The sequence below is a fragment of the Lolium perenne genome, chromosome 4, assembly GCF_019359855.2.
Source record: "Lolium perenne isolate Kyuss_39 chromosome 4, Kyuss_2.0, whole genome shotgun sequence".
Taxonomy (NCBI): Eukaryota; Viridiplantae; Streptophyta; class Magnoliopsida; order Poales; family Poaceae; genus Lolium; species Lolium perenne.
This window is the reverse complement of record NC_067247.2, coordinates 352,222,836-352,294,924: the sequence shown is the minus strand read 5'-3', so window position 1 is coordinate 352,294,924 and position 72,089 is coordinate 352,222,836. Positions and strand designations below refer to the sequence as shown.

Sequence of the window (72,089 nt, the reverse complement as noted above, 5' to 3'; positions counted from 1 at the left end):
CCGGGGGCTGGCCGAGGTGGCGTCCCCATGTGGTGGCGCGGCCATGGGCCCACCGCGCCGCCACGTGGTGTGCGCGCCTCGTGGCTCCCCTCCGTCACGTCTTCTGGCTCCGTGGGTCTTCTGTAAAAATAGGCCCATTGCAATTATTTCTGGGGATTTTCCTGAAAGTTGATTTTCTGCACAAAGATAAGACACCAGATCTAATATGAATTGGCGATCAGAACACGTATGGGTAGAACTTTTAAAAGGTTCTCGAAAAAGGGGTAATTTTTTCTGGGCCTGTATTCTTTTTCTAGGTTCACTAGGATTCTTATCGGTTGGGGCTTCTGCAATTCTGCTGAAAACAGCGTTAGTCGGTGTTAGTTGTATCCAAAATACACAAATTAGAGGCAAAACAATAGCAAAAGTGTTCGGGAAAGTAGATACGTTTTGGACGTATCAGGGTCAACCTTGATCGAGGATCTGAAGGAAACTTTCGACAACCTTGACAAGTTCTGCCTCAAGCTGAACCCGACAAAATGCTCTTTTGGCGTTCCTGCAGGGGAACTTCTTGGTTTTTTGGTTTCAGCAAGAGGAATCGAAGCCAACCCAGAGAAAATACAAGCCATCGTGACGATGTGGAAGCCAACAAAGTTGAAGGAAATACAACAGCTGACTGGGCGAGTCGCAGCTTTAAGCAGATTCGTCGCCAGGCTGAGAGAAAAGGTGTTGCCGTTTTACGCTTTGAACAAACAAGGAGAGAAGTTCCAGTGGAAAGAAGAAGCAGACAGAGCCTTCGAGGACCTTAAGCGCACAATCTCAACACCGCCAATCTTGGTGGCGCCTAAGGAGAAGGAGCCTCTCCTGTTATACATCGCAGCCACGCCTCAAGTGGTTAGCACAGTCCTTGTGGTCGAAAGTGAAGAAGAAGGAAAACTCCACGGAGTGCAGTGGCCGGTATACTTCGTAAGCGAAGTTTTATCGCCTTCAAAACAGAGGTATGCGCAGTACTAGAAGTTAGCATATAGAGTGTTCACAACCACAAGAAAACTGCGATACTATTTTTCGGCGCATCCGATAATAGTGGTCAATGAGGCGCCTTTATCCAATATATTAAACAACCCAGAAGTTACGGGTCGTGTCTCCCTTTGGGGAATAGAACTTTCCCCTCGGGACATCACATATGAAAAGAGAAAAGAAATAAAGTCGCAGATCTTACCAGACTTCGTCGCAGAGTGGATGGAGCTACAAAATACGGGACCTCCAGATTTGTCGAGAACTTGGACTATGAACTTCGACGGGTCCAAGAGACTAGAAGGAGTTGGAGCAGGCGTGATACTAGTATCACCTCAAGGCGATAAGTTGAAATACGTGCTACGGATGACGTTTCCAAACGCATCTAATAACGAGGCGGAGTACGAAGCACTTATACACGGGATGAAGATGGCGAAAGCCTGCGGAGCAACTCTATTAAAAATCTTTGGTGATTCACAACTGGTGGCTCAACAGGTGATGAATCAATGCGACGCAGTCAATGATAGTATGATAGCATACAAGGAAGTATATAACGAGCTCAAGAGGCTGTTCGACGGGTGTGAAGTAAATCATATCAGCAGGCTCAGCAACGATGAAGCCGATGTTCTTGCAAACATCGGGTCGTAGTGTCTAGCAATACCACCTGGCGTATTCTGGGAAGAGATAGCTCAAAGATCAACCAAGGCGAAGAAACAGCAGAAGAATGGGAAGGATGAGAAAGCCTCGGGGGCTCCGGCAGCACTGGAGGCAAATACATCGGAAGGTGAGGAGGAACCACACGTGGTAATGATGATACAAATTCCTTGGATGCAGGCTTACGTAGCATATATCCTAAGGAAAGAACTACCCGACGATCCAGTTGAAGCAAGGCGTGTTATCAGACGTTCCAAAGCCTTTACTGTGATCAAAGGAGAGCTATACAAACGAAGTATTTCGGGAGTACTACAGAGATGTGTCACACCCGAAGAAGGAAGGCTTATTCTGAAAGATGTACACGAAGGGGTGTGCGGACATCACACAAGCAGTCGAGCTATAGCAGCCAAGGTTTTCAGAGCAGGATTCTATTGGCTAACAACAATTGAGGATGCAGAAGGAATGGATTTGATGACTTACACGTGTCTCCATGGGTAATAAAGTCATTTTACTACGACGAAACTGGACAGGCGCTACAGTGCGCGTGCCAGAAAAAGCGGAGGACGTGTGTCCCCCACTTGCGTAACGTGTCACAGACCGCAAGTTTTCGGACCCACAAGTCAGGGACAGGACAGGGCTCGTGTTCTCCTGATACATCGGTCATGGCTATCGTCAGCACTGATGTCACTTTAAAAAAGAGAAATTTCGACTGCGGTGTTTTGAGGATTAGCGACAGAGATGGATTGATGATAACTTCGGAGCTTTTGAGCAAATACAAGTTTTTGATCAAATGCTCGGGGGCTACTTTTGAAAGAAGGAAACCTCGCATATGGCAAGAAAGAAAAGGCGAGAGCCTATGATCAAATACAAGCATTTGTTCATATGCTCGGGGGCTACTCCCATCGGGAGCGTTGGTCGCGCACCCGATAAAGATGGAAGAATTCAAAAAGATAATAATATAGCGACAAAAAATGTTAAAATGGTGAGCCTACAACCAAGTACAAGCACTTGGCTGTAGCCTCGGGGACTACTCCCATCGGGAACGCTGTTCACGTGCCCGATGAAATTATAAAAGGCATGGTGAGCATATTTCGATTTATACAAATAACTCTTCATATACCTCCATCGGGAGGACAAGATAAAAAATATATAGAAGTCATCGGATTACTCGAATAAATGTGCTATTCCAGCAGCCGAAAAATCACTCGACAATATATTCTCAGAGTGCCTCAGTCGCAAATTAATCTCTGAATGCCGCAATACTTTGCGAAGGTAAGTCCCCGGGATCCGTCCTGTGCGGCGTGGCACCGCCTCTGACGGCGCTTCGCTACTTTTTCTGTATCAGCAGATGCGAAGAAAAATCCTAACGGACGCGTTAGGTACCCGATAAAACATAACTGGAATTCGACATCTGGTAAGACCTTAAGTGGCGCATGTCGAATTACACCAGTATCCCGAGATCATGTCCAGGGACGTGATCTTGAAGTAGGTTTTGGTGGATTGCCACAAGAGCAGTTAACTAGTACCTGATCTGTCAGATGAACTAGCCCCGATTACCTTTATCCATGTACAATATACGATTATTTTATTAAAGATATGTGTTAACTCGAAGAAGTTGTATGGTAATTGTAAAGTTGGAGATTTTCCTTGATTCTCCGATTCAACCAAAATCTCGGGGGCTACTGACATAGGCATCCCCAATGGGCCTGCCGAAGATGGTACCCGGGGTTTTACTGAAGGCCCACGACCCGAAGATTATAAAGCCCGGAAGCCCAGTCGGGAGATAGTTTGGAAAGATAGAATTGTATTAGGAATATTGACTTGTAACTATTACGGGACGGACTCAAATAGTCTCCCGAACTCTGTAACTTGTGTATCATGAAACCCTCGGCTCCGCCTCCTATATAAGGGGGAGTCGAGGGACAAAGAAAGGATCGATTCTATTGTCAACGCAACCCTAGTTTTCTAGTAGTCGAGCACTTTTCCGGCTGAACCTTCGAGATCTACTTGCCCTCTACTTCTAACTAAACCCTAGTCTACGATCTGTAGGCATTGACAAGTTAATCCCTTGTCAACACCATTCCGGTGCAAAGCCTTTCATCCTTAACGTTTGTTGTAGAAATGACCATTTAACCTTATCATAAGCCTTCTTGAAATCAATTTTGAATAGGACCCCATCCATTTTATTTGAATGTAACTCATGAATTAACCACTCCTTCCAGGATATGTCTACCCGGCATAAAAGCTGTTTGCGTAGGTTTAATCACTTTAGACGCAATCTCCGTTACACGATTTGTACCAACTTTAGTAACCAGTTTCAACCTCACATTAAGCAAACAAATAGGTCTATATTGCTGAATCTGAATTGCATTTTCCTTTTTGGGTAACAACATAATAATGTCATAATTCAGTTTATATAGAGACAACTCCCCACTATGCAACTGATTAAAAAGCACCATTAGGTCGTCCTTAATAACTTCCCAAAATTTCTGATAAAACTCTGCGGGGAAACCATCCGGCCCAACAGCCTTGTTATGTTCCATTTGAGAAATAGCTTCATGCACCTCCTTCTCAGTAAAAGGACCGGTAAGAAGTTTATTCTCCTGAACAGAAAGCTTTGGTATATCCTGATTGTTGTCCTCAATTAGAACAACATTGGATTGGATTGGTTCTCCAAAAGGTTTCTTATAAAATTCAGAAATATAAACCTTCAAATCTTCATCGCCAACAATAGTTCCTTCATCTTGCTCGAGTTGATAAATTTTCTTTTTCCTTTTTTTTGCCATTTCCAATGAGATGAAAATACTTTGTATTACTCCACCCTTGTTGAAGATGTTTTACTTTGGCTCTTTGAGCCCATTTAGTCTCCTCATCTCTTATTAATTTAGTGATTTTTTCATTTGCATCTTTCAATGTAGCCCTTTCGGCTTGAGAAAGAGAAGTATTCTCCGCTTTAAGATCAAGATTATCAATAAGAGAAATTAGTCTCTCTTTTTCTTTTTTATAATTACCACTCATACCCTTAGCCCATCCTTTTAAGCCTCGGAAATAGAATTCCATTCCTTTGCTACCATATCATAGAAACCCTCTTGTCTGAACCAGAACAGCTCAAAAGAGAATCTAGGTTGATTTCCATTATGTGCTTTGATGCCAGAGTCTATTAGGAGAGGAGTATGGTCAGACCCAGATCCTGTCCTAGATAAAGCTCTCACCAATACTAATGGAAATTTCTGCTCCCAATCCACTGTTGTCAGAATTCTATCTAGCTTCTCATAGGCTGGATTATCTCTTCTACTGGCCCATGTATATTGTCTCCCTGACAAGGCTAATTCCCTTAAGTTGAGAGATTGAATGATCGCATTGAACATAGAAGGCCATCTTGCATTAAAATTGTCGTTATTTTTTCTTCTTTCTTTCTAATAATATTAAAATCTCCTCCTACCATCATAGGAAGATCTTGATTGTCACACATTCTCACTAGTTCAGCTAGGAAGTCAGGTTTTTGTGCATCTTGGGCAGCCCCATAGACCGACACAAAATTCCATTCAAATCCATCTCTCTTACATTTCATATGTAACCGTACACAAAAGTCCCCAGTGGTAACTTTTAGTACCTCAGTTGTGTCCGAATTAACTCCCACCAAAATTCCACCCGACCTCCCTTGAGGGGGTAAACAAAACCATGAGAAATTAAAAGGGCCAGCTAATTGATTTAAAAAGGAATTGCAAAATTTGATCTCCCTGTTTCCAGCAAAGCAATGAAATCAAGTGCATATTCCATAATAGATTCTTTAACAAAGAGATGTTTAGCCCTATCCCCAAAGCCACCTCCATTCCAAATAATTCCTTTTAGATTCTGCATCTTAATATATTTTCTTAACTCTCATATTATATGTTAGGCATATGAATAGATATGATACCTTTGGTCTCGGCTTTATATATTGTAAACATGCATTACTTGTACTGTATTTCATGACAATGTCTATATATACATGACGATATTTGTGGTTTCTTGAATGATGTATGCATTGCAGAATTGAATGTATAATATAAAAACCTGAAACTCTGCCGCGGCAGAGAAACGTTGCTCCACCCTCAACCTCTGCCGCGGCAGAGATATGGCCATTCTACCGTGGCAGAGACCCTCCAGTTCCGGTCCGTATCACGAACCGGAACCAAAGGTCCTCCACCACAAGCTCTCTGGTCGCACCACGTGGCGGGGCCTTTGGTCCCGGTGCACATTTGAACCGAACCCTTCAGTCCCGCCTGTTTAGTCCCGATTCAAAAACCGGGACTGATGGCCCAAACAAACCGTGACTGAAGCCCTTTTTCTACTAGTGTGGCCTAGGCCCTTTCTTGATCTGAAATTCGAGCCTTTCGTTTTCGTTCCTCTTACGTCACTAACCAGCTGCACTGGCTCCTGCAAAAGCTCGCATTTAGAAGTTAACAAACAGAAGCCAAAAGGAAAATAAAATGTGCTGGGACGGACGCATGGTTCTCTCCTGTTCACACAGAAGTTGTCTTACAGGGTTTACCCTAAAAATAGTTGGTTATCTTTCTTTTTTAGGACAACTATAAATAATAATGCAACGAAGAATTCAGAAACTTGGGCTGGAGTTGAATGAACCCATGGGCATAATCAAGTCTAATGGTCATGGTCATATGTTCATGCACATGGTATAAGAACTAGTGACCATGTCTAGCCGTTCGTATAGGCTAGGTCAAATACGCTTCAGTGATAACAGTGTTATTCCAACTGAATCCAGTGTTACACATTTTGTTTATTTTTGTGACAACTAGGCACCAAATAATATGTCAGGGAATCTTTACTCTCTTTTATCCCCATCACACGACAACCAGAAACGCCCAAAACTGGATGCTGACTCACAACACTAGCACACGTGATAAACTGGATATATCAGCACAAAGCGAAGAACCTTATCAGTTCCTGTCATGCTCATACAGGTTGCACTGACTTCTGCCAAATCTAGTCTCGCCTTTAGTGGAAGTTAACAAGCAGAAGTTGAAAGGGAAACAAAACGTGCCGAGATGGTTCTCTGTGATACACACGAAATTTCTGCCCGAAGACTCCTGAAACTTGGGCTGGAGCTGAACGAAACACTGGGCAAGAGTCAAGTCTAATGGTCATGGTCACGAGCACATGGTATAAGAGCATCTCTAGCAGAACATGTAAAACGCCGAAAATCAAAAAATAACCGTCAGTTTACGGGTTCGGGGCGAAAAAGGGCGCCTCAGTGATCGTAAACAAGCCAAAACTGAAAATATTTTTCGGGCTGCATTCCTCCATCGGCCTGTATTTGTAGGGGGTCGGCCCCGATGAGTCTCGAATCGACCCCCCGTCCGCCGTTGCTACCTCGCAGGCGCCGCCACCGTCTCCCGTGGTCGCCGGAGCTTCCGCCGCTCCACCAACCACCCCGGCGACCGCTGAGACTCCTATGACCCCTGCGGATGTTGCAACCACGGTCTCGTCGACAAGCGGGGTGAAGCGGCGGCGCACGTGAACGCATGTGGTCCCGCAATCCGGTGCCGCGGCGGCCACCGGTGATGTATCGTCGGTGGCAACAAAGCCGAAGGCAGCCCGTGCGAGACCGAAGAATTCGGCTCCGAAAAGGACGAAAGTGAAGGCGGCGACTACCCGTGGCGCCCCACCTTCGGTACCCTCCACGCCAACGTCGCTGTCGCCGCCACCGGAAGCCACCGTGAACGTCGCCCAGGACGTGCTCGACGAGGGGTCAACAAGGTACACATGAACTCTTCCTCCGTTTTTTTGATTGCGAGTACATACTGAGGCCTCGTCCGATTAGGAACGAGAACGCCTTGTACATGGAGATGTTGGAGGAGGTGAACATTAACCCACTCCCTCTGTTCGGCAATGGGATGGGCGAAGATGAGAACGACTGTGGGACGAGGTGGAAGAAGGGGACGAAGTGGAAGATAAAGGGGACGAGGGTGTGGTGGAGGTCACAGCCGATGGAAATAGGAAGAAGAGGCGGGCCAACAACTACACGGAGATTGAAGACGCCACCTTGTACCGCGCGTTCGCCATCCTGTCGATCGCACGTACCGATCACTCCAGGAGGTGGTGGCGATGGTGCTGACGGCGGGCCAACCTCGGTTTGATGCCGGTGGTGAGAGGAGATGGGGAACTATGAACTAATTTCTTTGATTGTGTCATTTGTTGTCTGCATTATGAACTATGCATGAATGTTTGCATTTTTTGTGTCGTTTGTTCGATCAGATGCAAAAAAAATCATAAACCCTGTTTTTACGGGTTCGGAAGCAGCTGTTCTGTTTTACAGTTTTGGTTTACGGGCTCTGTTCTGCGCTAGCCATTTTACGACCCAAATACGCGAGTTCAGTGAACTGAACTCCACTTTTTCAGTTCGCGTTTTTACGGGCTCTGCTAGAGATGCTCTAAGGACCGTTCTCTCCAGACAAGTGGTAGGCTACCGGGAGTAAACTTGCGACAGAACTGGGACAGACCCCTCCTCACGCGACCCCATGCGGCAGCGCCACCCCACACCGGGGCTCCCCCTCCCCCCGCCGTTCTCCTCGTCTCCTCCTATAATCCCTTCCTACGTCGCCACTGGAAGCACCGCCGTGCAAAGCCTGCAGGGCGTGGCTGTGCTGGGGATTCTTCTGGGTGCAGCTAGGTGTGGCGGCGACGCCTGCTCTCCCTCCTTCATATGTGGTGGTGTATGGTGGCGGAAGCTAGAGGTGCGGCACGACGGTTGGCTAGCAGCGGTGGCAGAGAGGGCTCATGAGGGGCCCGATCATGTACCTTGCTGGCTCCTGGGCGTGGCAACGAAGGCTGCTCTGCCTGCATCACTTGGGAGAGCTGGGGTGTCTGCCTCGGGCATGCCAGGACGACCTCCTCCTCTCCAGAGGTGGACGGCCTAGATAGGATCTAGAGTGGGGGATCTTGGGATCCACAGCGATCTCCGGTGGTGAAGGTCCAATATACGTGGCGCCATCAATCCGCCGGCCTTTTTTGGTAGATCGGGCGGCCGAGGATGGCCGCTGCGTGGGGGCTCGACATGAATGAAGGCGGTGGTCCAAGGTTCCTCTCGTGTCAAGACAAAGACCAGGTTAATGCTTATCTTCCTTGATCTGGCCAAAGTGTCGAAATCTAGAAGACTTTGTCGGCGAACTCCCTTGGGAGAATCATGCTTTGAGATTGCTAGATCGGATGAGATTTGGTCATGGCAGCCATGTTTCTTTGACCGTTTGTATTCAGGAGGGAGCGGCGCAAAGCTTTCTTCTATATGTTGCCATCATGGAGCATGTTTTTTTGCTCCATAGTGAAGTCAGAGGAGGAGAATGGCATGGAAGCCGAGATCTGAGGACTAGTAATGGTGGTTCGAGCCTTTGCACAAATGAGAAACTTGCTTGGTGTTTTGGGATTCCTGGCAGCGGTATGCAAGTTGGGGCAACAACACATGTGAAGTTCAACGTCTTATCTTTCGTGGTGAAATTCCAAAGTTTGGCCTTAATTGGTTGTGTCCAGCAATGACCTTGTTGAAGGCATTATTTTGAGAGCGGGGACTTTCTTCATGGTGAAACCTTAGACCTATGATGGGGCGATGATAGCGCTTGCGCCCTCGTGTCGCTTATCAAAAACTTGGACTTCATGTCTTGTCTTGGAGGTGTTTGTGTTGCTGCTACAAGGACTGAAACATTATAGCGGGACTTTTCCTTTTTAGCTTATTGTTTGGATGTGTGCATCCATACTTCCATTAGAGACTCGCAAAGAGCGCAACCCTCGCGTTTAGTTGCCACTATGAGTTTGGAAACCTGAATAGACCACCGGTCTTAAGCCGAAGGAAGGAGAAGATGAGGCCAAGTCATCATACTCTTATGTCCTAGGCGACACACGTGCTACAATGGGTGGGACAAAGGGTCGTGATCTCGCAAGGGTGAGCTAACACCAAAAACACGTCTTCAGTTTGTTGCAGGCTACAACTCGCCTGCATGAAGCAGGAATCGTTAGTAATCATCGATCAACCATACGGTGGTGAATCCATTGCCGAGACTTGTATACACCGCTGATACGTCTCCAACGTATCGATAATTTCTTATGTTCCATGCTTGTTTTATGATGATACTCACATGTTTTATACATACTTTATGTCATATTTATGCATTTTCCGGCACTAACCTATTAACGAGATGCCGAAGAGCCGATTCTTTGTTTTCTGCTGTTTTTGGTTTCAGAAATCCTAGTAAGGAAATATTCTCGGAATTGGACGAAATCAACGCCCAGGGGCCTATTTTTCCACGAAGCTTCCAGAAGACCGAGGGGAAACGAAGTGGGGCCACGGGGTGCCGCCACACTAGGGCGGCGCGGCCTAGAGGGGGCCCGCGCGGCCCTAGCGTGTGGGGCCCCCGTGACTCCTCCGACTTCGCCCTTCCGCCTACTTAAAGCATTCGTTGCGAAACCCCCAGTACCGAGAGCCACGATACGGAAAACCTTCCAGAGACGCCGCCGCCGCCAATCCCATCTCGGGGGATTCAGGAGATCGCCTCCGGCACCCTGCCGGAGAGGGGAATCATCTCCCGGAGGACTCTTCACCGCCATGGTCGCCTCCGGAGTGATGTGTGAGTAGTTCACCCCTGGACTATGGGTCCATAGCAGTAGCTAGATGGTTGTCTTCTCCTCTTGTGCTATCATTGTTAGATCTTGTGAGCTGCCTAACATGATCAAGATCATCTATTTGTAATGCTACATGTTGCGTTTGTTGGGATCCGATGAATATGGAATATTATGCTATGTTGATTATCAATCTATCTATGTGTTGTTTATGATCTTGCATGCTCTCCATTATTAGTAGAGGCTCTGACCAAGTCATTACTTGTAACTCCAAGAGGGAGTATTTATGCTCGATAGTGGGTTCATGCCTCCATTAAAACTGGGACAGTGACAGAAAGTTCTAAGGTTGTGGATGTGCTGTTGCCACTAGGGATAAAACATCAATGCTATATCTAAGGATGTATTTGTTGATTACATTACGCACCATACTTAATGCAATTGTCTGTTGTTTGCAACTTAATACTGGAGGGGGTTCGGATGATAACCTGAAGGTGAACTTTTTAGGCATAGATGCATGCTGGATAGCGGTCTATGTACTTTGTCGTAATGCCCAATTGAATCTCACAATACTCATCATAACATGTATGTGCATGGTCATGCCCTCTTTATTTGTCAATTGCCCAACTGTAATTTGTTCACCCAACATGCTATTTATCTTATGGGAGAGACACCACTAGTGAACTGTGGACCCCGGTCCATTCTTTACATCGAATACAATCAGCTGCAATACTTGTTCTACTGTTTTATGCAAACATCATCATCCACACTATACATCTAATCCTTTGTTACATCAAGCCGGTGAGATTGACAACCTCACTGTCACGTTGGGGCAAAGTAATTTGGTTGTGTTGTGCAGGTTCCACGTTGGCGCCGGAATCTTTAGTGTTGCGCCGCACTACACTCCGTCACCAACAACCTTCAACGTGCTTCTTGGCTCCTACTGGTTCGATAAATCTTGGTTTCTTACTGAGGGAAACTTGCTGCTGTACGCATCACACCTTCCACTTGGGGTTCCCAACGGGCGTGCGCTTTACGCGTCAACAAGCTAATTTCTGGCGCCGTTGCCGGGGAGATCAAGACACGCTGCAAGGGGAGTCTCCACCTCCAATCTCTTTACTTTGTTTTTGTCTTGCTTTACTTTTATTTACTACTTTGTTTGCTGCACTAAAACAAAACACAAAAAAATTAGTTGCTAGTTTTACTTTATTTACTGTCTTGTTTGCAATCTCCATATAAAAACACAAAAAAAAATTAGTTATTAGCATTTACGTTATTTTTGTTACCATGACTAGTCCTGTAGTTGTTACTCTATCACCCGAGGAATCGATCTTCACTTTTAAACAAAGGGGTGAAGAGGGTTTTAAAGAAGCTTGGTCTAGAATTTTTGATTCTTATAATAAAACTGAACCTAAAATGACACTATGTTTGCTTCTTAGTAATTTTTATTTTGGGCTTATTCTTCGCTATAGATATGCCTTAGATGCTGTAGTGGGAGGAGATTTCCTTCACTGTGATGGGGATCAAGCTTTTAATGCCATAAAAAATTTGGTTGCATCATCTAGCTCCACTAATAATTATGATCCATCCCTTGTTAGTATTTATAATAGATAGAACACTCTTGAGACAAATGTATCTTGCTTAAAAGAAGGGTATGGTCGGATTCGTGAGCATTTTGATTATGTTCCAATAAACTCTGAACCATCAATGTGGGACCCCACTATTAAAGTTACTATTGATGGTAAAATTTTTGATGCTCGTTGTGATATTATGACTGAATTTTGCCTTATGCCTGAAAATATTTACGAATCTTTGACGCTCTGGGGACTTACTGAAGGTGGAGAAGGAATAACTCTCACTGATAACTCTGTTATAATTCCCAAGGGAATAGCTGAAGGAGTATTCACAAACCTTTTTGGAAAAACGGTATCCACTGATTATCTCGTTATTGAATGTGTAGGTACAGGACAAATCACACTTGGAAGATCCCTGCTAAAGCTCTTCGGAGTAACCATAGATGTGGAAAAACGCACTCTAAGTTCCTCCATACCTGGATGCCATCATATATTCCCTAAACCAAAGAGTAAGAAGGGTAAGCGCAGAACCTCTGGTAAGAATGCCAATGCTTCGTCTCTTGATAACACTTGATATACACTTTCTGCGCCTAGCTGAAAGGCGTTAAAGAAAAGCGCTTATGGGAGACAACCCATGATTTTACTACAGTACTTTTGTTTTATATTTGAGTCTTGGAAGTTGTTACTACTGTAGCAACCTCTCCTTATCTTAATTTTTTTGCATTGTTGTGCCAAGTAAAGTCTTTGATAGTAGAGTTGATACTAGATTTGGATTGCTGCACAGTAACAGATTTCTTACTATCACGAATTTGAGTCGCCCCGTCTGTAGGTAACTCAGAAAATTATGCCAATTTACGTGCGTGATCCTCAGATATGTACGCAACTTTCATTCAATTTGAGCATTTTCATCTGAGCAAGTTTATTGCCCCAGAAAAATACGTCTTTACGTACTGTTCTGTTTTGACAGATTCTGCCTTTTATTTCGCATTGCCTATTTTGCTATGTTTGATGGATTTTTCTATTCCATTAACTTTCAGTAGCTTTGTGCAATGTCCAGAAGTGTTAAGAATGATTGTGTCACCTCTGAATATGTGAATTTTTGATTATGCACTAACCCTCTAATGAGTTGTTTTGAGTTTGGTGTGGAGGAAGTTTTCAAGGATCAGGAGAGGAGGATGATACAATATGATCAAGGAGAGTGAAAGCTCTAAGCTTGGGGATGCCCCGGTGGTTCATCCCTGCATATTTCAAGAATACTCAAGTGTCTAAGCTTGGGGATGCCCAAGGCATCCCCTTCTTCATCGACAACATTATCAGGTTCCTCTAGTGAAACTATATTTTTATTCCATCACATCTTATGTGCTTTACTTGGAGCGTCTGTATGTTTTTGTTTTTGTTTTGTTTGAATAAAGTTGGATCCTAGCATTCATTGTGTGGTAGAGAGACACGCTCCGCTGTTGCATATGGACAAATATGTCCTTAGGCTTTACTCATAATATTCATGGCGAAGGTTGAACTGCTTCGTTAAATTGTTATATGGTTGGAAACGTGAAATGCTACATGTGGTAATTGGTATAATATCTTGAATAATGTGATACTTGGCAATTGTTGTGCTCATGTTTATGCTCTTGCATCATATACCTTGCACCTATTAATGAAGAAATACATAGAGCTTGCTAAAATTTGGTTTGCATAATTGGTCTCTCTAAGGTCTAGATATTTTCTAGTAAGGGTCGAACAATAAGGAAGACGGTGTAGAGTCTTATAATGCTTACAATATGTCTTTTATGTGAGTTTTGCTGTACCGGTTCATACTTGTGTTTGCTTTAAATAACCTTGCTAGCCTAAACCTTGTATTGAGAGGGATTACTTCTCATGCATCCAAAATCCTTGAGCCAAACACTATGCCACTTGTGTCCACCATACCTACCTACTACATGGTATTTCTCCGCCATTCCAAAGTAAATTGCTTGAGTGCTACCTTTAAAATTACATTCTTTATCTTTGCAATATATAGCTCATGGGACAAATAGCCTAAAAACTATTGTGGTATTGAATATGTACTTATGCATCTTATCTCTTATAAGTTGCTTGTTGAGCGATAACCATATTCCTGGGGATGCCATCAACTATTTCTTTGTTGAATATCATGTGAGTTGCTATGCATGTTCGTCTTGTCTGAAGTAAGGGTGATTTATCATGATCAAATGGTTTGAGTATGCATATTGTTAGAGAAGAAAATTGGGCCGCTAACTAAAGCCATGATTCATGGTGGAAGTTTCAGTTTGGACAACAAACCTCAATCTCTTTTGAGAATATTATCTGTTGTTGAATGCTTATGCATTAAAGAGGAGTCCATTATCTGTTGTCTATGTTGTCCCGGTATGGATGTCTAAGTTGAGAATAATCAAAAGCGAGAAATCTAATGCGGGCTTTCTCCTTAGACCTTTGTACAGGCGGCATAGAAGTACCCCTTTGTGACACTTGGTTGAAACATATGCTATGCAATGATAATCCATGTAAATCCAAGCTAATTAGGACAAGGTGCGGGCACTATTGGTATACTATGCATGAGGCTTGCAACTTGTAGGATATAATTTACATGATACATATGCTTTATTACTACCGTTGACAAAATTGTTTCTTGTTTTCAAAATAAAAGCTCTAGCACAAACATAGCAATCAATGCTTCCCTCTGCGAAGGGCCTTTCTTCTACTTTTATGTTGAGTCAGTTCACCCATTTCCTTCTATCTCAGGAAGCAAACACTTGTGTTAGCTGTGCATTGATTCCTACATACTTGCATATTGCACTTGTTATATTACTTTGTGCTGACAATATCCATGAGATATACATGTTACAAGTTGAAAGCAACCGCTGAAACTTAATCTTCCTTTGTGTTGCTTCAATGCCTTTACTTTGAATTTATTGCTTTATGAGTTAACTCTTATGCAAGACTTATTGATGCTTGTCTTGAAAGTACTATTCATGAAAAGTCTTTGCTATATGATTCAATTGTTTACTCATTGCATTTACATTGCTTCGAATCGTTGCATTCATTACATGTGCTTACAATAGTACTGATCAAGATTATGATGGCATGTCACTTCAGAAATTATCTTTGTTATCGTTTACCTACTCGGGACGAGTAGGAACTAAGCTTGGGGATGCTGATACGTCTCCAACGTATCGATAATTTCTTATGTTCCATGCTTATTTTATGATGATACTCACATGTTTTATACATACTTTATGTCATATTTATGCATTTTCCGGCACTAACCTATTAACGAGATGCCGAAGAGCCAGTTGCTGTTTTCTGCTGTTTTTGGTTTCAGAAATCCTAGTAAGGAAATATTCTCGAAATTGGATGAAATCAACGCCCAGGGGCCTATTTTTCCACGAAGCTTCCAGAAGACCGAGGGAGAAACGAAGTGGGGCCACAGGGCGCCGCCACACTAGGGCGGCGCGGCCTAGAGGGGGCCCGCGCGGCCCTAGCGTGTGGGGCCCCCGTGACTCCTCCGACTCCGCCCTTCCGCCTACTTAAATCCTTCATTGCGAAACCCCCAGTACCTAGATCCACGATACGGAAAACCTTCCAGAGACGCCGCCGCCGCCAATCCCATCTCGGGGGATTCAGGAGATCGCCTCCGGCACCCTGCCGGAGAGGGGAATCATCTCCCGGAGGACTCTTCACCGCCATGGTCGCCTCCGGAGTGATGTGTGAGTAGTTCACCCCTGGACTATGGGTCCATAGCAGTAGCTAGATGGTTGTCTTCTCCTCTTGTGCTATCATTGTTAGATCTTGTGAGCTGCCTAACATGATCAAGATCATCTATTTGTAATGCTACATGTTGCGTTTGTTGGGATCCGATGAATATGGAATATTATGCTATGTTGATTATCAATCTATCTATGTGTTGTTTATGATCTTGCATGCTCTCCGTTATTAGTAGAGGCTCTGGCCAAGTCATTACTTGTAACTCCAAGAGGGAGTATTTATGCTCGATAGTGGGTTCATGCCTCCATTAAACCTGGGACAGTGACAGAAAGTTCTAAGGTTGTGGATGTGGTGTTGCCACTAGGGATAAAACATCAATGCTATATCTAAGGATGTATTTGTTGATTACATTACGCACCATACTTAATGCAATTGTCCGTTGTTTGCAACTTAATACTGGAGGGGGTTCGGATGATAACCTGAAGGTGGACTTTTTAGGCATAGATGCATGCTGGATAGCGGTCTATGTACTTTGTCGTAATGCCCAATTGAATCTCACAATACTCATCATAACATGTATGTGCATGGTCATGCCCTCTTTATTTGTCAATTGCCCAACTGTAATTTGTTCACCCAACATGCTATTTATCTTATGGGAGAGACACCACTAGTGAACTGTGGACCCCGGTCCATTCTTTACATCGAATACAATCAACTGCAATACTTGTTCTACTGTTTTCTGCAAACATTATCATCCACACTAGACATATAATCCTTTGTTACAGCAAGCCGGTGAGATTGACAACCTCACTGTCACGTTGGGGCAAAGTAATTTGGTTGTGTTGTGCAGGTTCCACGTTGGCGCCGGAATCCCTAGTGTTGCGCCGCACTACTCTCCGTCACCAACAACCTTCAACGTGCTTCTTGGCTCCTACTGGTTCGATAAACCTTGGTTTCTTACTGAGGGAAACTTGCTGCTGTACGCATCACACCTTCCACTTGGGGTTCCCAACGGGCGTGTGCTTTACGCGTCAACAACCGCCCATCACATTATAGGAGTTGGCCATGTTTGAAATTATTACCCTTAATCATAAGGAGAGGGGTGCCTAAGGCTTGGCTGAATTTGTAACAAGGGTAGTTGTACTAGAAGGTGCAGCTAGGTCACCTCCTTTTTTTAGAGAGCTAATGTTTATGCTTATTTGGCATTTTGGGTTGACACTTCTTCACGCCTAAAAAGAAGGTAGGAATGTAGGACATAGAAGACTTCTTTAGTTTAGGATGAAGTTTTATTTCAAAAATAAGTCCTCGAAGATGTATCAATCACATAGAAGAAGAGGCCCGCTATAAGGCTACAACTCCTCACACCCAAGTTGATACATTCCTAAGTGGCTTACAACATATCCTCTACAAACAATCCGATGGAAACGACTCGCCCCAATAACAAAGGGTTAACTTCGCAATGCCCATGATGATGGACTTGGGTTTTAGGAAGGAGGACACCGGCGAATCAACAAACCGGTCAGCCAAACTTAGGCAGCTGACGATTATTACTATCAAGGGCAAATCGCCGAGATTACAATATGTGGAACTAGGGTTACAGGGGTGTTTGCTCTGATTCGGTCTGCTCCCTCGCGGTGGCTCCTCCCAACCCTTATATAGCGGGCTAGGTTTCAGAATCCACCTCGAGGTCGAGTTACAGTACATGTCGGTTCACTCGATATGGGCTTCGCTTTCCTAATAAGATTCCCTCGGATTCTTCCAGACTTCTTTATGTGTCGTCGTGGTGAACGAGCAGATGCCATAGGATGGCTTAGATTGGGGCCGAATGGACGCTAGAGGATTCGGGGGAGGGTTTGCGATTAGATGGGAAGAACTTCCGGATGCTTTCCTCAAGAACACAACCAAAGGCCGGTATGCAAGAAGAGAGACAAGAGGAAGAACTCTTTACTAGATCGCTAGCTTCATTGATCTGAACATGGTTACAAGTTCTATCGTCTAATCCCTTCTGGGGTCTCGCGCCTGTAAGAGGCAGTACCCCCTCTCCTTATATAGGGGAGAGGGTGGCTTACAGAACAAGAAACCCTAATGGCATCTTTGACTGGACAAACTACTTTACAAAGCTACTTTAATCACAGATGACGCCGGGGTCCTCTTTAACCAGGGCTGCTGATGTCCTCCGGCTTCCTTTAGCGTCATCTCTCTCTTTGGCGCCAGGGCTCTGATTAAAGCCACTTTGCTTAGCTCATCCTTGTCTTCTTGCTCAAGAGAATCTTTGACCAGTCCCCGCCGACAGCCCTTGATCCGGTATCTTCTTTACCGGGTTCCCGCATACCCCCTTAGGGATGCCGGCTTAGCTTCACTTAGCCCAAACTCCTACCTTACTTTCCGGTAAGAATATTAAACCGGTATCTCGATGGCTCAAACCATCCGGCTTGGCATGCCTTTGGCATACCGGGGGTTATCCCCCCGACATTAGTCCCCGAAGCTGGTATAGTCTGGAGGATTCTATCCTACAGACCATGCCAGGTTTTCATCTTTCCAGGATACCGGTTTAATCTCTCCGGCACGAGCTTGGATCCGGCATCTTTGCCCTTTTTGTCTTTTCTCTCTTTGCAAGGCATCTTCCGGCATCTCTCTTTTCCGGCATCATTTGCATTTACTCCTTCCTCGGCGAAGTCGAGAATATTTTGGGCCCCGCGCCCGTCAGAGACATGCGCACTGTTAACTGCCACGCCAGTGTCAGTTGTCACTTCGCTTCGACTCCCGCGCGGTCATTAAATGCCCCACTGTAGATCCCACTAGCCGTTTTGGATCCCGTGTGTGCCTCCGTGTGGCGTCCATTTTCTCGCGTGTATCTCCTCGCCACGTGGTGGCCCGTGGTGCGAACCGCCGCGGCCCGCGAGGCGAACCACCGCGGCCCAGCGGTTTTCGGCCCACCTTCTCTCTCCTTTATAAGCACAACCGCCCCTTCTTCTTCATCTTCTTCGCATTCCTCATCCTTCGCGCACAGTGTTCCTCGCCTTTGCGCTTCTGCCGCTCTCCGTCCGTCGTCGCTTGTTCAAGCTCCGGCGCCCGGCGAACTTACGCCGTGCTTCCGCCGGACCTCGCTGTGCGGGAATCTTCAGCAGCACCTTCACCGCGCCCGCTGCATTCGCGCTTCTTCGCAAGCTTCTCCGCCTCGCCGTCGACGGTGGTCGTTGGCGACCGCAGGCCCTCTCCTTCGCCGGCGAAAGTCTTCCTCAGCGACTACGCCGCTCAAGGTTGGTAGCAATCTTACTTTGCTTGCCGTCTGCTCGCCGTGTTCTTATTTCCTCTTTTTCTTTGGTTTTTTTCTTACTCGTAGATCTTCACGCGGGGTTCAAGTGTGGGATTTCTGTTTTTCTGCCTACCCATCCAATGTCTGACGAGGAATCTTCCTCCGCATCTTCTTCTTCCCTTTCTGTTAAGCGCCATAGACAATCTCCCGGCGAATCCACGGCTTCAGATCCGATGGACACCGATTCCGGCAACCAGCGGGAATCCGGTAGCCGCCAAGAGTCCGGTGGCCATCTAGAATCCGGTAACTTTAGCCAAGCTTCCGGCAGCCCAGAAGCGAGTAGCTCTGGCCAAGCCTCTAGTAGCTCTAGCCAATCATCCGGCGCAGAGCCTTCCCCAATCACTCGCGGAGCCTGGATGGGCTCCAATGTCACTGAGTATGAGATCGATTGGTTATACCGGTCTCGCAGGATTCCGGAAGGAGTAGTCTGCCGGATTCCCGGTGACGAAACCGAACCGGACCCTGAGCCCGGTGAACATGTTGTTTTTCTCGCTCACTTTGAGCGTGGCTTCGGCCTTCCTGCCTCCCCTTTTTTCCGGGAGTTTTTAGATTTCTATGAACTCCAACCTCACCACCTTCCTGGCAACGCCATCTTCTACCTCTCTTGCTATGCCACCTTCATGGAGGCTTATATCGGCATTCGTCCCACTCGTGAGACGTTTGCCCACTTCTTTTGTTTGCGGATTAACTCCGTCCAGGGCAAGGAAATCCCTAAGCCCAAACCGCCTGTGGAGTGCGGATCTTGCATCGTTGGCTCCCGCCAAGGGAGCACTTTCCTTAAGTTTGCCGGCCTCGAGTCCTGCCGCGCCTGGCAAGGAACCTTTTTCTATGTGAAGAACGAGGGCCATGCCAATCTTATTGATCTTCCTCCGTTCCAAGCGGGGCCTCCTAGCAGAACCAACTGGAGTTACAACCCGAAGACGGATCACGCCGAAACCAACCGGGTAGTACGCTTCTTGGCCTCTTTGAAGAAGGAGACCAACATCTGCTCTGATGATATCATCCGCACTTTTATATCGCGCCGGGTGCTTCCTCTGAAGCGCCGCGCGCATAGGATGAGCGAGATGTACGGCCCTGGCGATCCTACCAAGATCACAAGCCGTCCTCTTAGCAAGAAGGATGTTGTTCGCAAGGCTAAGCAGATTTGTCAAAATGCTATGCCATTTGATTGGGAATGGGGCTTGCTTCCCCTCAGCACTACTAACCCTCCGACCCAAGAAGTAAGGGTTTACGCAATTGGGATTGTCTTTGCCGGTAACTTTCTGCTTTTGTTAACCTTCTTTTTTCGTGTTTCAGGCCAAGGACCGCTTCCCCCTCATCGAGGCAGAGCGACGCGGGATTCCGGTGAAGCGCGCCCTTGACTCCTTCGACCCAGATCCCTACATTTTTTGGAAGGATCTGAAGATGGGCAAGACTCCGGCTGCGCGCCTTGGCCGGGACCCGCCGGAGCCAACCGGGTCCTCCGATGATCTGACCATGCTCGAGGTACTTTCTTTTCCGGTTTTTTGTACTTTTCCGCTATCGCCTTCTTGCGAATTTTTCCTTAGCTATGTTCAACTTACAGATCCACGAGCGCGCGCCGCCCCTGCGCGCTGAGGCCGGCCAGGAGTTTGTGGACAAACTCATGGCCCAAGGCCAAAAGAACAAGCTGCCGGCATCTGATGCCGGTCCCAGCCAGGCCCCTCCCTCCAAGCGCTTCCGGACTGAGCCTGTGGGGGAGAAGGAAGTGGGCGTGCGCCGCTACGGGCGCAAGCAGATGCCAACTGCTTCCGGGTAAGTTTTTCATTTTCTGGCTTGCCTCTTTTTTGCCAAGTTCTTTTTCCGGTTACTTTTTTCCAACTATTTGTCTTCTCTTTTTCTCAGCCCTGCTCTCAAGCTTGGCCCAAGGCCATCGGGCTCTGAAGGTTCCGCAAGGACCTCAACCCCTCCTCCTCACTCAGGCCCGGCACCATCTGGTGCCGGCAACACCTCTGCCTCCCTTTCGGGGGGCACAACAAATTCGGGGCGTGCGGCCCCTTCATCGTTAGATCACCGCACGGAGGAGGATCTTTCCTTTCTCCCTGAGAACCAAGACACCGGAGCCAGCAACATCGGCGCCGAAGAAGAAGAAGCTGCCGGGCGGGCGGAGCCTCCGGCTCCTCCCGTCCTTGAAAAGACAACAACTTCCGCGCCGGAATCTTCCGCGCCGGAAGGCTCCAAATCGGGTGACGCGCCTAGCGCTCCCCCTTCTCCGCGAACCATCCTCATGCCACCGCCAGACGCTCCTCGCGCCAAGCCCTTCAGGGCTGCTCCAACTGCGCCGCCGCCCAAGACCTCCAGGCTGATCAAGGGGAAGGCGACGGCCTCCAGCGCCCCTTCCGGCGGCCAGCAGCCCCTGGTGCTGCACGTCGCCAAGGCCGCCAAGGATACCACCACGAAGGCCACCGGCCTCCTTGGGCGTATTACTGAGTTCCAGCGCAAAGGCCAGGACCTGGGGCATCTTCTGCCCTACGCCCAAAAGTGGAACGCCGCGAACATGACTCCGGCGACCCGCGGCTTGGGCAAGGACAGGCTGCCGGCACCTGACCCTGTCGGGGACCGGTCTTCCGAGGAGCACTTCATGCGGCTTCGCAGCGCCGTGAAGGAGCTTGACAGCGCGTGGTACGATTCCACGAACAACTTGATGGTACGTTCTACTAACTTTTTTCAATCTTTACCGGTTTCCTTGCTTCCGGCTTTGCTCTATTTTTAGTTCATGCCGGTTTCTCTCTTGTCTATCTTCCCAGTCCCCGAGCTTTGTGGTGAGAGCGCAGCTCTTAGCGCAAAACTTAATTTAAAAACTTAGCGTGAAACCGGCACTGCCAGTCCCCGAGTTTCGGGTTAAACACCTTCTTCTTAGCGCACAACTTATCTTAGAAATACGCGAAACCGGCACTGCCAGTCCCCGAGTTTCGAGTTAAGAACTTTGTTCTTATCGCAAAACTTAACTCATTTCTTTTTCTTGAACAGCTCACGGCTGACGCTCGGAAGGCCCTCTTTGAGGAGCTTCTATGGGAGCATCGGGAGCTCGCTGAGGCACACGATAAGTGCCAAGGTAATTTTGTACAACCGGCATTTTTTTACCGGAAACCTTTTTCCTTCTGACATTTATAATCTTTGCTTAACAGTGATCCCGGAAGCTTCCATCGAGGCTCTCAAGGAGCAGCTCGCTGCCGCCCAACGTACAACTTTCTCTTTTCTCCTGTTAACTTGTTTTTCTTTTCATCTTTACCAGCACAATCGTGTTAACATCTTCTTTTTCGGGTTGCAGGGGAGAAGGACGAGCTCATCCGGCGGCATCAGGAAGAGCTGAGCGCCCAGAAAACCAGCTACCAGGAGCTCAAGTCCCAGCTCATCCAGCTGGGGATCGACCATGCCAAGGCCATCAAAGCCGCTGAAGCTGATGCAGCGGCCAAGATGGATGAGGCTCTGGAAGATGCCAGCAATGCCACTTTGGTGTTGCGCGCTGAGCTGGAGGAGCTGGCCAAGGCCCGGAAGGGTGCCGAGGAGAGAGCTGCGCGCCTGGAGGAGGAGCAGAAGGGGTGCAACCAGTTGATCCTGCAAACTGATACACTTGCCTACCGTAAGTCCTTTCCTTTTGCATTCTTTGACTACCGCATACGAGCCTTTTTTCTTCCAACTGCATTTTCTTCCGGTTGCATTTTTCATTCCGGTTTCATTTCCTTCCGGTTGCATCTTTTTCCGGATTCTTTTCCTTAGCCTTCTTCTTTCTTTACACAGGCCTCTTTCCGGACTCTCAGAGGTATGCTGTCAAGAAAGTTGACGAGCACCGCACTGCCCAAGGCCAAGCGAATCTCGCCGTGCCATGGACGCCCTATGACCATCTGGTCGCGCTAAACGCGCGGGTGTCTCACATGCGCGCCATAGATCGCAATTTATCTGATATCCCTGATGTAGCTACCCAGCTCTTCAGGATTCTGTGGCCTGGCGAGGAGGTGCCGGATACTTTCTCCCTCATCAGCGATCGTCTCATGGGCGCCGGCAAGAGGATCCGCGAGTGGCAGTGCTCTGCTGCCCGCGCTGGAGCGGACTCTGCTCTCCGCGTCGCTTGTTCCTGGTACCCGGAGCTCAACCTGGATGCCCTTACCGGAGTGCGCGAAGGCGCGGAAACCGATCTGGACCCGATTCTCACCGCTAAGTGGCAGGATCGCGTGTACCACATCGCGGAGTACGCCGACATGCGCACCTTCATCCCTCCCCCTCCTGACGTCAAAGATTATCTTGATGAGGAGGAGGATGAAGCCGAGGAGGAGCCTCTGGACGACGCTGGTGCTGGCGATGCCCCTCCTGAAGCTCCCGCTGCCTGATTACCTGCTTTAAGATTTAACTTGTCGTGCTGTTGGGCCCTGCGTGCCTTAAAACAATGTTCTGTTAAATTCTACCCCGGTATGCCGGGGTTTATGATGTAAAACTTTAAGTCTCCTTTTGGTTGTTGCACAACAGTTTGTGCCGGTAAGTTATACCGGTAGTTAATTATCCTATGTTTGTCTTAGCATATTTGCTCATGGTTTTGCTTTTGATCCTGTACTGCAAAGATTTCCAAATTGTTTCCGCATCCAATTCGATGCACACTTGGTTCTTTTGCCTTGGCTCTGCCTGCCTTCTCTGGGCGTTCTTCGGCGTATGAGCACAAGGTTATTTCACCAAACAAGCATTTTCTTGAACTTAGAAAAAACTTCGAAATTTTGCAAAAAACCGGTTAAACTGGGGTTAGTTAAATTTTCCGGACTGTTCTTTCCTGCTCTTCCTCTTCGCAGTTCATGTGCTTATCTCCTACCGGTTTATCTTGCTTGCCATGAAGCCTGGTTGCGGACAGCAGCAAAGTCGAAGACTCCGGTAGGATTTAGCACACTACTAAACCGGAAAGAAAAACGTTCAATAAGCAACCGGTGAACTGAAAAAATAAACAAGTTCCATGCAACCTTATTGGGGTAGTCCCCGAGATTCATTCAAGGTTCCGACATCTTTTATTCATAGCATGTAAGGTACAAAAAGGAACTTCTTACACCACAACTTCAAGAGTAGAAAGGACTCAACATAGCTACGTTCCATGGACGCTTGCTCTCTTCTCCGGACCTGTCCGCCTTTCCTTTTTTCCACTCCTGTGCATCGATCAGGTAATATGCATCATTGTGAAGCACCTTGCTTACAATGAAGGGACCTTCCCATGGTGGTAAGAGCTTGTGCCGGCCTTCAGTGTGCTGCACTAGGCGTAGCACCAGATCTCCTTCCCGGAAAACTCTCGGGTTAACCTTCCGGCTATGATAGCGTCTGAGGTTCTGCTGGTAGATGGTTGTTCTTGCCAAAGCCAGCTCTCTTGCTTATTCTAGCAAGTCCACATCATTTTCTCTGGCCTCTTTGACCTCTTGCTCAGTATAGAGCTGTACCCTTGGTGAATCATGAATAATGTCAGTCGGTATGACAGCATGTACTTGGGGACTGCCGGCATCACGGCATTGACCTCCATGGAGCGGCGGTGTACACTTTGCCTGTCTGTTGGCTCAGTGACAAAGACAACACAGCACATATCCGGACCCTCGTAAACATTCCGGCCTAAAGGTGCCGGTGGAGGTGGTTGATCATCATTTTGTTCCACCCGGTTAACTTGCTGGTACTGCTGCCGGTTTGGCTGCACCGGTAAGGTGTTTGCCCCGGTAAGCGGTGGTGGTGGCGGTAGCTGTTGTTGCCGCGGCATGTTTTGTGGTGGTTGTGCATCTTTTACCGTTCCCTTCTGCATCAAATACTTAGTCCAGGTACAATCCTTCGTCAGATGGTTTGACGGGTGTGCCGGATTCGGTGTGTGCCACCGGCAAGGTTGGTCCATGGCAGCTTCCATGGTGTATTTTGCGGGTTCTTGCCAGTTTCTTTTCTGGACCCAGGGTTTCTTTTCCACCCATTGTTTCTTAGGACCCGCCCATGGCTGCGATCCGGTCCTTTGCCTCTGACTGCCGCTGGCCTCAGAGTTTTCCTGCACAAGAAGAACTTGTCGCGGACCGTACCTTCGATCCGGAAAATCTTCTCTTCTTTTGTTATTCCGGTTATCCCGGTGTTGCTCTTGGCGCAGCTGTTCCGGCTCAGGTTGCACTGCCGGCTGCGTTGGGTCTCCCAACGCATAGCTATCCGCCACACGTATCATCTCTGCCAACGTTGTCGGCATGTTTCGCTGCAGCTTTTGCCACAACGGTGAACCTCTTCTGCACCCACTGCTAAACCAAGCAATGGCCTGTGCCTCGATTACCCCTTCACAGGAGTTCCTTGTAGTGTTCCACCGGGCCAGATAATCCCGGTCTGTTTCGTTTGGGCGCTGTACGCACAGAGCGAGTTGCTGCGGCCTGTTTGGCCTTTGATAGGTGCTGCTGAAATTGCTCACAAAAGCCTCCTCGAAATCCAGCCAGCCATTTATGCTTCCTGCCGGCAAGTTGTTTAGCCAGATTCTTGCCGGTCCAACCAAAAACGATGGTATGATCCTCACGGCCCAACGCCGATTTCCTCCTCCCGCTAAGGTTCCTCCACCGCCTGCGACATATACCGCGGTCACGTAATCCGCGAGCCAGTCTTCCGGCTTCGTAGTGCCATCGTATGTTTTTGTGTCACGTGGCAACATAAAGTTGCGAACTGGTGGTTTTTCTTTCATGATCCTTGGGCCAAAGCATTTTGGGCCTGGAGGACCTTCCTCCTCGATCATTTCTGACAAGTACACTCTATCCAGACGGTGCCTCGCATCCCGTTCCGGTAGGTATCTCTCTCCCAGGCGTTCTCCCAATGCGTTCCGGAAAGCTGCCGGTCTTGCAGAATCAGCTTCATCATAACATTCCGGTACCGCGGCCCTTGCCTGCCGGTACCTCGGGGGATCTATTTCCTCCTCCTCATACGCTGCCCTTGCAGGTCGATAATTTTGCCCGGTCTCGTATCTACCGGCATGATTGTTTCCGGCATAGCCGCCTCTGGCGTAGCCTCGTTCTGCCCCTTGGCTTTTTCTACCGGCATCATGTTGCCCGGCTTGTTGTTTTCCGGCAAGAACCGGATCGTACACAGTCATCTGCTGTGCGTTCATGTCTTTTTCTCTTCTTCTGTCCGGATGGGGGGACGATGCCTGCCCATGGGACTTGCTTCCGGCATTCTTTGTTGAACGCACGGATTTCGAGGCCGCGGCCTTGTTTAGCTTAGCCAGCTGCTCAGCGTTCTGCTGCTCAATAGTTTCCAGCAGCTCTCTAACACGCTCTTGCTGTTTTGCCAGAGCATCTCCAGAAAGCGACTCGCACAACTCTACTGCAGCTTTAGCAGCTTTTATAGTTTTATCCGGGCTACTGTACTTAGGTTTTTCCACTATGTTAACAGATGCAGAGGTACTTTTGCCGGCATGAATCTCTTTGCGCAAATCCCGATCTAGGTTGCGAGCTTTTAGCCGGTTCTCCGGTATCCTAGCAGCATGCGCGCTAACAGAAGCAAAGCCATGGGCAGCGTTATACTCACGAACGGTTAGGTTCAGCTCGCGCTGCGCCCTGACGACGTCCTTGCCGCTCTCGAGTATCTTCTGGCGCTGCGCCTCCAGCTCCGCCTGAGCCGCTGCCGGGTCGATGTTCTGCGCGATGGGGGTGGCGAGGACGTTCATCGCCGCTTGGAGCGGTGTCTCTGGTGGTGCGGATGATGCTCCCGCTGTGCCTGCGCCTCGCTCCAGCGGTGGCTTGGCCGCACGGGTCGAAACCGCACGCCTAGCGCCTTCACCCACAGCTTCTTTGCCGGCGTCGACCACGCCTGCCATCATCACCTCCACGCTCCCTGGAGCGCGGCCCGCATGTAGCCATCTTGGCGGATCCGGTGCCACCAGCACCGGCGAGAGGCACTGGCGCACAGGAACGGTGCCGAAGTAGATGCGGTGGCTGCCGAACTCGATGATGCGGCCGTTCTTGGGGAAGATGCCGCCGTTGGCGAAGCAGCCCGCGTTGTCGTTGATGAAGTCCATGGCGTAGATGCGCTACACCAACGCGGAGACCGTACGCTGACCGACGACGTCGAGGATGCCCGCCCGAATGTGAACTCCAGCAAGCGCCACTTCATGCCCCACGGTGGGCGCCAACTGTCGTCATGGTGAACGAGCAGATGCCATAGGATGGCTTAGATTGGGGCCGAATGGACGCTAGAGGATTCGGGGGAGGGTTTGCGATTAGATGGGAAGAACTTACGGATGCTTTCCTCAAGAACACAACCAAAGGCCGGTATGCAAGAAGAGAGACAAGAGGAAGAACTCTTTACTAGATCGCTAGCTTCATTGATCTGAACATGGTTACAAGTTCTATCGTCTAATCCCTTCTGGGGTCTCGCGCCTGTAAGAGGCAGTACCCCCTCTCCTTATATAGGGGAGAGGGTGGCTTACAGAACAAGAAACCCTAATGGCATCTTTGACTGGACAAACTACTTTACAAAGCTACTTTAATCACAGATGACGCCGGGGTCCTCTTTAACCAGGGCTGCTGATGTCCTCCGGCTTCCTTTAGCGTCATCTCTCTCTTTGGCGCCAGGGCTCTGATTAAAGCCACTTTGCTTAGCTCATCCTTGTCTTCTTGCTCTGAAGAGAATCTTTGACCAGTCCTGCCGACAGGCCCTTCAGTCCGGTATCTTCTTTACCGGGTTCCCGCATACCCCCTTAGGGATGCCGGCTTAGCTTCACTTAGCCCAAACTCCTACCTTACTTTCCGGTAAGAATATTAAACCGGTATCTCGATGGCTCAAACCATCCGGCTTGGCATGTCTTTGGCATACCGGGGGTTATCCCCCCGACATTATGGCTTTCCTCTATTCCTTCATGGGCTTTGTATCGGGGATAGCAATGCTTAGGACCTGATATGGTATACCCATGTCATCGGGTGCGCGTTCAGCACTCCCGATGGGAGTAGCCCCCGAGACAATGGTCTAGTGCTTGTAGTCGAACATAGGCTCAAAGAGTCCTTCACAAATGTAACTATGATGCAAATGAAAGACTTACTTGTTCCTCCTAGATGATGCCCATTTTATCGGGTGAGCGTTTGATACGTCTCAAACGTATCTATAATTTCTTATGTTCCATGCTACTTTTATGATGATACTCACATGTTTTATACACATTATATGTCATTATTATGCATTTTCCGGCACTAACCTATTAACGAGATGCCGAAGAGCCAGTTGCTGTTTTCTGCTGTTTTTGGTTTCAGAAATCCTAGTAAGGAAATATTCTCGGAATTGGACGAAATCAACGCCCAGGGGCCTATTTTGCCACGAAGCTTCCAGAAGACCGAAGGGAAGACAAAGTGGGGCCACGGGGCGCCGCCACACTATGGCGGCGCGGCCTACAGGGGGCCCGCGCGGCCCTAGCGTGTGGGGCCCACGTGACTCCTCCGACTCTGCCCTTCCGCCTAGTTAAAGTCTTCGTCGCGAAACCCCCAGTACCGAGAGCCACGATACGGAAAACCTTCCAGAGACGCCGCCGCCGCCAATCCCATCTCGGGGGATTCAGGAGATCGCCTCCGGCACCCTGCTGGAGAGGGGAATCAACTCCCGGAGGACTCTACACCGCCATGGTCGCCTCCGGATTGATGAGTGAGTAGTTCACCCCTGGACTATGGGTCCATAGCAGTAGCTAGATGGTCGTCTTCTCCTTATGTGCTTCATTGTCGGATCTTGTGAGCTGCCTAACATGATCAAGATCATCTATCTGTAATGCTATATGTTGTGTTTGTTGGGATCCGATGGATAGAGAATACTATGTTATGTTGATTATCAATCTATTACCTATGTGTTGTTTATGATCTTGCATGCTCTCCGTTGTTAGTAGAGGCTCTGGCCAAGTTTTTGCTAGTAACTCCAAGAGGGAGTATTTATGCTCGATATTGGGTTCATGCCTCCATTAAATCTGGGACAAGGATGTAAAAGTTCTAAGGTTGTGGATGTGCTGTTGCCACTAGGGATAAAACATTGATGCTATGTCCGAGGATGTAGTTATTGATTACATTACGCACCATACTTAATACAATTGTCTGTTGTTTGCAACTTAATACTGGAAGGGGTTCGGATGATAACCTGAAAGTGGACTTTTTAGGCATAGATGCATGCTGGATAGCGGTCTATGTACTTTGTCGTAATGCCCAATTGAATCTCACAATACTCATTATATCATGTATGTGCATTGTCATGCCCTCTCTATTTGTCAATTGCCCAACTGTAATTTGTTCACCCAACATGCTATTTATCTTATGGGAGAGACACCTCTAGTGAACTGTGGACCCCGGTCCATTCTTTTACATCGAATACAATCTACTGCAATACTTGTTTTAATGTTTTCTGCAAACAATCATCATCCACACTATACATCTAATCCTTTGTTACAGCAAGCCGGTGAGATTGACAACCTCACTATTTCGTTGGGACAAAGTACTTTGGTTGTGTTGTGCAGGTTCCACGTTGGCGCCGGAATCCCTGGTGTTGCGCCGCACTACATCTCGCCGCCATCAACCTTCAACGTGCTTCTTGGCTCCTACTGGTTCGATAAACCTTGGTTTCTTACTGAGGGAAAACTTGCTGCTGTACACATCATACCTTCCTCTTGGGGTTCCCAACAGACGAGCGCTTTACCGTCACAAGGAAGCTACTACGCCCACGTCAACTGTGCGCAAGCAGCTCTTTTTCTGGCGCCATTGCCGGGGAGATCAAGACACGCTGCAAGGGGAGTCTTCACATCGCAATCTCTTTACTTTGTTTTTGTCTTGCTTTATTTTATTTACTACTTTGTTTGCTGCACTAAATCAAAACACAAAAAAATTAGTTGCTAGTTTTACTTTATTTACTATCTTGTTTGCTATATTAAAAACACAAAAAAATTAGTTACTCGCATTTACTTTATCTAGTTTGCTTTATTTACTATTGCTAAAATGAATACTCCTGAAAATACTAAGTTGTGTGACTTCACAACCACAAATAATAATGATTTGTTATGCACACCTATTGCTCCACCTGCTACTACAACAGAATTCTTTGAAATTAAACCTGCTTTACTGAATCTTGTTATGCGAGAGCAATTTTCTGGTATTAGTTCTGATGATGCTGCTGCCCATCTCAATAATTTTGTTGAACTTTGTGAAATGCAAAAGTATAAAGATGTAGATGGTGACATAATAAAATTAAAATTGTTCTCTTTCTCATTAAGAGGAAGAGCTAAAGATTGGTTGCTATCTCTGCCTAAGAATAGTATTGATTCATGGACTAAATGCAAGGATGCTTTTATTGGTAGATATTATCCCCCTGCTAAAATTATATCTTTGAGGAGTAGCATAATGAATTTTAAACAATTGGATACTGAGCATGTTGCACAAGCATGGGAAAGAATGAAATATTTGGTTAAAAATTGCCCAACCCATGGACTGACTACTTGGATGATCATCCAAACCTTTTATGCATGACTGAATTTTTCTTCGCGGAACCTATTGGATTCAGCTGCTGGAGGTACCTTTATGTCCATCTCTCTTGGTGAAGCAACAAAGCTTCTTGATAATATGATGATTAATTACTCTGAATGGCACACGGAAAGAGCTCCACAAGGTAAGAAGGTAAATTCTGTCGAAGAAACCTCTTCCTTGAGTGATAAGATTGATGCTATTATGTCTATGCTTGTGAATGATAGGACAAATATTGATCCTAATAATGTTCCGTTAGCTTCATTGGTTTCTCAAGAAGAACATGTTGATGTAAACTACATTAAAAATAATAATTTCAACAACAATGCTTATCGGAACAATTCTAGTAACAACTATAGGCCATATCCTTATAATAATGGTAATGGTTATGGGAATTCTTATGGGAATTCTTACAACAATAATAGGAACACACCCCCTGGACTTGAAGCTATGCTTAAAGAATTTATTAGTACACAAACTACTTTTAACAAATCTGTTGAAGAAAAGCTTGGGAAAATTGATATACTTGCTTCTAAAGTCGATAGTCTTGCTACTGATGTTGATCTTTTGAAATCGAAAGTTATGCCTAATAGGGATAATGAAAATAAAATTGTTACTACAGCAAATGCCATCCAAGTTAGAATTAATGAGAATATAAGATTAATGGCTGAACTGCATGCTAGGTGGGAAAGAGAAGAAAATGAAAAACTAGCTAAAGAGAATAATATAGCTAAAGTTTGGACTATTACCACCACTAGCAATGCTAATGCTACACATGTTGCTGCACCTCCTACTAATAATGGTAAAAGAATTAGTGTAGGCAATGTTTCCACTTCTAATGCAAAGCGCGAAAAACTACCTAAATCGTTAAAACTACGAAACTGCCTGTGATAAAACTGCTGAAATTTTTTCCAACATTGGGGACAATGATCCCATTGCTTTAGATCATAATGGTTTAGATTTTGATGATTGCCACATCTCTGAAGTTATAAAGTTCTTACAAAAACTTGCTAAGAGTCCTAATGCTAGTGCTATAAATTTGGCTTTCACGAAACATATTACAAATGCTCTCATAAAAGCTAGAGAAGAGAAACTAAATCGCGAAACTTCTATTCCTAGGAAGCTAGAGGATGGTTGGGAGCCCATCATTAAGATGAAGGTCAATGACTTTGGTTGTAATGCTTTATGTGATCTTGGTGCAAGTATTTCTGTTATACCTAAGAAAATCTATAATATGCTTGACTTGCCACCATTGAAAAATTGTTATTTGGATGTTAATCTTGCTGATAACTCTACAAAGAAACCTTTGGGGAGAGTTGATAATGTTCGTATTATGGTTGACAATAACCTTGTCCCCGTTGATTTTGTTGTCTTGGATATTGAATGCAATGCATCTTGTCCCATTATATTGGGAAGACCTTTTCTTCGAACTGTTGGTGCTATCATTGATATGAAGGAAGGTAATATTAAATATCAATTTCCTCTCAAGAAAGCTATGGAACACTTCCCTAGAAAGAGAATGAAGTTACCTTTTGATTCTATCATTAGAACAAATTATGATATTGATATTTCGTCTCTTGATAATACTTGATACACACTTTCTGCGCCTAGCTGAAATCGCTTATGGGAGACAACCCATGTTTTTACTACAGTACTTTTATTTTATATTTGAGTCTTGGAAGTTGTTTACTACTGTAGCAACCTCTCCTTATCTTAGTTTTATTGCATTGTTGTGCCAAGTAAAGTCTCTAATAGAAGGATGATACTAGATTTGGATTACTGCACAGAAACAGATTTCTTTGCTGTCACGAATCTGGGTCTAATTCTCTGTAAGTAACTCAGAAAATTATGCCCATTTACGTGAGTGATCCTCAGATATGTACGCAACTTTCATTAGTTTTAAGTTTTCTCATCTGAGCAAGTCTGGTGCCTGTTAAAAATACGTCTTTACAAACTGTTCTGTTTTGACAGATTCTGCCTTTTATTTTGCATTGCCTGTTTTGTCATGCTTGATGGATTTTTCGATTCAATTGACTTTCAGTATCTTTGTGCAATGTCCAGAAGTATAAAGAATGATTGTGTCACCTCTGAATTTTTGATTATGCACTAACCCTCTAATGAGTTTGTTTTGAGTTTGGTGTGGAGGAAGTTTTCAAGGATCAAGAGAGGAGGATGATATACACTATGATCAAGGAGAGTGAAAGCTCTAAGCTTGGGGATGCCCCGGTGGTTCACCCCTGCATATATCAAGAAGACTCAAGCGTCTAAGCTTGGGGATGCCCAAGGCATCCCCTTCTTCATCGACAACATTATCAGGTTCCTCTAGTGAAACTATATTTTTATTCCATCACATCTTATGTACTTTGCTTGGAGCGTCTGTTTGTTTTTGTTTTTGTTTTGTTTGAATAAAATGGATCCTAGCATTCATTGTGTGGGAGAGAGACACGCTCCGCTGTTGCATATGGACAAATATGTCCTTAGGCTTTACTCATAGTATTCATGGCGAAAGTTTCTTCTTCGTTAAATTGTTATATGGTTGGAATTGGAAAATGATATATGTGGTAATTGGTATAATATCTTGAATAATGTGATACTTGGAAATTGTTGTGCTCATATTTAAGCTCTTGCATCATATACTTTGCACCTATTAATGAAGAAATACATAGAGCATGCTAAAATCTGATTTGCATGTTTGGTTTCTCTAAGGTCTAGATAATTTCTAGTATTGAGTTTGAACAGCAAGGAAGACGGTATAGAGTCTTATAATGTTTACAATATGTCTTTTATGTGAGTTTTGCTGCACCGCTTCATCCTTGTGTTTGTTTCAAACAACCTTGCTAGCCTAAGCCTTGTATCGAGAGGGAATACTTCTCATGCATCCAAAATCCTTGAGCCAACCACTATGCCATTTGTGTCCACCATACCTACCTACTACATGGTATTTCTCCGCCATTCCAAAGTAACTTGCTTGAGTGCTACCTTTAAAGTTTCCATTCTTTATCTTTGCAATATATAGCTCATGGGACAAATAGCTTAAAAACTATCGTGGTATTGAATATGTACTTATGCATTTTATCTCTTATTAAGTTGCTTGTTGAGCGATAACCATGTTCCTGGGGACGCCATCAACTACTCTTTGTTGAATATCATGTGAGTTGCTATGCATGTCCGTCTTGTCTGAAGTAAGGGAGATTTACCACTCATTTAATGGTTAGAGCATGCATAATGTTAGAGAAGAACATTGAGCCGATAACTAGAGCCATGAATCATGGTGGAAGTTTCAGTTTTGGACGTATATCCTCAATCTCATATGAGAAAATTAATTGTTGCTACATGCTTATGCATAAAAGAGGAGTCCATTATCTGTTGTCTATGTTGTCCCGGTATGGATGTCTAAGTTGAGAATAATCAAAAGCGAGAAATCCAATGCGAACTTTCTCCTTAGACCTTTGTACAGGCGGCATAGAGGTACCCCTTTGTGACACTTGGTTAAAACATGTGTATTGCGATGATAATCCCGGTAATCCAAGCTAATTAGGACAAGGTGCGGGCACCATTAGTATACTATGCATGAGGCTTGCAACTTGTAGGATATAATTTACATAACACATATGCTTTATTACTACCGTTGACAAAATTGTTTCTTGTTTTCAAAACTAAAGCTCTAGCACAAATATAGCAATCGATGCTTTCCTCTTTGAAGGACATTTCTTTTACTTTTATGTTGAGTCAGTTCACCTATCTCTCTCCACCTCAAGAAGCAAACACTTGTGTAAACTGTGCATTGATTCCTACATACTTGCATATTGCACTTGTTATATTACTCTATGTTGACAATATCCATGAGATATACATGTTACAAGTTGAAAGCAACCGCTGAAACTTCATCTTCCTTTGTGTTGCTTCAATACCTTTACTTCGAATTATTGCTTTATGAGTTAACTCTTATGCAAGACTTATTGATGCTTGTCTTGAAGTACTATTCATGAAAAGTCTTTGCTTTATGACTCAATTGTTTACTCATGTCATTTACCATTGTTTCAAATCGCTGCATTCGTTACATGTGCTTACAATAGTATTGATCAAGATTATGTTGGTAGCATTGTCACTAAGAAATTATCTTTGTTATCGTTTACCTACTCGGGACGAGTAGGAACTAAGCTTGGGGATGCTTGATACGTCTCAAACGTATCTATAATTTCTTATGTTCCATGCTACTTTTATGATGATACTCACATGTTTTATACACATTATATGTCATTATTATGCATTTTCCGGCACTAACCTATTAACGAGATGCCGAAGAGCCAGTTGCTGTTTTTTGTTGTTTTTGGTTTCAGAAATCCTAGTAAGGAAATATTCTCGGAATTGGACGAAATCAACGCCCAGGGGCCTATTTTGCCACGAAGCTTCCAGAAGACCGAAGGGAAGACAAAGTGGGGCCACGGGGTGCCGTCACACTAGGGCGGCGCGGCCTACAGGGGGCCCGCGCGGCCCTAGCGTGTGGGGCCCCCGTGACTCCTCCGACTCTGCCCTTCCGCCTACTTAAAGTCTTCGTCGCGAAACCCCTAGTACCGAGAGCCACGATACGGAAAACCTTCCAGAGACGCCGCCGCCGCCAATCCCATCTCGGGGGATTCAGGAGATCGCCTCCGGCACCCTGCCGGAGAGGGGAATCATCTCCCGGAGGACTCTACACCGCCATGGTCGCCTCCGGATTGATGAGTGAGTAGTTCACCCCTGGACTATGGGTCCATAGCAGTAGCTAGATGGTCGTCTTCTCCTTATGTGCTTCATTGTCGGATCTTGTGAGCTGCCTAACATGATCAAGATCATCTATCTGTAATGCTATATGTTGTGTTTGTTGGGATCCGATGGATAGAGAATACTATGTTATGTTGATTATCAATCTATTACCTATGTGTTGTTTATGATCTTGCATGCTCTCCGTTGTTAGTAGAGGCTCTGGCCAAGTTTTTGCTAGTAACTCCAAGAGGGAGTATTTATGCTCGATAGTGGGTTCATGCCTCCATTAAATCTGGGACAAAGGATGTAAAGTTCTAAGGTTGTGGATGTGCTGTTGCCACTAGGGATAAAACATTGATGCTATGTCCGAGGATGTAGTTATTGATTACATTACGCACCATACTTAATGCAATTGTCTGTTGTTTGCAACTTAATACTGGAAGGGGTTTAGATGATAACCTGAAAGTGGACTTTTTAGGCATAGATGCATGCTGGATAGCGGTCTATGTACTTTGTCGTAATGCCCAATTGAATCTCACAATACTCATTATATCATGTATGTGCATTGTCATGCCCTCTCTATTTGTCAATTGCCCAACTGTAATTTGTTCACCCAACATGCTATTTATCTTATGGGAGAGACACCTCTAGTGAACTGTGGACCCCGGTCCATTCTTTTACATCGAATACAATCTACTGCAATACTTGTTTTACTGTTTTCTGCAAACAATCATCATCCACACTATACATCTAATCCTTTGTTACACCAAGCCGGTGAGATTGACAACCTCACTGTTTCGTTGGGACAAAGTACTTTGGTTGTGTTGTGCAGGTTCCACGTTGGCGCCGGAATCCCTGGTGTTGCGCCGCACTACATCTCGCCGCCATCAACCTTCAACGTGCTTCTTGGCTACTACTGGTTCGATAAACCTTGGTTTCTTACTGAGGGAAAACTTGCTGCTGTACACATCATACCTTCCTCTTGGGGTTCCCAACAGACGAGTGCTTTACCGTCACAAGGAAGCTACTACGCCCACGTCAACTGTGCGCAAGCAGCGTTCCGCACACCAAATGGGATTAGCCCCCTAGGCTATGATCGAGTATAAATACTCAAGCATAGGCTCAAAGACATTTCTTCGGGGATTTTCATTGCTAAGCTCGTGCTTAGCGATGTAGATGAGAACGTTGTAGGAAAAACACTCCTCCATAACTTTGTAAATAACACAGTTCTACGATTGTGTATTGTAATATAATGGGACTTTACAAACAATACTTCCCGTGGCTTACAACACATCCTCTACAAACGACCCGGTGAAAAAGACTCGCCCCCAACATCCTACCAATAGAGGTGAGAGGATGGAACACCGAGCCTCCGAACCACGTCACGAACCAAGCGAGACACCACCTTGACTCGATTGCGACTCCAAGGCAGCCCGGACCAACGTACCTCCCCTCATGAGCCTAGAGGAGTCAGGGAGAAGAAGGCATGATCTTTCAGACTTGGGGAAGCCGTCGACTAGGTTGCATCTACCACGTTGTGCATAGTGCCTCGAAGACCCATGCCGTGGCCAGCAGTCAACACCGGCAGTGCATCACATTTCCCTAGCCTCCAATTACCACATCGGCCTCTCCCCGGGTATGCTCGACAACGTCTTCAAGAAGAGAACGACGCCGTGATGTCGTTGCAGCCTTGTCTAGTGGACCGGACATAGGGTTTCCCCTGGCACCAGAGGAGAGGAAAGGCACGGTTGGGACCAAAGACCACGCCCTCAGGAAGGAAGCAGCACCCGCAGGCATCGCTGCGGTCCGTACCGAAAGACAACGAGCATGGTTTTAACCCTGGTCCATCAAAGAACCCCCCAATGCTACTGGAGCCGGTGAACTGGAGACGAGGCACGAAGATGCAGACGCTGTCATGGACCTACACCAGAAAGGCAAGACGCCGCACTGGCCTCACCGTCAAAAAAGATGAGCGCCGGTCACCACCGGCCTCACCGGTGGCTAGCAACGGGTCAGGGGGAGGAGGCCACCCATGCCGGCCGACCACCACTGCAGCCGCTCCCACGCAGCATGCCGGAGATAGAGCTACTCGCGCCGCGACCATGCCCCAAAGTCGTGGCCCATGTAGGCCCGCCCAGGCCCATATCGACCTCGGTTGCCATGGGCGACCAACACCACGCGTAGCTACCATGACCACGTGCCCCTCCGCACCGCCATCATGTGCGCTCCATGCACCACCACCACACGCCGTTGCGCGGTGAAGAACCGCTGCCGCCGCCTAGGCCAGCGGCCCTCGTGACGAGGGGACATGCCGAATAGCCCCACCTCCATCGGCAGCGGCGCGGGCTTTGCCTGGCCCCGTCTCGTCCGATGGAGACGGGAGGAGAGAGGCGGGGAGGGGAGCTGGCTGGCGGTGCTAGGGTTAGGGCTCTCCGGTGTCACCCGAGCAGGGGGGCATAGGAGGAGTAGTGGGTCTCTGTCCGAGTCTTGCCGTTTAGATTGAATTAAGACCAAGCTCATGAGCTGATTATTCTAGGTCAAAACAAATCAGTTGATAGTGATAGGATATTCTGTTGTTTCAGAGGCCGGATGCAATTGATATATTCGCGATATTAATAGATTTCCTTTATCAAAAAAATTGTAGGTTACCATCAAGTTTAGAAAACTTGCTTGAATATGCAGAACTGCTAACTCAGTAAAACAAAACTGCTAAAGTAGGTTCGAATGAAAGGCCCCATTAGACCGGTAAATCATCTCTGCTGAACATACGTGGAACGAGTGGAGATGCCCTTACTCCCTCTAATTTTTTCAATCACGCGGCAACCAGAAAGCGAAGAACCTTATCAGTCCTGTATATCAGGACTGATAAGGGTTGCACTGACTCCTGCCAAATCTAATCTCGCCTTTAGCGTAAGTTAACAAACATAAGCCGAAAGGGAAACAAAACGTGCCGAGATGGTTCTCCGTGATACACGAAATTTCTTCCCGAAGACTTCTGAAACTTGGGTTGGAGCTGAACGAACACTAGGCAAGAATCAAGTCTAATGGTCATGGTCACGAGCACATGCCACATGGTCCAAGGACCGTTCTCTGCAGACAAGTGGTAGCCTGGTAACCATGAAGTTCAGAAAATTTGCTTGAATATGCAAAACTGCAAAGTCGTTAAAACAAACTGTTAAAGCAGGTTAGAACAAGCTACTTCGAAATACTAGCACGTGTGATCCAATACATGTTCCCTTCTATTATTAGCACAAAGCGAACGGAGGCGATATGAACCCTGGTGCACGTGCACCTCATTATGAAAAAAATCCAAAAATACTATTTGAAAGTTTCAGATTTTTTTTAAATACATGTCTGTCTATATTATGTTGACACTTACTTGTGCAGATTTTATCATAAAAAACAACCATGTGTAACCTACATATGAAAATGGAAATTTCTATATTTACGCTAACAGTACACAACCAATTATTATAGTGTCATTTGGATATTTTTATCATTTTTGGGTAGGTCAAATATAATTGTATTTTTCCGTGAAAAATGGCACAAGTAAGTATCACCATAATATGTACACGAAAAAAATTGTTTCAAATTTTTTGAGATTTTCAAATAGTATTTTTTCAATATTAAAGAAAACGGGTGCACACGTACCCAGGATGGTATTTTCCCAGAGCGAACGTCCTTTATGGAGGTTCCCATATTCTTTGGAGTTCTTTATCTTAAATGACTCATTTTAAAAATTCAGATTTTTTTCCCTTCTAAATTTTTAATATTTCTATGGTCTTTCTTGGTCATGCCATGCAAGATGGCTTAACTGAAATGAAGGTTGTGTCACTTTGGTTGATAAATTTGCTCAAAATATGTACTAAAAATAACTAAGTTATTTGAATCTAGCCATACCAAATGACATGACCTACCTATTTTCGTATCCAGATGGTCCAAAAATATTTTCAATGGGTTCAAGATTTTTACAAACTAGTCAGCTTAAATGGCGTGATCTACCTATGTTGGGACGAAAAATGGCTAAATCATTTCTAGCCAGCCCAACTAACATGTCATGTACTTTAGTTAAGCCATCCAGCATGGCGCGATTAAAAAGGACTAAAAGCTTAAAAGTTTTAAGAAGGGCCAAAACTTTTTTTTTCCGATATGGGAGCATGGCTCCCCAGCCTCTGCATCAATAGATGCGCACGGCTAATTTATTTATAAAAAGTAAAGAGTATATAAATATTTTAAATTAGACAAGGTCGATACATGAATCAACCAAAGAAAGGCTAGGCATATAAACAAGCTATCCATTGTCTATCCTATTAATGTGCTGCCACCAAATAGCCTAGAAATAGAAGTCATGTGCAACCATCAGCAACCGGTTGCCATATCCTTCCGCTGATCCTCCGGGAGGAGAAAGACCCATAGTTGGATAAAGTGCGTAGCCCGGCGAATAACCTGCAAAAAATTAGTTTCCTTTTGTTTGTTAAAAATAATATCATTTCAGCATCCCCAAATAGACCAACACAGAGCTGAAACTCCAAAACGAATTATGGCTTTATGTTCCTTCCGCATCCAATTTAACCAGTTGTCAAACATATTAGTAATATTAGACGGGGGAGGTATGTTGTATTCAAAATAGACCATGCGCCATACTATTTTAGCAAAAGGACATGCAAGAAACAAATGCTGAATGGTTCATTAGAGTCACAAAAATAACACTTTTGACATCCATTCCATTTACGCTTAGCTAAATTGTCCTTTGTTAGAAGGACCAAAACTAAGGACCAAAACTGATCTTAAGTTTAGAAAAGGGCCATTTAGATGAAAGAAGTCTCTTCTTCCGTGGTGCAAACCGTTCGTTGTCGGTGCAAGTACGTGGCTATTCTGCTTTGGAAACGCCTGTCATCAGCACAAGCAAGGACTCGGACATTCAGAGCCAAGAAACGCTGCACTCGTCTCGTGGTCGTCTCTCTCGTCCGGTCAAAAAAAAAACTTGCAACTTGGTAGCGTCCATTCCATATATATCTCCGTTCACGCTTGACTGCAAATATAAAAAACGAACAGGCACGAGACAAAAGGCACACACGACTCTTCGCCCTCACTCGGCTCGGCCGTACAACTCCAACGCAACGAGGCTAACTATACTTCGCCTTGTCAGTTGTCACCTCCTCTCACTAGCTCCTCCTACCTAAACAAAGCCATCCAGGAACATCAAAGATCCGAAGCGAAGCTGGTCAGCATGGCCGCCTCCTGCAGGGAGTTCACCGGCCTAGCGCGGCCGGCGACCACCATGCTGCAGCCCGGCCGGAGCCGGAATGAGCTCTGCTTCTTGCCGCTGGAGCGAAAGGAGCTGGGGAGGAGGAAGAAGCCGGCTGGCCGGGGCGTGACGGTGGTGGCAGCCGTGAGTGAGGAGCTGCCGAGGCTGGCGTCGGCCGCCGGGAATGTCGCCGCGGCGGGGAGGCCGCCGCCTCCGGGGAAGGTGGCGGTGCGGGCGGCGCTGACGGTGCGGCGGAAGCACAAGGAGGACCTCAAGGAGGCGGTGGCCGGCCACCTCGACGCGCTCTGGGACATGGTCGGCCGGGGCGTCGTGCTCGAGCTCATCAGCACCAAGATCCATCCCAGTAAGCAGCGACCCTCCCTCTCCTTCTTTCTCCTCCCATTCATTCCTTGGACGTACTGGTGCTAGCTTTTGCCGAGTTGACTTCCTCAATCGAGTTGTTCAATCATAGCAGTTCGCGCAATACATTAGATTTGTTTTGATCCTTGATCGAGTTATTTGGAGCTAGTAGATATGCAAAAGTTGTTGCGTCCCGGTGGTAGGTGCCAGCCACTCAGTCAGGATCCCAGGACCAGGAGATGCTAAGGGTGTGTTTGGTAGCCCGGGTCAACAGAGAATCCCTCTCTCCCCTCATACATGCTCAGCTTAGCTATGATGAGCTGAGATTCTGGCATGTGTTTGGTAGCTCGTCTGTTCTCATACGGGATGAGTTGAGATATTGTTTGGCTGGTTTGTATGTGTTGAGATATTGTCTGGTCCAGATTTTACAGAAAGGTCCTTGCACAAAAAAAGAAAAAGCAATCGGGTCCCTGCATCCATTCTTGCCGGAGCGCCACCAGATCGAGGCACGCAGCGGCCGTGCCGGCGTGAGGCACCGTCGCTGGAGGTGGCTGGCGGGTCGCCGTGGCTGGAGGAGGCTGCCGGCCGACGCTGGAGGCGGTTGGCGGCCGTGGCTGGAGGCGACGGGCTACAGAGGAGACGGGAGCTTGGGCGGCGGTTGGCGGCGGTTGGTCGCCATGGCTGTAGGCGGCGCGGCTGGCCGTCGCCGCGGTCGTGGCGGCCGTCCCCAGCTCCTCCCGCTCCGGATCGTGGCGGCGGAGGCGGCGCGGCTGGCCGTCGCCGGGGTCGTGCGGCCGTCCCGAGCTCCTCCCGCTCCGGGTCGTTGCAGTGGAGGCGGCGCGGCTGGCCGTCGCCGGGGTTGCGGCTGGCCGTCGCCGGGGTTGCGGCTGGCCGTCCCGAGCTCCTCCCGCTCCGGGTCGTTGCAGTGGAGGCGGCGCGGCTGGCCGTCGCCGGGGTCGTGCGGCCGTCCCGAGCTCCTCCCGCTCCGTGCTCCTGCTCGTCCCTAGCACGAGGGGGAAATGGCAAGTTGGGGTGGGGTCTGGGGGTGCTGGGGGGCCGCGAACAGTATTCTGCGGGATGAGGTGAGCCGGGGCGAGCTGTGAAGCTCGATTTGGGCTTCACTACTCAGCCTGGTTCTGAGGGCTTTTTCGTATGAGGGGAGCACTGCTGTGGAGACCCGACCCGGGCTAACAAACACATTCTCTCCCCAATATCTCGGTTGAGATGCGAAATTCTGAACAGGCCCGGTCTACCAAACACGCCCTAAATAACTACTAGGTGCAGACGATCATCGAATCTCCAATAGTGTTGTCTGTGGGCATGTATGGGTGTTTGCACTAGGATATTCCCACTACATTTTCAAAGAACCATTCTTCCCATCATAAACAACGAAGTGAACAAAATTTGGACCTACTTCCAACATGTTTTTTTTTTCCTTTGCTGCCGACATCTTCGCAAGACAGCAAATCCAAAAGATTTGAAGGTTGGAGAATGAAGAAATCACTGCCCAACATTTGGAAAGCTGAAATGAATCAATCAGAATCACTTTGCAGTACTGCAATCAGCACGCTCATCTTTCCATCCAATTATTCCAGTGAAAGATTATGCAGTGCCAGATTTTGACTTTTCTTCCACTCCTAAACTTTTCCTCCACGTGTATGGAGCCGCTGCCACGTGATGGCTGATGACGATGCACCATGATTGGCAGGGACGGAGAAGCCGGTGGAGAGCGGCCGGGCGTCGATCAAGGACTGGTGCCAGAAGCAGGGCGCCAAGGGGGAGCACGTCGTGTACACCGCGGAGTTCACGGTGGACGCCGACTTCGGCGAGCCCGGCGCCGTCCTCGTCGCCAACCGACACCACCGGGAGTTCTTCCTCGAGAGCATCGTCATCGAGAGCGGGCTGCCGTGCGGCACCGTCTACTTCGCCTGCAACTCCTGGGTCCAGACCACCGGGGAGCTTCGGGACAAGAGGGTCTTCTTCAGCAACAAGGTAGGTAGTTACCGTTCTTCATTCTTCTTCTCAGTTCAGGTTCAGGTAGGCATGGACTTCTGAAACCTTGGTAGCATTGAGTTATCGTCTTGACCGGGTGCACATAGTAGCAATCATGCCTTGATTAATCGATATTTTTGGCTGCTAAAGTTGGTCGTGCATCCTTGTCTGTGATGTCGATAGAGGGAGAGAGGAGGCCATTAGGTATGGTCTGGAAAAAAAGAGGAGGTCATTAACTGCAGGACGAGGAGGCCAGTTTAAAGGCATGACATGGATTCTGATTAAGACATGCCATTGTCAAGGAGCTGTTGGCATGCCTGGCGTTTGGCTAGGCCGAAGTAGAGCATATCTATGGCCTGTACGAGAACAATCTCTTAGCACTATCCCACTACTTTGAACCTAGTGGGCATCAATGTGGTTATACGTTTCCTCCTAAAAAAAAGTCATATATAGCTTTGTTGATTTTTTACAGTTTAAAATTAGTCAATAACCATTCAAAAGGCAATGTGTAAGTCTGACTCAAGTTCTGGTCTCCATATGCTGCCTTTTATTTATTGACAAAACCGTTATGCTGTGTTTAAGCTTAAAATTGTTTGGTCTTGATTTTTCTTATGAGTACAGTGATTTCCTAATGTTCAGCTCAATCACCGGGAGTTTATAGTACCAGATTTGCAATAATGTATATATGGATGATCTCATGCAGCCATATTTACCATCTCAAACACCCCCCGGGCTTAGAGCAATAAGGGAGAAGGAGCTGAAAGACCTAAGAGGAGATGGTACAGGGGTTCGGAAGATCTCTGACCGAATATATGATTATGCAATGTACGATGATTTGGGAAATCCAGACCGGGGGAAAGAGTTCATCAGGCCAATCCTTGGAGGACAGAAAATCCCTCACCCACGACGATGTCGGACTGGTCGCCCACCAACTGATACTAGTAAGTTCTTTTTTCTATTAAAAATTTGTAGCAGACAATGGGAAACAGAATTTGGCCAAAGTCAGAGGAGTGCATGTTATTGTCCAACTATGTTTACCAGTGCTTGTCCAATTCTATTTAAACAAAGGCCATGTCATTTTCAGAAATAGTTCTTCACCACTGGGTTTGATGCCATGATGGGGTCCTAACTTGACAGAAAAAACACATATGGCTTTACACAAGACCTGAAAGTTGGATCTTCTCATACGCCTGCAAAATCTATTCCACGCGCTATATGAATAAAGAACCAATAGCTGCCAAATTGAATCAGAAAAGGATAGTTCAACAGATTCATACCAGGATCGCGAAAATTTCTTCTGAGTCATGAGGCTTGACAAGTACTGAACATTTTAGTTAGGTAGGAAGTACATGACCATATGTCCAATAGCACATTTGTGTTACATTGTTTAGTCATGCCACGTTTTCTTATAGTAAGGTGACTGCAAACTCTACAAGAAAGCACTGGAGTGCGTGAAATTGACTTCTCAGTTCGTAAATGTGTACAGTCAAGTCTTAGTAACTGCCATGAAATGTCCATGCACATGCTACCTAAAATTCAAAGTAATTGGTAGTGTTATTTAATATCATCCCCAATAATTGTTAGTTTGTCTGTAGTGTCGGTACATTACATTTCTTAATTCTTTTGGACTGTATAACATTCTCAATTGTGACTCCAAAGACCAGTAATCATACAATTTACTACAAAGTGGTCGTGATGATTCTCTTTTCAGATAGAACAATTTGACATTTCATGACAATATGACATACAGAATTAACAATGTGCCTACTTGGGGTGCAGACATGCTATCGGAGAGCAGAGTGGAGAAACCACATCGAATATATGTACCTCGTGATGAGACATTTGAGGAGCTGAAACAGGGGGCCTTCATATCAGGCAGGCTACGAGCAGTACTGCACACCTTAATCCCGTCGCTGATTGCAACAGTCTCAGCTGATACCCACAACTTCCAAGGCTTCCACCACGTTGACAACCTCTACAAGGAGGGTCTCAGGCTGAAGCTGGGCCTCCAGGAGCATCTGTTCCAGAAAATACCACTTGTTCAAAAGATTCAGGAGTCAAGCGAAGGGATGCTTCGTTATGACACACCTAGCATCCTTTCCAGTAAGTGAAGTTCATCAAATTTTCCTTGCGTTCGTGTGGCATCACCAAATGTTTTGTTCAGCTCCAAGATCCATCAGAGTTGTCCCTTTAATCCTGTGAGCCCCGTTCTGCAGAGGACAAGTTTGCATGGCTCCGTGATGATGAGTTTGGGCGGCAGGCTATTGCAGGAATAAACCCAGTTAGTATCGAGAGACTCACGGTAATGTACAAAATACACAATCCTTAGTGAAATCAGCAATACAAATGTATTTCTAGGTTGACCAATATAACTAATCATACCTGTTTTTATTACATAAATACTTAACTGGGGCACTTACATGGAAATAGGTATTCCCACCAGTGAGCAAGCTGGACCCTGCTATCTATGGTCCACCAGAATCTTCAATAACCGAACGGCACATTGCTGGCCATCTCAATGGACTGACAGTACAAGAGGTAGCTTCATACTACAGTCTTAATCTATGCTCAGTTATGCACCGATGGTCATCTTCTGCTGATTCTGATCACACCTCATGAACAAAGGCTATGGACAAGGAGAAGCTTTTCATTATAGACCACCATGATGTGTATATGCCATTCTTGGACCGGATCAACGCAATCCAGGGTCGGAAAGCATATGCAACCCGGACAATCTTCTTCCTCACTCAAGCTGGCACGTTGAAGCCAATCGCTATTGAGCTTTGTCTTCCTCCAAGCCAGTCAGGGGAGCCTGAGCCAAGCAAGGTCCTTACTCCTCCCTGTGATGCTACATCCAACTGGATCTGGATGCTTGGCAAGGCTCATGTTAGCTCCAATGACGCTGGTGTTCATCAGCTTGTCAATCACTGGTATGATGTTTTTTTTCCATACTTTGCGCACAATTGCAGAATCAACTGTCAAGGCTGAACATGCATTTGATTTGAGTAATGCCACTGCATTGCTGCGTCAACTGTCTACAAGTGGAGGAACAATATGATTCAGGAAGTACTCACCATTTACGCGCTGACAAACTCTTTCAGGTTGAGGACGCATGCTATAATGGAGCCATTCATCCTGGCGGCACACCGGCGTATGAGCGCAATGCACCCCATCTTCAAGCTTCTACATCCTCACATGAGGTACACGTTGGAGATCAACGCGCTTGCAAGGCAGAGCCTGATCAACGCTGAAGGGGTGATTGAGTCCTGCTTCACCCCTGGCCCTGTCTCTGGCGAGATCACCTCCGCCTACTACCGCAGCCACTGGCGCTTCGACTTCGAGGGCCTCCCTGCCGACCTCCTCCGAAGGCACGCAATCACTGTCAGACAGTGCGGTTGAGATTGATTTGTACTGCAAGTTCAGCATGATGACTGACATCCTCTTGTTTTGACACACTTCTCAGGGGAGTGGCTGTGGAGGACGCGACCCAGCCTCATGGCATCAGGCTTCTGATCGAGGATTACCCTTACGCAAACGACGGGCTTCTGCTGTGGTCTGCCATTGGCAGCTGGGTGGAGTCGTACGTGCAGCTCTACTACCCGGACGCCGGCACGGTCCAAAACGACGACGAGCTCCAAGAGTGGTACCAGGAGTCGATCCACGTGGGCCACGCAGACCTCCGGGACGCGCCATGGTGGCCGCCGCTGTCGACGCCGCGCGACCTGGTGGGCATCCTGACCACGCTGGTCTGGCTGGCGTCGGCGCAGCACGCGGCGCTCAACTTCGGGCAGTACCCGCTGGGCGGGTACGTCCCGAACCGGCCGCCGCTGATGCGGCGTCTGCTGCCGGAGCCGGAGCGCGACGCGGCGGAGTACGCCATGTTCCTGGCGGACCCGCACCGGTTCTTCCTGAACGCGATGCCGGGGGTGCTGGAGGCGACCAAGTTCATGGCGGTGGTGGACACGCTGTCGACGCACTCGCCCGACGAGGAGTACCTCGGCGAGGGGCGCGACGAGCGGTGGACGGGGGACGAGGAGGCCGTGGCGGCGCACCTGGCGTTCGTGGCGGACGTGCGGCGAGCAGAGGAGACGATCGAGGGGCGCAACGGCGACCACGGGAGGAGGAACCGGTGCGGGGCCGGGGTGCTGCCGTACGAGCTGCTGGCGCCAAGCTCGCCACCGGGGGTCACCTGCCGCGGCGTGCCCAACAGCATCTCCATCTGATGCGCTAGCTGTGCACAGTTAGAGACATCATTGTTAGTTCAGGCCCGAGGTTGCGCTCGGGTGTTTCCAGCTACTCTGACGCATTTCTTTTAGGGACGGTGAAGCTCTATTAATGGCGATTAACCAATCATCGAGTTCCGCCGCCAGCGAGGACGACCGGTTGGCTGGCGCGCTGCACCGCCGTTTCACGCGCGCAGTGGCTGCTTCCTGCCCTGCCGGGAGCAGGCTTTATAATGGACGCCGCCGACTAGAGGCGCACCTCCACGTGCTGGCAGAGTTCGAGGCGGCGCAGACCGCCGCCTACCTCCGCGAGGACTCGCTGTATGGCCCCTACCGTATCGGGAGGGCATGGGGGAGGCGGCGGAGGCATCGGTGCAAATGGTCGTTGCCTTGAAGGGCGAGCATGCGTCCCTCGAGTCGCTCCATCACCAACCTCCCTCATCAACCACTGACGAGATCTAGGCGGCCAACGCCATGCTTTCCGAGGCAACGGAGTAGCTCCGGGAGTCGCGGAAAGCTCTGTGCGCACTGGAGCCGCAGTCCGTGGGTGTCGTCTACCTCCACGACGACGACGCCCTCGACATCTTCGGCGAAGAGGAGGCCGTCGGCGTGATAGACAACGAGTAGCGAGCGCTGCTTGCATCGTTCGAGACCGCCCCGCAGGACACCGGCCGTCGCCAGGCCCGGTGGCAGAGGAGCAAATACCCAAGCACTCGCCATGAGGGGCGTACAAGATGTCGTCCCCGGTGGCAATCCACCGCGCGTCGCGCGAGGAGGTGTTGGCGGCGAGGCGGCGGCGGGCTTAGCCGTGGGTGGACCAGGAGGATCGGGAGCAAGAGGAGGCTGCCTCGGCTGCGTTCGAGGCGGAGGCCATGCTGGCGAGGGACATGGCTCGCTACTAGGCCGGCTTGGCCCAAAGCTCGTGTGTGTTTATGACGGGGCGCATGTCGAGTTCTTCCCTCATCTGCTTGTCCGCACGTTCATCATGAACGCGCCAATGATAGCGGCATCAATGATAGCGGCATCTTCAGCTTCTGGAATGGTGTGGACGATCTGCGAGAACCGCAACATAAAGTCGCGCAACCGCTCGCCCTCCTTCCGGACGATGGAGTGCAGTTGGATGAGTGTCCCAGGGCGTTTGAAACCCCCTTAGAACGCGCTGACGAAGCGAACGCGTAGCTCGCCCATGAACCGATCGATTCCTCACGCAAGTGCATCAGCCAAGATAAGGTTGTGCCCTTCAGAGCCATGGGGAATCTATTGGCCTTCTGATTGGCCCCGGTAGCAACCATTGCGGTGGTGTAGTGGGCCATCAACTCCTTGGGGTTGGTGTTTCCTTCGAACTTGACATAGACGAGGGGCCGGAACTTGGATGGCCATGCCACCTGCCGGAGGGCAGGAGTGTAGGCAATGCAACCGCCCACGTACTCCAAAGTAGCAGCTCCCGCCTCAACTAAGCCTTCCGTGTTGGGCTCGGCAGCTCCCACGGCTTGCGGGCGCAGCACCTGCAGGTATTCTCGGACGGTGCTTCGTTGGCCACGGCGGAGGCGCCGCAGCGGTCTTCTGCACGCAGACGCGAGGGGCCGGCAGACGATCCAACCGAGGCGCGGTCCAATCCGCGGGTCTTGGGCTCCAGCCCCCTAGGGTCCCGTAGCTGGGCACTCACCTCGTCCTTCCCTTCTGGGCCTGGTGAAAGTTCAGAGATGGTAAACCTAGAGGGGTGAATAGGTTTCTACAAGTTTTAATTCTTTCTTTGCAATGTTAGGCTTTGTGGAATATAAAGGTGAGTCTAATGCAAACTAGATGAGGCACCCTAGATCATGGGCGGATCCAGGCACAAGCCCAGGGGGGCGAATGCCCCACTCGATTTTTTGGTCTCCTTATACCTGGCCCATAGTATAGGGAGTTGCCTCCACTCAGCCCAAAACATTTGCCCCCACTACTTAATTTTTCTAGTCTATTTGCAAAGCCCGTGTATGGAAAAGTACCCATTAACTTCTCATCTTGGCCTGGTCTCGTTAGAGCATCTCCAACAGGCGCGCTAAAACGCGACGCGCTAAACCTCCGTTTCGGCGCGCTGCAAACCGCTGGCGCGTGTGATACCGAATTTTCCCTTGCCGGAGGCTATATTTTGCAGCGCGCGTTGGTGCGGGAAAAAAGCACCTCCGCCGGAGGCTGTATTTTGCAGCACGTTTCGACCGTTTTTTCAAAAATAATCAAACGAACAATGGAAATTTGATCGAAAATACGAATATAATTAAAAAGTTTAACGATACAGCGCGACATAGAGGACGAAAATGCAACTCGGAAAAAGCTACTCGGAGGAGTCCCAATCGAAGTCCGACGAGTGGGTGCTCGGAGTCGTCTCCGACACCGGCGTCGTCGTCCACTCGAAGGAGGAGGAGGAGGAGAGGACGATCGTCGACGGCCCTGCGCCCTTCTTCTTTTCCTCCTCCTTCCTCGCCGCCTTCGCGGCCCTCGCCGCCTTCCTCGCCGCGGCCTCGGCGCGGCGCTTCTCGCGCGAAGCTTTCTTCTTCGCCTTCTCCTCCTCCTTCTGCGCGTAGAAGGCCTCCGTGGCGGCGACGTCTTCGGGGAAGCGGCGCGCCCACTCGAGGCGCAGCGCCTCGTCGCGCTCCGCGATGAGGAGGCGCTGCTCCAACTCCCGTTGCCGGCGCTGCTGCTCCTGCGTGATGACTGGCGGCGGCGGCGCGAGCATCTCCGCTTGCTCCCGCGTGTAGACATCGTGAAAATTCATCGACCGCCGGGAGCAGCCGAGACGCCAAGCGACGGCGTCGTACGCCCGCGCCGCCTCGTGCGCCGTGTCGTAGGTACCGAGGCGGATCCGCTCGTCGCCGGAGTGGATCTCCGCGTCGAACCGGCCGCTCGGCCGCGCCCGAACGCCGTGGTAGCCGGAGGCGGGGCGGCGGCGCGGAGGTGGAGCGTCGGCGGGAGAGAGGGAGAGGTGTCGTCGGCGCGGAGGCGGAGCGACGGCGGGAGAGAGGGAGAGAGGGAGAGACGCGTGGAAAGTTCAGTCTGGTGGCGCGCACGCGCGTGTCGCGTTTATAGCGCGCGCGGCAGCGGACGCGGCAATTCTCCCGCGCGGGATAGCGCAAAAGCGGACGCGCGCCCTTTTTTCACGCGTCCGCTGGAGCTGCGCGCGAGCGCCCGCGCGCGCCAAATCGGTAGTTTTTTTTCCGCGCGGCTGTTTTAGCGCGCCTGTTGGAGAGCTAGAGCGGGGCAATTTGGCATTGATCAGCAAGGAAACCAAGCGACGGAAGTTTCGCCAGAAACAAAGCGACAGAGGTTTCGAGACAAACCAAGCGACTGGCGATCTCCCAATCCGACGCCCGCCTCCGCCCTCCGGCACGCCGGCCGGCCGACCGACCGCCTATCCTTCGAACTTTGAAGATCACTGCATCTGCCCTCTGGTAATCCCCCAAGTTCTTCCCCAAGCGTCTTCTTAATTTCTCAAAACTTCTGATTTCTTATTTATTGTCTCCTTCTAATTCTATATCAGCTTGATTGAGCCTAGTTTATTTCACATTAATACATGATCAATTACTCAAAAGAGAAGTTTGATGTTCAGATCAATTTGCACGTACTGTTAAGTCTGAACTCTGATTCTCTGAACCTCAAGTGTTCAGATTGATTTGTATTGCTGTTTGACTGTTTGAGTATTGGAGAGTAGAAGAAATATATATCAATTGCTGTTTGAGTATTTGAGACTAGAAGAAACATATATCATTAATCATTTGCTGTTTGAGTATTTGAAAGAAGAAAATCTATATGAACTCTGAATTCATGTATGAAAATTTTATTTTGACATATGCAGAGAAGCTATGGAGCGATTTTATCCAAAATCTACAAGTGGCAACATGCCTGAAATGATTGATTTGAGCAAGCTTCCTCGGGATCCATCTAAAAGGAAGAGAATTATAGATTTCCATCCCAATCAGCATGAGGACATCAGAAGAAAGTACTTGACATGGGGGCCTCATCAACCTCGTCCATCCAAGTTTAAACTCAGAATGATTGGAAAGAGTAAGATGCATTTTATTGCTGATTGGTATGATATGCATGCCAATTGGTTAGAGTACAGTGAGGCAGAGGACAAGGCATATTGCCTGTGTTGCTATTTGTTCAGGGACAATATTAAAGGTAACAAGCATGGACATGATGCATTTGTGATAGAGGGCTATGTCAATTGGAAGAAGGGACCAGAGAGATTTTCGAAACATGTGGGTGACCGTGATAGTTTCCACAACAAGGCACTAAAAAACTGTGAAGATCTGATGAATACTGCTCAATCAATCCCCGAAGCCTTGCATAAACAAACTCAAATTGAGAAGAATGAGCATCTTATCCGGTTGAATGCTGCAATTGATATATGTAGATACTTGTTGCATCAAGGACAACCTTTTCGTGGCCATGATGAGTCAGAAGACTCAACAAATAAAGGAAATTATCTCGAGTTGAAGGATTATACTATGATGCAAAATGATGTTGTAGCCAAGGCATTCAAAAATGCTCCACGCAATAATCAGTTGGTGTCTCCAACAATTCAAAAGGATATTACTCAATGCTTTGCGGAAGAAATTATGGGCAGTATTTTGAAGGACATTGACAATGGCGTGTTTAGTTTATTGGTTGATGAGTGTCGTGATGTTTCTGACAAAGAACAAATGGCAGTTGTTCTACGCTATGTCAACAAATGTGGGGTGTCAAATGAGAGGTTTGTTGGTGTTGTTCATGTGGAGGAGACAACAGCAGATTATCTCAAGTCTAAAATTGATTTTATGTTTGCAAAGTTTGGTTTGAGTCTACAACAAGTGAGAGGACAAGGTTATGATGGAGCAAGTAACATGGCCGGTGAGTTTAATGGCTTGCAGGCCAAGATTATGAGAGAGAACAGTTCAGCTTATTATGTACATTGTTTTGCTCATAAGCTTGACTTAGTTGTTGTGTCTCTTGCAAAGAAGATACCTGATGTTGGCGAATTCTTTGATATGATATCATTATTGGTTACCGTGGCTGGATACTCTTGCAAGAGAAAGGATAAACTTAGAGAGTTTCATCAGGAAGAACTTAGGAAAGCTATTTACAGGGGAGAGCTTTCTACAGGATCTGGATTAAACCAGGAGATGTCTCTCCAAAGACCAGGAGATACTAGATGGAATTCTCACTATACAACTTTGTTGAGTTTGTCGAAGATGTTCCCTTCAGTGGTTAAAATACTAGAATATGTGGAGGAAGATGGAAAAGATCCGTACAAGAAACGTCAAGCCAATGGTCTTCTAAAATATTTTCAAACATTTGATTCTATATTCTTTCTACACATGATGATGATTATATTTGCTTGGACAAATGGGCTGTCAAAAACATTTCAAACAAAGGACATGGGTATTGCAAATGCTATGTCAGATGTAGAATCTATTAAGAGGGAGCTAATGAAGCTCAGATCTGAGCAAGGTTGGAATTCTCTCCTGAAGAAAGTATGCCTCTTCTGCGAGACATATGACATTTCGGCGATGGACATGAAAAAGGACTACATAAATCCAAAGAAGCCAAGGCAAAAGACCGGCATTGACAATGAGCATCATTATCGGGTTGACTGTTTCTTTGTTGTCATAGATTTGTTGTTAGAACAGTTAAATCGCAGATTCAATGAGGTAAATTTAGAGTTGCTTTGTTGCATGTCCGCTTTCAGCCCAAGTGATCAATTTAGACTTTATGATGATGAGAAACTTATCAAGTTGGCCAAGTTTTATCCTGGAGACTTCAATGATGATGAATTGGATCATCTTGAGCAGGAGCTTTGCCTTTACCTAGATAATGTACTCAATGATACAAGGTTTGCTAGCTTGGACACAATCATCGATTTGGCTAAACTAATGGTGACTACACGGAAGCATCTTTCTTATCCGTTGGTCTATCGCCTTTTAAAGTTAGTGTTAACTCTTCCCGTTGCTACGGCAACTATCGAGAGGTGCTTCTCAGCTATGAAGCTTGTCAAGAGTGCTCTACGAAACAAAATGGGTGATGATTATATGAGCCATAGCCTCATTTGCTTTGTAGAGAAGGAATTGTTGGACAATATTCCGAATGAGGTGATAGTTGGACGTTTCCATGCGACAAATCGCTGTGGGGTGAAAAGAAAGGTGATTTTTCTCATGTTTTTCTTATATACTGTCAATTTCAGTTTTTGCAATCCCAGTTTGACATACTTTTTGTTGGAGATATGCCCAAGAGGCAATAATAAAAGTGGTTATTATATATCTTTATGTTTATGATAAATTTTTATATACCATGCTATAGTTGTATTAACCAAAACATTGATACATGTGTGATATGTAAACAACAAAGAGTCCCTAGTATGCCTCTTAACTAGCTTGTTGATTAATGGATGATTAGTTTCATAATCATGAATATTGGATGTTATTAATAACAAGGTTATATCATTATATGAATGATGTAATGGACACACCCAATTAAGCGTAGCATAAGATCACGTCATTAAGTTATTTGCTATAAGCTTTTGATACATAGTTACCTAGTCCTTATGACCATGAGATCATGTAAATCACTTATACCGGAAAGGTACTTTGATTACATCAAACGCCACTGTGTAAATGGGTGGTTATATAGGTGGGGTTAAGTATCCGGAAAGTATGAGTTGAGGCATATGGATCAACAGTGGGATTTGTCCATCCCGATGACGGATAGATATACTCTGGGCCCTCTCGGTGGAATGTCGTCTAATGTCTTGCAAGCATATGAATAAGTTCATAAAGACCACATACCACGGTATGAGTAAAGAGTACTTGTCAGGAGACGAGGTTGAACAAGGTATAGAGTGATACCGATGATCAAACCTCGGACAAGTAAAATATCGCGTGACAAAGGGAATTGGTATCGTATGTGAATGGTTCATTCGATCACTAAAGTCATCGTTGAATATGTGGGAGCCATTATGGATCTCCAGATCCCGCTATTGGTTATTGGTCGGAGAGAGTACTCAACCATGTCCACATAGTTCACGAACCGTAGGGTGACACACTTAAGGTTTGATGTTGAAATGGTAGAACTTGAATATGGAATGGAGTTCGAAGTATTGTTCGAAGTCTCGGACGGGATCCCGGACATCACGAGGAGTTCCGGAATGGTCCGGAGAATAAGATTCATATATAGGAAGTCATATTCCAAGTTTGGAAATGATCCGGTGCATTTATGGAAGGTTCTAGAAGGTTCTAGAAAAGTCCGGAAGAAATCACTTTGGAAAGCGGAGTCCCGAAGGGACTCCACCATCCATGGCCGGCCAACCCTATGGGTGGAGTCCCAGGTGGACTCCACCTAAGGTGGCCGGCCACCTCCCCCTCATGGAAGGGTGGGAATCCCACTTGGGTGCGAGTCCCACCTTGGGTAGGTTTCCCTACTACATGGAAATTTTGGGTTGGGGTCTTATTCGAAGACTTGTAGTCCAACACTTGGGGGTTCCACCTATATAATGAGGGGCATAGGGGAGGGGGCCGGCCACCACAAGCCCTCAAGGAGGCCGCACCCCATAGTGGCCGGCTACCCCTCTCCCAAACCCTAGCCGCCCCCTCTCCTCCACCTCTCCCGCATAGCTTAGCGAAGCTCCGCCGGAGTTCTCCATCGCAACCGCCACCACGCCGTCGTGCTGCCGGATTCAAGGAGGAGCTACTACTTCTGCTGCCCGCTGGAACGGGGAGAAGGACGTCGTCTTCATCAACACCGAACGTGTGATCGAGTACGGAGGTGCTGCCCGATTGTGGCACTGAGATCAAGATCTTCTACGCGCTTTTGCAAGTGGCAAGTGATCGTCTACCGCAGCAACAAGAGCCTCATCTTGTAGGCTTTGGAATTCTTCAAGGGTGAGACTCATTCATCCCCTTGTTGCTCCCATCTTCTAGATTGCATCTTGGCTTGGATTGCGTTCTCGCGGTAGGAATTTTTTTGTTTTCTATGCAACGTATCCCAACAGTGGTATCAGAGCCGTGTCTATGCATAGATGGTTGCACGAGTAGAACACAATGGTTTGTGGGCGTTGATGCTTATGTTGTCTTTAGTTTGAGTACTTTGCATTTTTGTGGCACAGTGGGATGAAGCGGCTCGGGCTAACTTTACATGACCGCGTTCATGAGATTTGCTCCACGCTCGACATGCAACTTGTATTGCATAAGTGGCTTTGCGGGTGTCTGTCTCTCCTACTATAGTGAAGATTCAATTTACTCTTCTATTGACAACACTAGTATCACCGTTGTGGTTCATGTTCGTAGGTAGATTAGATCTTTCTCGAAAACCCTAAACCACGTAAAATATGCAAACCAAATTAGAGACGTCTAACTTGTTTTTGCAGGGTTTGGTGATGTGATATGGACATAATGTGATGATAAATATGTATGAGATGATCATTATTGTATTGTGGCAACCGACAGGAGCCTTATGGTTGTCTTTAAATTTCATGTTGAGTAGTATTTCAAAGAAGTTGTAATAGTTGCTACATGGGAGAACAATCATGAAGACGGCGCCATTGACCTTGACGCTACGCCGACGATGATGGAGATCATGCCCGTTGATGATGGAGATCATGTCCGTGCTTTGGAGATGAAGATCAAAGGCGCAAAGATAAAAGGGCCATATCATATCACATATGAACTGCATGTGATGTTAATCCTTTTATGCATCTTATTTTGCTTAGATCGCGACGGTAGCATTATAAGATGATCCCTCTCACTAAAATATCAAGATAATAAAGTGTTCATCCTTAGTAGCACCGTTGCCAAGACTTGTCGTTTCGAAGCATCTCGTGATGATCGGGTGTGATAGAATCAACAAGTGCATACAACGGGTGCAAGCCAGTTTTGCACATGTGGATACTAAGGTGGCCTTGACGAGCCTAGCATGTACAGACATGGTCTCGGAACACGTGATACCGAAAGGTAGAGCATGAATCATATGATTGATATGATGAACACTTTGAGTGTTCGCCATTGAAATTACATCTTGTCACGTGATGATCGGACTTAGGTGTGGTGGATTTGGTTCGTGTGATCACTAAGACAATTCGAGGGATATTGTTTTGAGTGGGAGTTCACCTAGTTTTTAATTATGTTGAATTAAAATTTGAACTCAATTTGTCATAAACTTAGTCTAAACTATTGCAAATATATGTTGTAGATATGGCGTCCCCAATCAATTTTAACCAGTTCCTAGAGAAAGAAAAACTTAAGAGCAACGGTAGCAACTTCACCGACTGGTTCCGTCATGTGAGGATTTTCCTCGCTGGCGGAAATCTGCAATATGTGCTTGATGCACCGCTAGGTGACCCTCCTGCAGAAACTGAAACCGATGAAGTAAAGAATGTTTACGCAACTCGGAAAACTCGGTACTCTCAAGTTCAGTGTGCCATCCTATGCAGTCTGGAAGTCGATCTTCAAAAACATTTTGAGCACCATGATCCACATGCGTTGATAAAAGAGTTGAAGACTATTTTTGAAACTCATGTGGCCGTGGAATGCTACGAAGCATCGAAACACTTCTTCAGTTGCATGATGGAAGAAGGTAGCTCCGTTAGTGAGCACATGCTCGTTATGACCGGGCATGCGAAGAAACTCAGTGACTTGGAAATAGTTATTCCTAACAGACTGGGGATTAATCGTATCCTTCAATCACTGCCACCTAGTTACAAGAACTTTGTGATGAACTACAATATGCAGAACATGAACAAAGAGTTACCTGAACTCTTCTCCATGCTTAAAGCTGCTGAGATTGAGATCAAGAAAGAGCACCAAGTGTTGATGGTCAACAAGACCACCAGTTTCAAGAAACAGGGCAAGTCTAAAGGCAAATTCAAGAAGGGTGGCAAGAAAGCTGCCACGCCTCCTGTGAAACCTAAGACTGGCCCTAAGCCTGATGCTGAGTGCTATTACTGCAAGGAGAAGGGACATTGGAAGCGTAATTGCTCCAAGTATTTGGCGGATCTGAAGAGCGGCCTTGTCAAGAAGAAGAAAGAAAGTATATCTGATATACATGTTATAGATGTTTATCTTACTGGTTCTCGTACTAGTACCTGGGTATTTGATACTGGTTGCTCATATTTGTACTAGTACCTGGGTATTTGATACTGGTTGCTCATATTTCTAACTCGAAACAGGAACTAAAGAATAAACGAAGACTACTAAAGGATGAAGTGACGATGCGCATTGGAAATGGATCCAAAGTCGATGTGATCGCTGTCGGCACACTTCCTCTACATCTACCTTCGGGATTAGTTTTAAACCTCAATAATTGTTATTTTGTACCCGCGTTGAGCATGAACATTATATCTGGATCTTGTTTAATGCAAGACGGTTATTCATTCAAGTCTGAGAATAATGGTTGTTCTATTTTTATGAATAATATCTTTTATGGTCGAGCACCTGAAAAGAATGGTTTATTTCTGTTAGATCTCGATAGTAGTGATACACATATTCATAACATTGATGCTAAGCGAATTAAATTGAATGATAATTCTACTTATATGTGGCACTGTCGTCTTGGTCATATTGGAGTGAAACGCATGAAGAAACTCCATACCGATGGATTACTTGAATCACTTGACTTTGAGTCACTTGATAGATGCGAAGCATGTCTAATGGGAAAATGACTAAGACTCCATTCTCTGGTATTATGGAGCGAGCTACAGACTTATTGGAAATCATACATACCGATGTGTGTGGACCAATGAGTGTAGCCTCGCGCGGTGGTTATCGTTATGTTCTAACCTTCACAGATGATCTGAGTAGATATGGGTATATCTATTTCATGAAACATAAATCCGAAACTTTCGAGAAGTTTAAGGAATTCCAAAGTGAAGTAGAAAATCAACGTAACAAGAAGATTAAATTTCTACGATCTGATCGTGGAGGTGAATATCTGAGTTATGAGTTTGGCATGCATTTAAAGAAATGCGGAATACTTTCACAATTGACACCGCCGGGAACACCACAACGAAACGGTGTGTCCGAACGTCGTAATCGAACTCTCTTAGATATGGTTCGTTCTATGATGTCTCTTACTGATTTGCCATTATCATTTTGGAGTTATGCATTAGAGACAGCCGCATTCACTTTAAATAGAGCACCATCAAAATCCGTTGAAACGACACCGTATGAATTATGGTTTAATAAGAAACCTAAGCTGTCGTTCCTTAAAGTTTGGGGTTGCGAAGCCTATGTAAAGAAGTTACAACCGGACAAGCTAGAACCCAAAGCGGAGAAATGCATCTTCATAGGATACCCTAAGGAAACTATAGGGTACACTTTCTATCACAGATCCGAAGGCAAAATCTTTGTTGCTAAGAACGGAACCTTTCTTGAGAAAGAATTTCTCACTAAAGAAGTGACTGGAAGAAAAGTAGAACTCGATGAGATTTATGAATCTTCACTAGTTGATCAGAGTAGCGCAGTACCGGAAGTTGTTCCTGTGCCGCCTACACCAACAACAGAGGAAGCTAATGATAATGATCGTGAAACTTCAAACGAGATAGCTACTGAACCTCGCAGATCGACAAGGGAACGTGCCACTCCTGATTGGTATGATCCTTGTCTAAATGTCATGATTGTGGACAACAATGATGAGGACTGTCAACACCCGGATTTTTAAATCCAGATGCCTATTATGCCATTCCTCGCAATCCCAGGAATATTGTTTTTGCGAGACATAATAGATCGATATCACAACACATCATTCATTACATACCATAATCGTCTTACAATAGAGGGATCACATGATCCAGTCTTAATACAACATAATGGATCTAGAGATCCTATTACAAAACACATAGCGGAAGCGAAGTAGTAGCGGTTGTGGTCCATCTGTTCCACAGGCAACTGTTGATGTCAGGAGTGGTCCTAGTTGTCGTAGACGTCCTGCTGTCCATCTTCCTCGTACTGCTGTTCCTCTACATAGTCTGGCCATTTGAATAGCCAGGGACAAAGCCATGAGTACTTTAAAGTACTCGCAAACTAATACTAATGTAAGCACTATCAACTATAGTAAGGGGGTGCTAAGCTCTAAGTTTATTTGCATAAAGCCAATTTTAGTTCACAAACATTTAGTAAAAGCTTCTTCATTTGCTAACTAACTCAAGTGGGAACATTAGTGTCATTCCCACAACTCTGTTGTGATTCATGTCAAATTCACCATTCACCCTTTCAAGTTCAAGTCACAAGTCACCCTTCACATGTCACATTTTGAAAATGGTCTGATGACGGAACAGTATGGCCTTTCCAACCGTCCATAACCATGGACGCGGCTATTCGAATAGATCTACACTCTGCAGAGGTCGTACACTTGTGCCACAACATTTGCAATAATCCGTCAGGGTTAACTGGCCCTGATTTACCACAGTCCGTGTGCGGACTACCAACCATAACCTTTCACTTACGTACCCTAGTATAGGCACCTCTCCCCATGAGCTTGGCCTCCCAGTGAAGACAAACTGTCAGCCTGGGAACTGCACAGGGCTTGGGCCGGACATTCACCTCATATTCACGTCATATCACATCATTCCATATTTCTTTGGAGGCAGCCCTTGGCATAACCCCGATGACGCTTGTTTAGAGGGAACCCATACTAAGATACATTTTTTTAAACTTCTAGTTAAGCCCTACCCATATCAGGTATTGCGGGGGTACTTGTAAAATTGGAATGGTATCGCATCCGAACCCAACCATCAGTTTTCGTAAAATTCACCAAGTCATTCACAAGTCATATTCACCTTCAAAATCTTTCAATAGAATGAATCATCATTCCAAGGTTTTCAAAGTCATTTCATTTCACAAGTTCCCATCTAGAGTAGTCAATTTTATTTGTTAGCACTAGCACTAGTCATGAGGGGTGCTAACTAGCTTATAGCTTTCTAGGCTAAGTTTGATACTCTTGTAGTACTCTATCTCTAGACCAAAGTTAACTATCAAAGCAAGTTATAATAATCAAAGTAAAAGTTTTGAAGAATAAAACTTGGGATGGGATCATGAAGCATAAAGTAATTGGTGAGTGTGCCTTGCTCTAGTAGAGCTTTGCACTTTGCAAGAATATTAGCTTGCAACCATATAACTTGCATTAGTCTAGCTTGCCTTGGTTGGTGTTGTGATCAAAGTTCTCTTCTTCTTCTTCTTGGTAGAAAACCTCCTCCTCTTGATAGTCTCCGGTACTAGCGTCTATAAACGAATACGAGGATACAATCACCAAACAATACTTAAGGGCTAGACTAATCACACAAAAGGTTCACACAAGCTATTTTAGCATCACCATATTATTATCATGTTGGTTGACTTTATTTTCTTTTTAAAGAAAAATAATTTCCTCTCATTACAAATATTGATTAGGGTTTCTATTTAATTCCTTGGAGAAATAATTTCCTCTCATTGCATCTTGTTAAGATTTAATTTCCTCTCATGAATAATATGTGACCTAGGTTGACCAAGGTCAACCTCTTCACACTTATCATTTAAGAAAAATAATTTAAAGGAGGTGTAGCACCTCATACAATTTAATCTTAGCATGGTAAAGATTTAATATCATCAACAATTCATATGAGACCTAAATGACCAGAGTCTCTACCTCATTTTGAATTGTTCATGACAAGATTTAAATGAGAGAAAGACTCCCATATGATTGTGTTGACTGCCAAAACCCACCGGCGGGCAGCGACGGTCAACACGGTAGAGCCGGGAAGAGCCTAGAGCTGCGGCTGGCTGAGACCCCTCCGAGCGACGGCCCGCAATGCTCTTCTGGTCACACGTCCGATGCGAAGTGCAAGGGCGTGCCACCTGACCTATACCTGGTCAGGAAGGTGATGGGGATGCCTCGCTTAATTTCCTGCATGGCATACACGTAAACATTAAATACGAGCCTCGATCGGCTCAAAGTTATCTCGTGAATCGGCTCAAAGAGCCGATCCACCCATGATTCGTACGGGGTGCACGAATATATGGTGATCCTGCTTGATCAAGATAAAGCTAATGAGATCTACGACGATTTAGGGTTTTCACCGCATAATCGGATCATCCTACTCCAGGTTGGGCCTCGCGGCCACGCACGGTGATCGTAAGCCGATCCTAAACAAGGCCTAAAAACCAACATGAAGTTGATCCTCGGAACATCCTGTTTAGGACTTGCGAACGACACCCTACGCGCCGCTGGATCCTCCCCCCCTTTGTAAGGCCTAACTATTGCAGATATTAAACTAATCCTTGTAGAACAAGGAGCAATCGTAACGGATCAGATCTACTAAATAATGATCAAGCGGGGTGCCGCCCCCACACCTAAGATAGGTGTGAGGGCGGCTAGATATGCAAGGGTTGCACTACGTAAGCATGTTATACAAAGAACTATGCTAACCCTAACACATCTATGATAACTACGTTGCTCGCCATCAAAGACGCTTCAGTACGAGCAACGCATGAACAACGTGGAGCTTGTGCTGCCTAGATCGCAAGATGCGATCTAGGCAGCATGTCGCTTACCTGATAGAAACCCTTGAGACGAAGGAGTTGGCGATGCGCCGAGATTGGTTTGTTTGGGTTGAACGTGAGTTGTTTTTTATTCCATAAACCCTAGATACATATTTATAGTCCAGGGGACTTTCTAACGTGGGAATATCCCCATCGTGTACGAGACAAACTCTAACTTTTAATCTACGATACAATCTACTATAATTAAAGATACACGGGCAAACTAGCCCAAATTCTCCGTGCAAGGCCGCTTCAGAGATCTTCCACGTGTAATCTTCCAAGCCCATCTCTCTAACGGCCCACCTCCTGATTTGACCAAAATCTGGTGATAACACATGCCCCCCTGGTTTTGGAAATAACTTTTCCAAAATCATTATGCTTTCCTTCGTCGGGTCATGTCATGGCAGAGCAGAGCTGTTGCAGTATCCGTTATCATTATGCCCCGTCTTCTCAGCTTCTCTGCAAAATTCGATAGCTCTGGCGTCATCTCCTTGGAAACTATAATGACATTAAATTTCCACCAGGCTCCTCATTATTTAACTGTGCCGATCGATTAGCTTTCTTCATCCCCTTCCTCTGTTCCAGCCATCGGCACCCAAAAAACCCCCTTCCCCTTCAGCCATGTCTTCCTCTTCCTCCTCCTTCTCAAACCTCTTCCCCCAATCCTCGCCGAAGAAGAAGAACGAGGACAACCTTCACTCCAAGGTGAACCCCCTCTCCCCCGACAATGAGAAGAAAGAAGGAGAAGTAGCGAAGGCCAAGGCCTTCCCCTCCGCCAAGCTCCCGCCGAAGAAGCGCTCCCGCATGTGGGCGGATAGCGAGGATGAAGACGACGATGAAGAAGGAGAAGGGGAGGAGGAAGATGAATCTTCCTCTTCCGCCGGGTACCCGCCAACCAAGCGCTTCCGCTCCTGGGCGGACAGCGAGGATGATGATGATGACGAGGAGGAAGAGGCTCCGGCCACGGCCGGGTAGCAGCGACGAGGAGCTCCCTGGGAGCAGCGCCGACGACATCGACGGCGGTGACGACGAGGACAGCGACGACTAGTAGAATAAGACTAGTAGTAGCAGTGCACTAGGCACTAGATCCCTCTTTTGAGAGCCATCGGCTCTTTCTTGTAAAGCCGCTCCTCTGAATTAATGAAATTGTTCTTTTGATTCATCCTTCAATTACTCCAATTTCATTCCTTCCGCCTGTCATGCCAAGACCGATAGCAACGCATCGGATTTCTTTTCTTTTGGACGCCCATGAAGCCGGATTCTCATGTCGATTAGCTCGTAGGCCAAGAACTTCTCAATTTCAGGCTGCGATTTGGTATCTGACCACAATTTTTTCGCAATCCCTTAGCCGATGACTACTCATCGGCTATTTTGAGAATCTAGTCCCTTTCCTCCTCTTGCAGCGACAGGACGGTCCAAACTTGTAAAAAACAAAAAAAAACCGACGGCCTCCTATCCCGATTCAGAGGAGGTCACAATGCAGGGCCGCCGATGCGACTCCACTCGGCTTTCCAAAACAGAGCAGCCACTGTGCCAGCTGCCCCCGAGTCTCAGTCGAGGCGAGAATCGGTAATGGATCAGCCGAATGTGCCGCCTATGCAGAGTTAGCCGATTTCAACAAAATCGGCTCCCCGAAGCAGAGAACCTTCAGGGTGAGCTGCCCCCCGAGCTTCTTCAGTCTACTTTTCACGCCTTGCAGGTCAGATCGGCTCCTTTCCTGCACTGACCGTCGATGCCGATGTGAACTTTGAGCATATAACCAGCCGGTCTTGGTCTTGTGTGACTGTACTAGAGTTGATGGCTGAGCATCGGCTAATTTTTTTTTTATTTGGCCGATTTTTCTTAATCGGCCCCCAATGTTCCACTGCACGCGTGTCTGCACGTGTTTATCTGCACATGTTTATCTGACTATATGCCCCCCGAGCCGAATCTGCCAGATGACTGCAGATATCGGCTTTTATGGTTAGCCAGGGCACTGTACTTGCACGTCGGCTCCGCAAGGATTCGTGCTGACTTTCATTCGCCGACGTGGCCGTTGCCCAGTAGATCGATGCTGAACACAAGCAGAACATGTGGTGAAGATAATTTTGGCCGATTGCTGGAATCGGCCTCCATATCCATTGGAGCGCTGACTGAAGGTTCTGTAATGCTCCTTCATAATTTTTGGGGCCGATCACAAGGACCAGCCTCGCCCCGTTTGCTCATCGGTTTGTTCTTGCTACTCGGCCAGGCTGGTGGATAAAACCAGCCCAACCTCTGACTTGATGCGCCTGCTATCGTCCACCTTGAGTGCATCGTAGAATCGTGGAGCATTAAGCTCCGTCGGAAGGACGAGCACCATGTTTGTACCAGCCGATGTTTCATCATCGGCTTTCTTTTGCTTGGGACGCCACTCCATTCTCCGTGGACGACCCTCTTCAACCAGGGTTCGCTGAACCTTTGCAGCCAGATCAGGCCGTGCCTTCCTTAGCGTATGCAGGTATAACCTTTCGGCTTCCTCCAGGCCGCGCAACCGCTGAACCCTGCGTTTTTGTGAACGGCTGAGTCCGTCAGGGCACCACCTTGGACGGTGGTACCTGTCTTCTTCTTCTGGTCCCTCGTCTTCGGAATCCTCAAGATCTGCCCACCGAGGGGACTCAGCACGTTTGCTCTGTGACGGGAGAGGCCCTAAGCACTCGAACACAGACACGTTGGCTGCCTCCTTCTTCTTCTTGTTGCATTCTGGGCAATTGCTGATTGTGGGCAATCGGCTCATTCCTGAATCCCAGCAGTGTCTGAAGAAAGGGCAGTCCCAGTGTCTGGCGTTGTCATCTTGCTCCCTTGACCTGTCCGTGGCACGGCGCTCGTGCTCCTCCTCATCGCGATCATGCCGACGATGTCTTCTGGCTTCTCTAGCCAGACGATCTCCTTCATCATCATAGTTGGACCGTCGGCGTTGGTCATACTGACTCACATATTTGTTGAGGAGGTGATCAGAGAGAGGTCGTTGATATCTTATGTTCTTCACTTCTCCCTCTGTGACGTAGCGCTTGCCATCATGATGGAGCCGATCGCGTGGAGCGGCCTCCTCTGTGTCCTTGCTATGAGAGTAGCTGCCCTCATCTCCATCTTTGCCAGAGTGGTTCCCAGGTCCTACCATGTTGATGCTGAACGTGGGACCTGGCTGGCAACCCTCAGGGTAGGTGACTTCTACCATGTTAACGGCGGGGAAGGGCTGGGTGTCGACCTTCATGGCGTACTGGTTGAAAATTAGACGCCCCTTCTCTATCGCCGCTTGGATGTGCTGATGCCACACCCTGCAGTCGTTGGTGGCATGGGAGAGCGAGTTGTGCCATTTGCAGTACGGCTTTCCGTTCAGCTCTTGTGCCGTGGGGAACTTGAGACCTTCAGGAATCGTCAACTGTTTCTCCTTGAGCAGGAGGTCGAAGATTTGTTCAGTCTTGGTCACGTCAAAATCAAATCCCCTGGGCGGCCCTGGTGGCTTTACCCATTTGCAGGACACGGGGGTTCCTCCCCGAGTCCACTCAGCCACTGCTACTTCTTGGTCTCCCACAGGAACTTCGTCTTCTTCTGCATCGACCAGGACTACTGCACGCTTGAACTTGTCTTGGTACAGGTCCGGGTGGCGCTGTTCATATGCTGATAGTTTCTGAACCATGTGCGCCAGCGAGGGATAATCTGCTTGGGAGGCCATGTCCTTGAGCTGTGTTGCAAGGCCAGCTACTGCCAACTCGATTGCTTCCTTTTCAGTTATACGAACCGAATAACATCGGTTCCTAAGATTCCTGAAGCGCTGGATATACTCTGTCACCGTTTCTCCGCGCTTCTGACGTAGTTGTGCTAGATCGGCAATGCTAGACTCGGAAGCTTCTGAATGGTATTGCATATGGAACTATTCTTCCAATTGCTTCCAAGACCGGATGGAGTTTGCTGGCAAAGAGGTGTACCATCCGAAAGCCGATCCCGTGAGGGACTGTGAAAAGAGCCTCACGCGTAGCTGATCCGACACTGAAGCCGGTCCTAGTTGCGCCAAATATCGGCCGACGTGCTCGATGGAGCTGGAGCCATCTGATCCACTGAATTTGGAGAAGTCAGGGAGCCGATATTTAGGTGGCAGCGGGATCATCTCGTACTCGTCGGGTACGGCTTGGAATAGCCGATTGCCCTTCTTTTCGGCACCATGCCGAACTGGTCTCTCGCATGGTACCGATCTGATCCGCCGTGCTGGCTGCAGGAGTTGCACTCAAGATTCGCCGGGGTGGCGTACTTAGCCAGCCATGTTTGCTTTTCCAGCTACGAGCCAACTGCAGGAGCTGGGCTCGGAGTTTCGTCGGGGTGGCGTACTTAGTTAGCCACGTCGCTTCTCAAGCTCGTCGCCGACGTTCCTCCTGTTTTCGCCGGAGTCCCCGATGTTGTGGCCTGGTTTGAGAGTGCCCCATTGCCACAATCGCACATACGTGCACGCGTATCCTTGAGGGATCTCCTTAGGCGCCTCAGCCAAGAACTGGTAGTCACTAGGATCACCACCGATCTTGTAGACGACGAATGCCGGTGTAGCCGGCACTTCAGCTGGTGCTGCCAACGCATATGGCAGCGGTGGACGGACCGGAGTGGCAACTCCCCTTGATGCGTCCCGAGAGCTGGTCCCGACGGCGAGTACCGGTGGCTCATGATCTCCTGGATCACGCGCGAGCGACACGCTCCAACACGTTGACCAGGTTTTCGCAGTGGCGGTGTAGCGAGTGAGCCACCAAGTAGTTGATCTCCTGCCGCAGCCCCCGGTGCGTTCCTCCGACGGGGCAGTAGAGGTCTATCCCATCGAGTGCACCTTGCGGTGAGAATCCCTTCCATCTGATGCCATGGGAACGGGTTCTCTGAAAAGAGCCGATGAGGTCGGCTTCGAGGGTGACCTTGATCTCGTCATATCTCTTCTTGAGCTCGTCAGGCAGCTCCTCGTAGGTGACTGGCGTGCCGTCCACCATCTCAGATGTAGATGGCGATGTGGTTGATGTAGACGATTGTCCCACCGGGCGTGCCAGAATGTGTTGACTGCCAAAACCCACCGGCGGGCAGCGACGGTCAACACGGTAGAGCCGGGAAGAGCCTAGAGCTGCGGCTGGCTGAGACCCCTCCGAGCGACGGCCCGCAATGCTCTTCTGGTCACACGTCCGATGCGAAGTGCAAGGGCGTGCCACCTGACCTATACCTGGTCGGAAGGTGATGGGGATGCCTCGCTTAATTTCCTGCATGGCATACACGTAAACATTAAATACGAGCCTCGATCGGCTCTCAGTTATCTCGTGAATCGGCTCAAAGAGCCGATCCACCCATGATTCGTACGGGGTGTACGAATATATGGTGATCCTGCTTGATCAAGATAAAGCTAATGAGATCTACGACGATTTAGGGTTTTCACCGCATAATCGGATCATCCTACTCCAGGTTGGGCCTCGCGGCCACGCACGGTGATCGTAAGCCGATCCTAAACAAGGCCTAAAAACCAACATGAAGTTGATCCTCGGAACATCCTGTTTAGGACTTGCGAACGACACCCTACGCGCCGCTGGATCCTCCCCCCCTTTGTAAGGCCTAACTATTGCAGATATTAAACTAATCCTTGTAGAACAAGGAGCAATCGTAACGGATCAGATCTATTAAATAATGATCAAGCGGGGTGCCGCCCCCACACCTAAGATAGGTGTGAGGGCGGCTAGATATGCAAGGGTTGCACTACGTAAGCATGTTATACGAAGAACTATGCTAACCCTAACACATCTATGATAACTACGTTGCTCGCCATCAAAGACGCTTCAGTACGAGCAACGCATGAACAACGTGGAGCTTGTGCTGCCTAGATCGCAAGATGCGATCTAGGCAGCATGTCGCTTACCTGATAGAAACCCTCGAGACGAAGGAGTTGGCGATGCGCCGAGATTGGTTTGTTTGGGTTGAACGTGAGTTGTTGTTTATTCCATAAACCCTAGATACATATTTATAGTCCAGGGGACTTTCTAACGTGGGAATATCCCCACCGTGTACGAGACAAACTCTAACTTTTAATCTACGATACAATCTACTATAATTAAAGATACACGGGCAAACTAGCCCAAATTCTCCGTGCAAGGCCGCTTCAGAGATCTTCCACGTGTAATCTTCCAAGCCCATCTCTCTAACGGCCCACCTCCTGATTTGACCAAAATCTGGTGATAACAGATTGATTAATAGTTTTGGACAATATCTTTGACTATAAATAGCCACATAGTCCTTTTATTAACCTAGGACATGATCATTCAAAGTAAGCATGGAATATTTTTGCAGAAACAATTAGTGCAAGTCAAATGTGATTTATAGGAGTTGGAATCAACTAAAAAGAATTTGTGGTTGATATTTAATAATTATTCTAAGTCAGAAAAGTCCCTGTCTTGTTTATATTGCTACTTTAATTATACAACAGATATTGGTTTGAATACAGTGGCATTGTGTAGAGAAAACTCTAAGCTTTCCAAACATATAAAATTAAAATTTGGCCAAGTAGATTTGTCCCTATTGATTTTTGAAGTTGTCATCAGATTGCAAAATTTATCTATTCTAGAATTTTTGAATTTCAAACTTTGGGCTGGCGGGAAGACTAGTGGGCTGCACAGCGAGGGAAAGAGGTGGGCCGGCCCAGCTAGCGTGCCACGCACGCAGCGGGCCGCCTGACGGTGGCCCCCGCTTGTCAGCGGGCGCCACAAAGTAACCGGTACGCAGTGAGGTGAGCCGTTAGATTAGAGGGAGGATCGATGGTCCAGAGTTCATCCTCGTCGGGGACGAGCTCCGACGAGCTCTAACCCTAGCCGGCGGCAGAGGGGTCGCGGCGAGGGGCTTACCGGCGTCCGGCGGGGTCGGCGAGGCGGGCAATCGACGTTGTCAATGACGACGAGTCGAATGAGGGTCGTTGCAGCTCCGGGAGTGCTCGGGATCATCGGCGGCGTCGAGCTACTGCGGCGGCGGGCTCCGGCCAAATTCCGGCGAGGTGGTGTGTAATCGGAGAGGGGAAGAGGTCGAGGAGGTTCAGGAGGGAGAGGAGAACTTGTTGGTGTGCAGAAATCGTCCAGGGAGCGTCGGCTTTTATAGGGGCGAGGCAAGGCCGAGGCGGAGCGGGCAGGTCATCGATGACGACAGCGATACAGTGGGTTCTGGTCACTGGCGATGATGCAGTGGAGTTGGCGACGTCGAGGCGGTCACGACGAGCGTCAGCGCGCTGAAAACGGAGCACGGAGCATGCTGGCGACGTCATGTACTGGCAGCGGTACTGGCGGACGGTCGTCGTCCACGGTGACGGCGACAGGGCGTGCGAGGTCAGGGGAGCGTGTCCACTGGGTTCCTGACGTCGAGGTGAGCGGGCAGGTGCAAGGAGAGGTCAAGGCGAGCGCTGAGTCGACGGGGCACGGCGACGTCCTATCGCGCTCTGGGGCGTCACCATGCGCGTCCTGGCGCGCGTGGGCGTCCCTGGGCGTGTCTGGGCGCGCAGGTCCTGGGCAGTGCTGACCCCGTTTCAGTCAAGGGGGTGCACGGTCGTGATCAGCAGGGTCAGGTCATGCTCAGAGACATGGTGGTGCAGGGTGGATGTGAGAGGAGAGGGGAAGGGCATGGGGAGTGACATGAGGGCCGGCATGGTGTTGTTCTAGTCAAGCTGGTCCAAGGCAAGGGCTGGCAGGGCTTGGCAGTGATGCAGAGGGGTACATGGATGCAGAGGGAGTGCAGGGTTGGACTTGGTCCATGGTAAAAATCGGTATGGGCTCCAGATTTGATCCTGCCTGCAAGGTGTTTGTTGTAATGCCCGCAAGAAAATAAATTTCGAATTTTGAGAATATTTTTGGTGGAGTGTAATCATATATTAAATGGAGTATATTGGTGGTGATGGTGATCAAAATGGAATTGGAATGCAAAATTTCAAATTTGGTATGATCTTCTCATAATTTCAAAGTCTCCACTTGTCACATCTCTACTGGTCAACCTGGTCAAAGTTAGGTATGGTGGTCAACATGAAAGTGGTTCACCTTGACAAGGTCTTGGATGACATGGTAATGGTTGACCAAGTTTAGTTTGAAGAAAAGTCAAAACCAGGGGGTAAAGTAGGGAACATTTTATAAAAGGCACTTTTGACCATTATCACATGTATGTTGGTTTTGAGAATTTCTTGGATTTGATTCTGGTTTCTTTGATGCATTTGTGTTTGTTTATCTTATATAAGTATTCTACAAGCAATAGATCAAGCAAAGGTGGCCTTTGGTGAAGATTTGCAAAATTGGCTTTATGTGTATGTGAGTGAAATTGGGATTTTCTCACTATTTGATTTCTCTCCATTTTATTTGACTTTTGTTGACTCTAATGTGATTCTTATTAGTTTAGAAACATTTTCAAACCATTGAATCCATTTCAAAAGGTCTTGATCAAAGATTTGCAAAATTGGCCATAACACATAAGAGGTGAGGTTCAAATTTTATTATTTTTGTAAATTGTTCCCCTTGCTTTACTTGGGCATGGGTTAGGGTCAATTTAGTGTTATATTAGGTTTGGAGATGGGTTCACACCATTTGGTCAAGGTAGAAGTGCATAGGTCAAGATTTGGGGAAAATGGCTATGTGTCACATATGCCTCTATGCATATGTGGCATTTGATTTTTGATTTGAGTGTTCTTGGCCCATTTGATGTTGTTGAGTGTTGAAATGGTATATAGGAGTGATCCAACCATTCACCACAAGTCTTAGGGTCAAGATCCTCAAATTCACAAATTTGCATTTTACTCTCATATGCCTCTATGGCATTTTTAGTTTCTTTTTATTTTCTTTGGTTTCAACTTGGAATTGGTTTGAGAAGTACTAGATAAGGTATATGAAGGTTTTCCAATCCTCTATATAAAGTGGAAAGGTCTAGGGTAAAGTTTTATAAAAATAGCCATAGGCACATATGCCTTTTCTTATTTAAATTCTTTTTATTTTATTTTAACTTGGATGGTAAAAAGGGGTGTGAGGTTTAGGGTTTATAAGTATTTCAAAAACTAATTAAACAAGCAATCATGGCAATAGCACAAGGATTAAACAAGATCTCTATGTATCAACTTGATTTAATAAAAGTTTTTGTTAGTTCCAAAATTTGGAACTAGGGAAATTCATTTTGTTTGTTTTGAAATTTTTGGGATGTTACAAGGACCCCGCGACGTATGAAGAAGCGATGATGAGCCCAGATTCCAACAAATGGCAAGAAGCCATGAAATCCGAAATGGGATTCATGTATGATAATAAAGTGTGGACTTTGGTAGACTTACCTGATAGCCGAAAGGCTGTCGAGAATAAATGGATCTTCAAGAGAAAAACAGATGCTGATGGTAATATTACTGTCTATAAAGCTCGACTTGTCGCAAAGGGTTTCCGACAAATTCAAGGTGTTGACTACGATGAGACTTTCTCACCTGTAGTGAAGCTAAAATCTGTGAGGATTTTGTTAGCAATAGCTGCATTTTTCGATTATGAGATTTGGCAGATGGATGTCAAAATGGCGTTCCTTAATGGAGACATTGAGGAAGAGTTGTATATGGTACAACCCAAAGGTTTTGTCGATCCTAAAAATGCTCACAAAGTATGCAAACTTCAGCGTTCAATTTATGGACTGAAGCAAGCATCGAGAAGTTGGAACCGACGCTTTGATAAGGTGATCAAAGACTTCGGGTTTATACAGTGTCATGGAGAGGCCTATATTTACAAGAAATTGAGTGGGAGCTCTGTAGCATTCCTGATATTATATGTAGATGACATATTATTGATTGGGAATGATATAGAACTATTAAGCAGTGTAAAAGGTTATTTGAATAATAGTTTTTCAATGAAAGACCTTGGTGAAGCATCGTATATATTAGGTATCAAGATTTATAGAGATAGATCAAGACGTCTAATAGGGTTATCACAGATTACATACCTGGACAAGATTCTAAAGAAGTTTAGAATGGACGAAAGTAAGAAAGGATTCTTACCTATGTTACCAGGCAAAGTCTTGAGTAAGACTCAAGGTCCGGCTACGGCAAAAGAAAGAGAAAGGATGAGTCAGATCCCCTATGCCTCGGTAGTAGGCTCTATCATGTATGCCATGCTATGTACTAGACCGGATATAGCACATGCTGTTAGTTTGACTAGCAGATATCAAAGTGATCCAGGAATGGAACACTGGACAGCGGTCAAGAATATCCTGAAGTACTTGAAAAGAACTACGGATATGTTTCTTTGTTATGGAGGTGACCAAGAGCTCGTTGTAACCAGTTACACCGATGCAAGTTGGAACACTGATCCTGATGACTCTAAGTCTCAGTCTGGGTACGTGTTTATATTGAATGGTGCTGCAGTAAGCTGGGCAAGCTCAAAGCAGTGCACGGTGGCGAAGTCTTCAACAGAATCGGAGTACATAGCGGCTTCAGAGGCTTCATCAGAAGCGGTATGGATGAAGAGGTTCATTGTAGAGCTCGGTGTGGTTCCTAGTGCATTGGACCCACTATTCATCTACTGTGACAACATGGGTGTCATCGCCAATGCACAAGAACCAAGGTCACACAAGAGGCTGAAGCATATCAAGCTGCGTTACCACTCGATTTGCGAGTACATCGAAGATGGAGAAGTAAAGATTTGCAAAGTACACACTG

The 72,089-nt window shown here is 47.1% G+C and overlaps 2 protein-coding genes across 2 annotated transcripts; both read left to right on the top strand.

The window, feature by feature from the left end:
* The first annotated feature begins 40,138 nt into the window (after positions 1-40,138).
* Positions 40,139-47,025, top strand: LOC127296979 (probable lipoxygenase 6). The gene is made up of 9 exons (XM_051327229.2): positions 40,139-40,687; positions 42,392-42,675; positions 43,379-43,616; positions 44,455-44,778; positions 44,892-44,977; positions 45,106-45,213; positions 45,301-45,605; positions 45,777-46,043; positions 46,139-47,025. The coding sequence occupies exons 1-9, from the start codon at positions 40,306-40,308 to the stop codon at positions 46,896-46,898; spliced, it is 2,754 nt and encodes a 917-aa protein (XP_051183189.1). The 5' UTR covers positions 40,139-40,305; the 3' UTR covers positions 46,899-47,025.
* A 3,104-nt stretch (positions 47,026-50,129) lies between these two features.
* On the top strand, positions 50,130-68,947 carry LOC127347997 (uncharacterized). The gene is made up of 3 exons (XM_071818279.1): positions 50,130-50,326; positions 50,731-53,056; positions 68,618-68,947. The coding sequence occupies exons 2-3, from the start codon at positions 50,738-50,740 to the stop codon at positions 68,945-68,947; spliced, it is 2,649 nt and encodes an 882-aa protein (XP_071674380.1). The 5' UTR covers positions 50,130-50,326; positions 50,731-50,737.
* The last annotated feature ends 3,142 nt before the right edge of the window (positions 68,948-72,089 follow it).

Bases quoted from the DNA above. Each gene is read 5' to 3' on its own strand.
- LOC127296979 (XM_051327229.2), top strand. From the start codon at position 40,306: ATGGCCGCCTCCTGCAGGGAGTTCACCGGCCTAGCGCGGCCGGCGACC. The intron at 44,779-44,891 runs GTAAGTGAAGTT...CCCGTTCTGCAG, and splicing joins CACACCTAGCATCCTTTCCA to AGGACAAGTTTGCATGGCTC. The intron at 45,214-45,300 runs GTAGCTTCATAC...TCATGAACAAAG, and splicing joins ATGGACTGACAGTACAAGAG to GCTATGGACAAGGAGAAGCT.
- LOC127347997 (XM_071818279.1), top strand. From the start codon at position 50,738: ATGGAGCGATTTTATCCAAAATCTACAAGTGGCAACATGCCTGAAATG. The intron at 53,057-68,617 runs GTGATTTTTCTC...GCGATGATGCAG, and splicing joins GCTGTGGGGTGAAAAGAAAG to TGGAGTTGGCGACGTCGAGG.